General features: G+C 39.8%; 1 protein-coding gene and 2 long non-coding RNA genes across 4 annotated transcripts; 2 read left to right on the plus strand and 1 right to left on the minus strand.

Moving 5' to 3' along the window:
* Nucleotides 1-4,880: 4,880 nt before the first annotated feature.
* On the minus strand, nucleotides 4,881-8,195 carry UQCRFS1 (ubiquinol-cytochrome c reductase, Rieske iron-sulfur polypeptide 1). Its single transcript, XM_087740213.1, has 2 exons — nucleotides 7,907-8,195; nucleotides 4,881-5,683 (listed from the first exon to the last, which is right to left on the minus strand). Exons 1-2 carry the CDS (start codon nucleotides 8,115-8,117, stop codon nucleotides 5,073-5,075), a joined length of 822 nt encoding a protein of 273 aa, XP_087596339.1. The 5' UTR covers nucleotides 8,118-8,195; the 3' UTR covers nucleotides 4,881-5,072.
* A 378-nt stretch (nucleotides 8,196-8,573) lies between these two features.
* On the plus strand, nucleotides 8,574-27,606 carry LOC148051025 (uncharacterized). Of its 2 annotated transcripts, XR_015700643.1 has the most exons (7): nucleotides 8,574-8,686; nucleotides 16,977-17,044; nucleotides 18,093-18,221; nucleotides 19,072-19,111; nucleotides 23,013-23,105; nucleotides 23,907-24,052; nucleotides 26,440-27,606. It is a non-coding gene; the product is annotated as an uncharacterized LOC148051025 (long non-coding RNA). The 2 variants fall into 2 exon arrangements; XR_015700644.1 differs by lacking the exons at nucleotides 23,013-23,105; nucleotides 23,907-24,052; nucleotides 26,440-27,606 and adding an exon at nucleotides 19,483-21,538.
* Nucleotides 27,607-29,408: 1,802 nt separating this feature from the next.
* LOC148051026 (uncharacterized) lies at nucleotides 29,409-31,712 on the plus strand. Its single transcript, XR_015700645.1, has 3 exons — nucleotides 29,409-30,035; nucleotides 30,993-31,264; nucleotides 31,383-31,712. It is a non-coding gene; the product is annotated as an uncharacterized LOC148051026 (long non-coding RNA).
* Nucleotides 31,713-72,089: the final 40,377 nt, after the last annotated feature.

Genomic DNA, 72,089 nt, shown 5'->3' on the forward strand with positions numbered 1-72,089 from the left:
TGCATTATTAACATGAAAGGTATTTTTCGTTTACCCATCCCTTCAAAACTATTACCGAAACATAAGGAAATTACTTGAAAGCAGGAAATCTGGCACAGTTAATACAGATCACAGCCAGAGCTTCCCAACACTATAAATAACCAAAAATTGTCTTAAAATGTGAATCATTTGAATAACGAACAGTGCTACCAGCTCTGTGGAGGATAAAAGCAATTAACACATAAAATAAGCATCATCTGTAGGTAGCTGAGAAAATCTTATCCATGGAGGACACCCAGCCTTCAGCAGCTTTAAACTCTCTCCTTCCATCTAGAAGTTACTTATTTCTTTTCTTCTTTCAAGGTTGGAGAAGGGTCATTATTGTTCTGCCACTTGTCACCTCTACTGATGAGAAATGTCTTGCTTGGATGCTGAACGCTCCTTTAACTGGGGAACTGACTACTGTGTTCCTCAGATATACCTGAACTGCTTAGGAACCCTCTTCATAGAGTTTCTTCTTCATGTAGGTTTTGCTGGTGATCAGTGGCGAGAGTGTCCTTAATAGCTGTGCTGCTGCGCAGCGTGGCCTTTGAGAACGCTGCCTCACTTGGTTTGCAAGAGCATAGGTTAATGACTGTACAGAGGTTGTATGGGAAACTCTCTTCAGTTCTGACAAGTGGACCTAACAAATCAGAAGGGCTAAAAAAACACGTCATCAGCCACGAAAATGACTTAATGTTCTGAATTTTCATTTAGAGTCTCTGCACTAATAATTCCTTTGACAGCAGTAACCATTAAAAATATTGCCCCTCTTCTAAAGATACAGAAAAGGAAAGACAAAGCTTTTGAAATGTCAAATATTAAAAAATATGTTTTGATTTTAGTATCTTTATTCCCCTTATCTGAAGAGCTTTTTTATTAAATAAACATGAACTCCGCTCAGAACTTCATAAAGACTGTTTTGTTCTAAAGGAGAAAAAGTAGCTAGCTGAGAAGAAACAGACACGTGGCTGCTGCTTCGTATCGAAGAGGCATGCAGACAAAAGGCAGGCAATGCAGCTCCTCTCTCTGGCATAGCCTTGTGCTTTACAGCTTTGCTGCTGAAAAACGTCAGGCCCCAACACTGATCAACCTGGCAAACCTGTACCAGCATCAGACTTGTCCTTGCTTCTAGCTCCTGCCACCCTGTCATGTCAGGAGCAGCGAATGATGCTGACCTGGCTGGCTAAAGCAGACTGACTGTACGGCTGACAGTATGAGGCACAGGGAAAAATGTGACTTCATGCTGCTGCGCAAAAAGAAAACCGTATGGAGCACAGAGTTGTCTTACACAAATATGAGGAAACCCCAGTTGTGAAGAGAAGTGGAGCTTCATACATTTTTGGAAGGGGAAAGGTGCCCTGTTAGCTTTGTGAAATCTCCGAGTTTGTTTTTTTGTTTTCACTGGCAAACAGTTTAAGTGAAAAGGATCTGGTGTTAGGAATAGAGCCCTGTTAAGGCCATGAGTGAAGCAGAGGGAGTCAAAGTGGAAATATATAGATGTAGTGAAGCCCAGCAAGCAATTGCTCCTTAGGAATACAATGAATCTTCAGAATTTAATAAAATATAGCAGTATTTTTCTGTGTACTTGAACACTTTTACTTCTAGCCCCACAGGGTACACTAGCCGTGAAAAGGGTAACATTACCCATTAGTATGGTGGTAATGTCTGCAATTAGTGGCAGTACCAAGAGCTCCTTGCAAGGACATCTTAGCCCACAAGGTAATTATGAGCTTATTACTGGCAACCAGCACGTCACTTTGTGGAGGTTTACCCTTCCTTGAGTCACGCTTCCCCTTAGAGAGTCTGCACCTTCTGGAGTTTCTTGTCCTCGACAAGACAAGACAATAATTGCACATTATTCCTTGCAAATCACAGCATCGCTGAGGTTGGAAGGGACCTCTTGAGATGATCTACTCCAACCCCCTTGCTCAAGCAGGGATGCTCAGGACTGTCCAGTTGGATTTGAGTGTCTCCATGGATACTCTACAACCTCTCCAGGCAACTTATTCCAGTGCTTGACAACCTTCACAGTAAAAAAGTGTTTTAATGTGTTCAGATGAAATTTCATGGGTTTTTAATTTGCGTCTATACTTGCGGTACCAAACTGTGAGTGGTTTTGGAGATTTGAGGCTGTTAACTCTTTACCTTATTTCTCAAATCCTAGTAAATCCTGATTCTTTTCTAAGGCATGCTTGGCCCATTATGAATGGGTTTTTTGCCACTTTAAAAGTACAAAGCTTTTAACTGAAGACAGGACGGAGGCTACCACATCTGTGTTGCCTAAGAATCAATACTGTAGCTTCTTCAACTGTTATGCTGTCAGTCTGGTGAAAAAAGGCATTGCTGGCATCTCATGTTTACAGTAAAAGCTGCTGTTTTGTTCTCAGATGCGTTCAATGTCGTGGTGCTGCATTAGTTGTAGATTGGTAAGATTTGATCAAGTCAGATTGATGTAATGTAATTTAAGTAACAGCTTATTCTGTGCACGTAATTTTATGTGTGACCCTTTAAGCCCAGCTGTGACATAACTACTCTAGCTTTCACTGTTCCACTTGCCAACTCAGAAACTGCCCTGGCCATTCCCTGCTTTACAGGGGGCAATTTTCTGGTACCACAGTTACTAAGTGATTATATAAACAAAGGTTAGGACTAAATAATATATCCTGTGGACTAAAAAACATTTTCAAGATGAGGTAAGGGTAGCTACTTAAGAGCAGATGAGCAATGCTCTAATGCTACTTCAGGAGTTACTAAGCTGCTTTTCTTGAAATACAAAATTTGAGGAAAGATCAACCCTGTAATACAAGGCACATACATGAATACCAGTTATTTAGATACAAGTTTGGGAACATCTCTTTCATAGAATCATAGAATTGTTAAGGTTGGAAAGGACCTCTGAGATCATCGAGTCCAACCATTAACCCAGCACTGCCAAGTCCACCACTAAACCGTGTCCTCAAGCACCACGTCTACCCGTCTTTTAAATACCTCCAGGGATGGGGACTCAACTACTTCCCTGGGCAGCCTGGTCCAATGCTTGACTACTCTTTTGGTGAAGAAGTTTTTCCTAATATCCAACCTAAACTTCCCCTGGCGCAGCTTGAGGCCGTTCCCTCTCATCCCATCCCTTGTTACCAGGGAGAAGAGACCGACCCCCACCTCACTGCAGCCTCCTTTCAGGTAGTTGTAGAGAGCAATAAGGTCTCCCCTCAGCCTCCTCTTCTCCAGACTAAACAACCCCAGCTCCCTCAGCCGCTCCTCATAAGACTTGTGCTCTAGACCCTTCACCAGCTTTGTTGCCCTCCTCTGGACACGCTCCAGCACCTCCATGTCCTTCTTGTAGTGAGGGGCCCAAAACTGAACACAGTACTCGAGGTGCGGCCTCACCAGTGCCGACTACAGGGGCACTATCACCTCCCTGGTCCTGCTGGCCACGCTATTCCCGATACAAGCCAGGGTGCCATTGGCCCTCTTGGCCACCTCAGCACACTGCTGGCTCATGTTTCAGTACTGGTTTAGCATGATTTGCTGTACCAAAAAAAGTTCTTGAGAATGTTTTTGCGGACATAGTGATAAGGTGTAAAGGTCAAATTTATGGAATGGTGTAAAATGCATACCTAACAACTTCTGTAGTGGTCAGCTATGGTCTCTTTTTCGCTGAATTGTCTGAGGACAGGTGAGCTATATACATCAATATTCCAACTAATCCTATTTAAAACTTCAGCTTTAACCCAGTTGTCATCATCGCTTTACATGAGGTATATGTGAGGCTAAACTTCCCAGGCGCAGGGAATTCTAAGGATTGTATTTTCTGCTTTGCAACTGGATGAGCACATTAATGCAGTGCAAGGCAGAAGCATTCACAGAACAGCAGTAAAGAATGGGAAACAAACAGGAATGACAAGATAGTTTGCTGCTGTTTTTTTTTTTTATTTTGTTCTGAAAACAGCAAATCTTGTTTCTCCTCATGTATTGTAGGCAATTAATTGTTAGCTTTGTTTTGTACTGGCAGGAGCGATACTGGTTAAAAGATCTATTTCAGGCTGCAGTTGTTTCTCCACGCCTTCAGAGTCAGCATAAAGTAAGAGAGGTTTCAAAGTTTTGGCCTTTATTGAGCTTAGCCTATAGGCAATATGAAATGATAATTTTCACACACATCATTGAGTCTTAAAATATCTCAGATGGCAACACAACCTTTTGCGGTGTCTAACATTAGGGATTAGTCCAGACTGAGTGGCTCCTACAATTTATTTTTCACCCTCTGTAAGACTTGGATTTCCCTTTTTACTTCCTTCTCAACTTCTTTTGGAAACGTGTCATGAATTTTCCAGTGTCCTAAGCACCTGATCTTGATGTTTAGATATGTGTAAGATCAAGCCTTATCTGCAAGTAAAAAATCATTTTTTAATTCTAACATGACATGCTTATTTTTGTCCACATCATCACAGAATTAAAATGCTACCATTCTAGGTGAACAATTATAAGCTGCCTCTGCAGAATGTGGAAGTTGTCTTTCTAAGTAGGTTTTTACTCTTTTTCCTTTACTTCCTTTGAAAACAAACAAACGAAAAATACACCGGAAGAAAAAGGATTACATCTCATAGGATTCTATATCGAAACTTACTCCAAACACTGTTAGAAGTTCATAGCAAGATTTTTTCTTCCCATCATGCAGTAAAAAACAAAAAAAATACAAAAAATATGTGGCATTAAGGAAAGAATGGTTTTGTAGTTCAGTGTCTATCTTGAATCAGCAGCCCTTCAGAAGGGCTCCATAAACATACTCTAGGTGTGCTGTAGGATCTCTTTCACTAGACACACTCCAAGTCAGTACACAAATAAATACACGCTATTGTAAGTCAGGAACAAGTGCTCACTCCAAGTTTTTATTAAAATTGAACACAGAGAAGTATTCAAACATACTTCTGGTTGAGAATCTAGACAGCTAATATGTTTTCAGGATCATCTGGTTTGACAGTATTCCAGAATCTCAGTTAACCCTTTTGCGTGTACATTCACAGGAACATGACAGTGAGCAAGCACCTCATTACTCAGCCAACAACCACTACATCGTCACCAAGGAACTGGTAAGTCGGAACCTCAAGGTTATAGGGAGCGGGACCTTTCCTGATTCTGCCAGAGGCATCGTAATGGGACCCATGGCAAGGGCAGTAATAACCGCCAAAATCTCCGGAGTTGGCAATGGGTACACAACCAAGGTGAGTGCAGACACCTACTAATATGACCCATTCTGGTTTCTTTACTCTGTCTAAGTCATGCTGTGGATCCCTCAGTTTAGACAAATCAACTGCAGCTTCCTGATTAATCTCTGCCTGGGTTCTGTGACGCACAAAAAGGGGCTTCCCTCGCCACTTGAAAGCCATGTTCTTGCCTTCTGGAATGTCAGATAACTTGATCTCAATCTTTGACAGCGCTAGCACATCAGCAGAGGCACTCAGGCTGGAAATAAACTGGGTGACAACATTCTTAGCAGCATATGCAGTTGCTACGCATGTCGTTGCAGTCACCAGGTAGGAAAACCCTTTTCTAGCTTCGCTGCTGCTTTGAGAAGACGTGGTGGCATCTAGCACATCTTGACGACGATAGGCAGAGAAGTCAGGTACTGCGACGTCATTATGGATGCAACGAACGCTGGCAGGTGCTGCAAGAAAAAGAATATGAAATGACAACACTTTCTGATAAAAAAAAATATTACGATGTATTTTAAGTTATACTTTTTTAATTGCATTTTTGGAATAATGGGTAAAAGTTACTCCGAAGTCCGCGTAGGATTCCGCTAATTATACATTTCAATTTGAAGTTGTAGGAAAATGGTTTCCAGAAGGTATTTTCTTTAGATGAACAGGTGATTTCTGAAACTGTTTTACCTATTCTTTGAAGATTACACAAAGCCTGATAAGGGTGCAGAAAAATCTGTGAGAAGTTCTGGGTTTAAAGCAAACTGTTTTTTCAGAAGATTTCAAGGAAAAACTCCTGCAGGACACCATGACTAGCTAAGACAAGACAGACCCAGTTTTCCATTCAAATGTTTCCCTGAAAAAAATTGCTATGAAGAAATTTGATTTAGTAAAGTTTGCACATCTGTAGCTTAACACTTTTGTGCTCTCCTTTGACTTAAGTAACTTCCATGCCTTTAATAATCTTAAGTGTGTGGTTAAGCATTTTTAAGATTAAAAATGCACTTATCAGGCATCCCCCTTTATATTAAACTGTTGTCAAACCTAACTGCCCTGGTAAATAATTTTAAAACCTCCAGTCCCCATTTGCCAGGCTCACTTCACAGATTTAGGGATAAAGCTAGTAACTGTCCAGTTCCCAAGCTTTTCAAGTGGGATTCCCACGTCAAACCTCTGTGCTAAACTAACAAGATGCAACGGCTAACTAGGAGGCCTTCCATTCGTTTCTCCAGCAAAAGCAAGCTGCTTCCCTCAATAAGAATCTATAAGCCAAAGAACGTGCCAAAGACCGAACAAATTACTTCCCGAAGTGCAACCTCTGTTATTCAAAAAGAACTATTTAGTCTTTATTTTTTTCTAGCAGTTGACACAAAGTTAACAGAGGTTAATAAAACCCATTCTCTCAAAGTTCTTAAAATAACTCTCAGGGATTTATGTGCAATATAATGGGGAAAATATTTACGTTTATTTACAAGTAACTCAACATAGAGAAGGTATTTGCTGTAGGATTTGAACTGCAGAGAAATTAAACTGAAATTCAAAATTCTGAGATAGTAAACCTTACTAATTTATTTCAGTATCAAGACTTAAAATATTTCACATTTAGTAACAAGCAATACGATTAACTTCTAAAAATTCCTTATATTCAGTGAAAAGCATGCTTGATGTTAATTAAAACAAAGAATAAGACTAAATGTCGGCTACATTAGTTACAGATTTGTAGAATTTTCACCTGAACATATCCTTTACAGTTGAGGATCAGGTGAAGTATGTATGTATGTTCTACTCACTACAGAGCATCTTCCAGAAGGCACTGCCATCTCCAAGACTTACATGAAGTACGAAGCAAACTGTCGCTACGTGCCCAGCGTCAGCAGATAAGGGCGGCAGTTCTCCATGAAACGCAAATCAGTCTGTTCCATGGAGAACGACTGCCCTTTGGCTGGAAGTCTGGGTCTGCAAGAACGACCTGGGGCTAACGTTACCTGGCTGATGCTTTCCGACCACTGCATGAACAGGGGGGAAATACAGGAATTTCAAAAGAGGAAACCGAGGGTTTTGACATAGTGAATTCACTGTTAGAGCTGTTTTTCTGCAACAGTAAACCACACCGTGTGTTCCCGCTGCACATCTCTGCTTTGATGCCCCTCAGCTAAGTACCTTATTGAACTAGACAGAATTTTCCTGCACCTTCCCACCTGCACAATTAATACCTACCCGAGAGTCACCGAAAGGAAGCAGGCTGTCAAGTGCCCTTAGCTCTGTAGTCATAAACGCATCTTGCCCTGACGATGACAACTTGGAATCGTGTATTTAAAAAAACAAAAAAAAGCAGCAAAAGCCAGAACCTCTCACCTGACTCCCGCCTCTGCTTGCCCCCGCCCGCCCGGCCGGACCTCCAGCGCCCAGGGCACCCTGGCCGGCCGCTGCGGCCGGGCCCCTCTCCCCGCCGCAGGCCGAGCGGTGCCCGAGGAGCGCTGCGGGAGGCGGCAGCACCCCCTGCTCGCCGCCCGCGGTCGTGCGGCGCCCCGGCGCTGGCCGCCTGAGCCCCCGTCCCGCCTCGGGGGGCGGCCGGCCCCTGGGCCCGGCCGCCGCCCCCTCAGCCGGCGGGACGCGGCCGCCGCCCGCCCCGCCCCGAGCGGCTCCCCCAGGGCCCGGCCCGCGGCCACCCGACCCCCGGCCCGCACCGTTGAGGCTGGCGCCGGCGACGAGGCCCCCCCGGGCCGACCGGCCGCTCATCGACTCCCGGCAGAGCAGAGGCCGCTTCAGGTCCAGCGGCACCTTCTCGGCCCGACGCGCCGCCGCCGGCGCCAGCGGCTTCAGCGGGCCGGGCACGGCGTGCGCCGCGGCCGACAGGTAGGGCGCGAAGGGCCCGGAGCGGGCGGCCACGGACAACATGGCGGCGGCGGCGGCTGCTGGGCCGGTCACCGCTGCGACCTTCCCGGCGGCGGGAGACTGCGCACGCGCGCCGGCGTCACGCCGGCACGCTGTCGCGCGGTGGCGGCGTCACGGCAGCGCAGGGCGGGGATAGTGTTACACGTCACGGGGCGGGGGGTGGTGCGGCAGCTGCGAGCGCTGCCCGGTGATACAGTGGCAGCGCTGAGGCGGGGCTGGCGCTGCCGCGCCGGGGTGCCCGTTCCCGGGGAGCCGCTGTCACCGCGGCCGCCCGGCGGGGGAGAGGGAGCCCCGCGAAAGTGGCGGCTGCGGGAGCTCCCGGGCCGAGGCGGCCCCTGGAGCGCGGGGCTGCGAGCGGGAACCGCCTGACACAAGCGCTCTGCTGGCGGGAGGGGCCGGGAGGAGCGGTCGGGAACGCCCCCCTCCAGTGACGCAAAATGGGACCGTGAAATCGTGGGGCTGACATCAGGCTGGATCTGGTGGAGCCTGTGGAAAAGGGAATACGGCGGGTGGATGACGCAGCGGGTGTACAGGGTTGTGATACGTAACAAGCCTCGTGCGGCTTTGATGTGGTGAGGCTGGCAGGCAGGCAGAGACAGTCGCAGCGTTTTCCCTTGGCACGATAGGACTGTCTGTCTCTGAGCCTGGAACTGTCAGAATTGGTCTTAATTCCTTGCTCTGTTCTTAAGCTTTCATCTTCCAAACTTCTTTTTTTGATCTCAAAGTGCCTTTTTTCCTCCAAAAGCTTGGCTGCGTTACCTGCTCTAGCAATCGGGCCTTGAGGGTGAAGAGTGCTTTCAGCAACTGTGTACAGTGTCAAGTGCTAAAGGGTCTTGATCTGTGCTGAGTTTTAGGTGTTACCAGGAAACGAATTCTGCATCGGATTATCCCCGATACGTGGCCGTTCCTTGCTTTCCAGAAGCGACTGTCTGAAACGTCCCTGCGCGCTGTGTCCCAGGGATGAGTTTCATCTCGCGCTCCCGCTAAGGGTTCCCGGGCCCGAACCCCCGGCTTCCCCGCTGTTCCAGTTAGAGCAGGGTGGGTGGTGATGGGGCTTCTCCCACCTGGGCCGGCCTCCTGCCAGGGCCGGGCTGGCCGGCGGAGCTCGTAGCCGTCTTGTCAGTGCCGTTGACCCCAGAGTCGGTTTTGCGTTCAGCACGCCAAGGAGGTCTGTTCACACAAAGTGCTTTGGTTGGTGATTTTTCCTCTTCTTGGCGTTATCCTATTTCATACAAAGCAGTTAAGCACTATTACAAACATATTTTTTTTTTCTCTTTTACTGTAATTCTTTGTTTTGTGAGGTATTTCTGCTTAATATTTTGGAAGGACAGTAAGTATATTGAAATCCCATCCTAGAATACCTCTGACGATAACTTGCAAGCAAATTTAAGTCATTGAACTTCAGAACGTTTCGAAGAGGGGTTCAGGAAGCACTGCGGGGACACGTCAGCGGTCCTGTGCCTTTCCTGCAGGACACGGATTCCTTTAAACAGAGCACTGTGATCCCAAAACACCTTGGAGGGGTTAACATGTTTTCTTCCCTTGCTACTCTTACAATGAGATTTGGGGGTGTGTAAATACTATTCAGCAACATTACTTGAAAGAAAACCGTGCCACTTCTGGGATAACACACGCCCTTTATTATTTCTCCTATTCCTTGTGCAGTGTAGGATTTTTGCCCCTTTTTATTTCTTTGTTTCTTTTTCCTTAGCTTATCTGTTTAATTTTTTGTCTTTTCGTCGTCCTGCTGGATCAGTTGTAAAGTGGGAAAAAAACTTAAATTTTTTCAGCTTGTCATAGGAAATTGGCGAGTGATAGATTTTACATCAAGTTTGAAAAATACAAAGCAGGTTTTACGATACACTTGTTATGTTCATAACCACGTTTCTGCAGGCAGCCTCCAGCTGCCACAGCTTCAGTGTTTTCCTCTGCTCGTCAGCATGTTCAGTCGGGAGCTCAGACTGCTGGGGAAGTCAGAGAGTTCTCCAGAAACTCATTCTTACCAGCAGCGATTAGGAGGGTGAAGGACCACGGCAGCTGTAATTATTGCCAAAAATATATTTTTTCCGTTCCCAATCACAAACGCAGGCTGAGATGCAAACGCTTGAGTCCAGTTTTTATCTTCACTCAGATGAGTTTTATTCTGCTCTGTGAACAGTACGGGAAGCTCGTGTATCGTTGCACCTTTAGATTTGCGCAGTTAGCATAAAAAAACCCTACCCTCTCCTCTCCCACATAACTTGTTTTTCCATTAAGGGCAGAAATTTCAGTACTTTTTGGGTATCTTCGAAGTATTTTGATTATTTGCAAAGAATGTACAAAGTTGCTTTCCTGAAGATAGAACAGATTCTTTTCCAAAAGTTCCTGCTATATTTTTGAGTAGCAAAAAGCTAAATAAAAAGCTCTATTTCTAGGATTATTTTTTTTTCTGGCCATGCGCACTGCTTCTGCCTGTGCAGACACAGGCAAATCAAAGTATTTAAAAACATTAAATTAATACTAAAGAAAGTATTTTGGTAGATTTAAATATTTCTTCTGTTAAGAATACCCTACATCTGGTCTGATAGACAGCAATAGATTTGGCTTGACCTGCCAAGGTAGTCCTAAAATTGTTGATGTTATTACTCTGTGGAGCTTCTTAAAGGGGAATAAAATTGGGGTTTTTTTTTGTATTTAGAAGTATATCGTCAAAGATTATGTGCTAGCAGCGTGCAAGACAGAAATATCAATTCATTTGTATGTTTGGTTTCTTTAATTAGATAATGTGTGTGATTTCACCCTTTTCATTGCACTGAAAAATAATCCGAAACGAAACAATGCTGCTGTCAGCTCCTTCCCCTGTGCAACAAGCAGCAAATGACATCCTCCAGGCAAATTAAAACCAAGTCTGCTCCCACGGGCTATTCTGGAGGTGGTAGTTCAGTTCATAAAATGAATCTTGGCAGATAGAGGCCGTTCACACTGAGGAAGGGCAGCACTTTTAAGAGACAAGAAGGCAGAATGCCATAGTAGTCTTTCCTCCCTTTGCCACAGGGAAGCTGTTGGCTGCCTCCGCAGAGCTACAGCCGTGACGTACAGACAGGCTCCTGGTCAGGCAGCGGCACTGTAAAACAGAACGAGTGTCTCGGGCTCTTGTTGGGAGCAGCAACCCAGCTCTCTAACAAAGTCCTTCCTCTGGGCAACGTTCCGGTTCTCTGTAGCAACCACTCAGTTTGGGATGATATTCTCACCCATAACTTGTTCGGGTTAATTGCAGGGATAAGAGGACAATAGATGCATCACATAGATGAATCCTGGACTACAGGAAAGATCCATTCTTCCACTAAGAACTAGGGTGAATAAATAAATCTCTGTGGGTTTGGGTTTTTTCCCAAATTTATTTTACTTCGTAGCATCAGTCTCACGCTTGACTTGTCACAGCTTCCAATGGTAAGATTTAGTTCGGTACTAGGTGGATACGCTAGTAGGTGCATACCTGCTCCAGTTAAGCCTTTTAACTAGTTCAGGCTTCTAAAATTTTCCCAAAACGCAGGATAAACTTGACACAGAGATATGTTGTGAAGATATTTGAGCTAAACCATCTTCTAGAAATCTAACCACAATTTCTCAGCTAGTCAACACAGTCCATTCGTGCAAGGCTGTGAAGCTTTCATGCTTCATACCAGCTGTATAAGGAGCTATTGTTTTGAAATTCAGCTGTTGCTGGTGGTGTTAGTACTAAATTATTTTATGACTGTGCATTAAAAAACCTGTCTCTGTGGAGTGGTAGTTTAGGGACTGGCCTTATTAAGATTTATGTAAGGGTTTGACTTTTTCACGGAAGTATTCACTGAATCTTTTTAACTGTTGTCTGAAATGTACGGAAATATGGTAGTTCTAATTAAGTGGGTTGGATCATTCCAGTTCCAGCAGTATTGATCTATAATTTATTTCTTTCCCAGCAAGTTTGTGACGTCTAAGCCTGGGTAGGTAATGATTTACCCAAGTCAGCACACTGTACTGTTGGTAACTATAGTTAGTAGCGATGTAGTAATTATAGGACACCATAATAATATTCTAGAGGAAAGGTAATTTGTAGAAACTGCTGGGGGTATGAATCAATGTACGGGTGGAAATAAACAATATTCAAGCGGGGGAGAGAAAACCAGGAAGACGCATTTTAACAGCACAAGTTTTACAACCATTATTTCATTTCAGAGGAAAAGAGCTACAGAAACATGTTCTCCATTCTTTAACAGAATGCAAAGTCATCATGATCACAGTAAAGATCTGATCAGAACCAAACAAGTTCTAACAGGGCAAGAGGAGTTTCTACTAAGACCATCAGATATTAGTATGCTGTAGGTATTCGGTGTTTCACCATGAGACTGAGGATCTGAGCTAGTATTTGTAGAAGAGTTTGTTACTAGTTGTGGGTTTGGGGGATTTTTTGTTGTTTTGTGGGTTTTTTTAAGGATTCTGGGCTTTGACAGTGATGTAAGTTTTGAATTTGGTAACCCAGCTCCGCTGTTTGGGATGGGGCAGATGTGGCCTCATCCCGATGATAGAGTGTTCTGACTGGGTGCTATTCCCAGAGATGTTTGGCAAAATGTGCTTGCTACTTCCAGAGATTTTTGACAAAATGAGGCAGTCATGATTTTTTTGGAAAACATGGCTGTAAAGTTTTTAAAGATATAAGAGTGATTTCAAATTACAGTGTGATCCGAAGATGATTAAAACATGAAAATACCTCGTCATAAAAGGCTCCATATTCTGTTATCAGAGTCCAAAAAAGAGTAAGTTCAATTTTAATTTTAAAATGACTAAGCATGTTCCAGTGTTTAGGTGTTTCTTTGAGAACTGCTGTTCGGCTTATGTTCCGGAGCATCAATACTGAGCAAGTCTTTTCTAGCCAAATCTGAAAGTTAAATGCCAATATAGTATTGTGTAAACCATCTAAACAGACCTCTGCAATTGCTTTTGGGCATTCACAAGAGTGTTAGCCGTATGAAAATTTATACTGCTTAATGCTCTTGTCATTTTAAAGTAAATTAAAAGTTGATTTGCATTAATACAAAAGCTATAAGATGTCAGGGTTGCTGTATTATGAAATAGTTGCAGTGTATTGTTATAATGCTTTGGGGCATGTGCAGTGGTGCTTCGGTGCCTTTCTTTACATAGTATTTTATTCTTGTGTTTATGTTTTCTTCAGATATTAACTGAAGAACTTTACTGGTTTCTTGCTAAAGTCTTGGTCACCCCAGGCAATTTGATCTTACCAGAAAGTTTTCTTTTTTTTGAGTTCTTTGCTATCTTGCATTATTTTTATGCTCTGAAAAGTCAGTGCTACTGAGCTTGAGACTTCAGGGTTTGCGTTTGCTTTTTGGTTTTGCATTGATGATAATTTTGTTTCTTCCTGAATACGATTATTCAGAAAGAAAAAAAAAAAAACCAACCAAACACAAACCACCAAACTTGACTTGCGGAGCGTTGTTGGTAAAGCAGGTATGCCCTGCTTCATCACGCTGGAAGATGAGGTTTATCATGCTGTGCTGTAGAGGATGACTGAGAACAAGTGCCACGTGGCCTGGGTGATCCGCGCCCCCCGCCTCTAGTCCTGTTGCATGATCTCATGTCTCTAAGATGGGAGAGTGCAGATGGTGTAACACAGTCCAGCTGTATGCAGGAGCAGGTTGCTCAGAGAGGTTGTGGAGTCTCCATCTGTGGAGATATTCAAAACCCAACTGGACACAGTCCTGGACAGCCTGCTCTTGCTGACCCTGCTTGAGCCAGGGGGGTGGGACTGGGACTAGCTGATCGCAAAAGGTCCCTTCCACCCGCAGTGACTCTGTGACTGTAACATGCAGACGTTCACGTTAGTGTGTTTACTAACGAGCGAGGGAAAGCTGCTTGCTTAGAAGCGTTTAGATATTCTTGTGAAATACAGTCCAAACATTGCTGCCCTGGCCTGTAGAGTGGGGCTGATGGCAGCACCCGGCTCTGGGGCCTGCATGGTGCCGTTGCTGAGCACGGATGTACAAACTGGGAGTGCACTGAGCAAGGGCAAGTTTCTAGAAGTTAAAACGGAAGAGTTTCCTGCTTTCTTTCCACTATATAGCCTTTCCTTTAAAAGTTGTTTCTAGCAACAGTACTTCATACTTTTTTATTTAATGGTAATCTTTGTTTGTTTAGCTATGTTGTAATTTTCCTGTGTAAACTTTCCAAAACACGGGATGTATCTTTAATGTAGTGGTGTGTTTCGGGGTCTGCAGCCTGCAGGCATTAGATGAGGCCTTCCAGTTTGTTGCCTATTTAGATAAGAGCACCCTACTGCTAGAGTGGCTCCAAACGTCTGCAGTTAGTTCCTCTGCAGCATTAGCGCTCATTACAGTGATTTCTGTTTTCTGGTGTGGTAAATAAATAAATAGATTTGAAGATTTGTGTATGCAATACAGTTTGGTTAAGGTTAAAATTTGATATTAGAATTGATATTAAAATTTTGATATTTAGACATTATTGTTCTTTGAAGTTGGCCTATCGCTTTGAAAAGTCACAAGATGTGATCAAAAAGGAATGTGAAAAGTGAGGATCAGAAGTGGACAGTAAAAATGAGAAAAAAATCTTCTAACGTTCCCTTGGTCAAACATTCCTCTCCCACTCCCCATATTAGTTGAAATGATGACACCTTACTGCTACAGTCTAATCTAAATTCAGCTTTTTCCCAGTTGAGGAAGAAAGAAGTTAAAGTGTCACAAGCAAAGAAGAAATCTGACGGCAGCTTTTTACTACTCTTTCTATTAATGCGGGAGTAATAGGCAGGAGTTCACAGCTTTAGCAGCCATCTTATTCTAAATCTCTTACATCCCTGCTTGATACGGCCAAGATGTATTGCCTTGAGCAGAAGGACATGGAGTATCTGGCTCTAGCAGACATGCACTCAACATTTTGAGTATAAAATGAGATAAATACAAAGAAAGTGTATTTCTCCTCCCCGCCCAAAGACAAATAGAAAAATCAAAGCAGATGAGGCATTCCACCGGGCAGGAAGAATGGAATTTTCTGAGTCTATTATAGAGAGGAAAGCAAATAAAGCCACTGAAGTGAATTAAATAAAAATAAAAAGATCAAGCCTAAGATTACGTCAAAGGTTTACATAACTGTCCAGATGGACAAAAAGAGTCATGTATATGTGAAATTGATAAGATCTGATCACACAAATCAGAAATGGCAACAAAAGGTGTCCATCCAAGCAGAAGCCAAAGGCTAGATGATAATTGCCTGGGGCAACATCAAAGGCTGCTTGGCAAGGCAGCAGCTGAAGGCTAAATGAAGTTGCCTGGAGCATCATTAAGGACAGCTAGTACAAACGTCGGTTTGAGGGAAAATGTTTTCTCCTTTTCTGGTGCTTTTTCTCTTCACATTTCCTGAAAAATCCCCAATACTTTTACGTCTTGAAGGGCACGTGTTTGACTCACAGCTGGCCTCCACTACTACATATTCTTTGCTTTTTAGGATACCTGCAGGTGGAACCCAAACCAAACTGTTTTCAACTTCATGACCACTTTGACTAAAAATTGAAAAGCTTTACAAAGGAGAATCCAAACTTCCCTTGCTTGCTTGCGTATTTATTACAATTAATCTATCTGAAGAACTGCATCTTGTGTCTGGCGCCCAGCTGACAATGTTTGTGTGGAGTGAGGGAGGAACTCTCTCCACAGCTGTAGACAGAAAGAGGTTTGGAGTGACTGTCTCTTCTCCAGTCTGCTGAACGGCACTGCCATGGTTTCTGTTGGTCAAAACCCAGGTGTTATTTCAAGCTTTAGCGGTACATGCTGGAACAACTTGCCCTTCTTTCAGTGCTAACAGATCTCTCATAGTTGCACGAATAAGCATAAATGTTAAAAAATAGAGCATTTATAACATTTCAGAGGGCCCTAAATTATTGATTAGTCAGAACAGACCACTTTCGAGGACTAAGAAAGGCAGGAGTAGGAATAGTAGCACCAGAGCTAAGCATGCTGCTTGACGCAGGGCCAAAAAATCTTACCTGCTACTGCATGTGTATGCATATGCTGCTGTGGAACCTGTCTTGGGTGAAGTGGCAGAATAAGAAGGGCAACATAAAAAGAGTGACAAAGGAAATAACTTTTTCTCAATTTCATGGCGTATAGTACAGATCTTGATCATCATTAGACTCTCCTGTAAGCTTTTCCCTGATGCAAGGTTGCTGGACCTTGGCTTCTAACCAGCTTAAAACCAGCATGAAGCAGATAATGGTAAAGTAAGAGCTTTTTGTAATACTTGGAGCTTTTGGCAGTAAAGAGCCATACCATTAAGAGCTAATGCAATGAAAGTGTCCACATGTCATAACTTTTTCCCTTTCCTCCCCCTTATAATAGGTGTACAGAGACTTTGCCTGTAGCCTTTTCTCATCTGAATGCTTAAGTTGAATTGTAGGACTTGATTCTAAAATAAATTTTAACTGGTTTGCAACATATGTATCTCCCTTGGTTTCAGCTGGATTGCTGCAGATCTGTGTTACTGTTAGGAGCATCTAGTTTAAAAATATCGTGCTGAGAAAAAAAGCTGGCCCTGGCCTCAAACTGTGGTATTGATCTCTGTGTGCCTCAGGGAATTGGGAACCAGACGTGTATAACGTGTGCCTGAATTGAGCTAATGGCACGCTGTAGTCTTAATCATCTAAATGTTCATGTGACTATTACTAAGCACTTGCTTCAACAGTAGCTTGTGGAAACATGCCTATAATGCAAAAGATTTTTTTTTTATTATCTGCTTGTTGTTTTTTATATGCAATGCCTTTATTTTCTGTCCTTCTATATAGAAATGATAAATAAGAGCCTTTTCCTGTCTTTTTATGTATAGTTAGGAGAATAATCGTGCTACTGAGGCTGTTCCTAATGGTTCCCAGTGGAGTTCCTCCAAGTTTTCAGGTTAGTTATATTTCATATTTTCATATTTTTACTGACCTTTGGTGCAAGAAGTAGACATATACTAATGAAGTCTGCTGAGGCAAATTTACAAAGCATTCTCAGGGAAAAAATCAGAATATAATATGAAAAGAATTACAAAACTTTAAAAGTTGGGATGAAATTTAGTAGTAGAAAGTAAAAGGTCATACAAGGTCATTTAGAGATTCATATCAAATGATTCTACTGCAGATTATAGATCTATCATAGGAAGTCACAGGCGAAGGAAGAAGATGTAGGTATGTGGTGGGTGATCAAAGTGTAACTGTGCAATGAGTCTGTTAAATAGGTCAGTGGGCTACTAGGACACGAGTTTTTCAGTAGATACAGGAAATGTTGATTTTATTGTACAAAGCCACTGCATGCCCATGCAAGTAGAAGGTACCTCCTGTGTCAGTGAATATGCAAATATTTTTCTCAATTTGCTGAACTCAACTTCCAAAACAGTTCAGTGAGTGGGTCTCTGTGGGTAATCTCAGGGGGTCAGGTGATAATCTTGGTTGTCACAAGTTTCTGTGGAATGCTTGTTCAGTTACATAAACAACTACTCTGAAATGAACAGTGCAATCGAGAGTAAATACACTGATTTCAGTTATTGAAACACATATCCTTATAAATTTAGCAAAGTATGTTAACATGAATAAAAACATAGATTATGACTGAGAGCTCATTCAAAGGAAGTGGAAAATTGCAGAAGCATTTTTGCTTTTCTCCATCCAGGGATATAAATTAGTTTAATGATATTGGTGTGGGGTTATCTGTGAAGGGAGGTGAAAAAGGGTGAAGTTTGCAGTGGTTATGTAAATGGAGGCAGATTTTATCCTGTGTTATTGGAGCCTGTGTTAATGTTAGCGGTAACTATGTGTGTCTTACTGAGATCTGAATTATTAGCATTAAATACTAATTGTACTAGCTAGAACAAGGAGGCCTGGTACTGGCTTTCCATTCATGTTAGTTCTCTTTTCTTTCTATACTGCTACAGTCTCTTTCATGTCTCTTTCTTTTGAAATAGGCTTAGTTACTGCAGTTATGCTGAACAGTGACAAGTGGTGTCATGGCATTGTGATGAAGACAAATACTTTCTGAGGAGAGAAGAAATCTGAAATTTTCACTTGTGTACTGAAGTCTGAAGAGACAAAAGGTAATACATTATAAAAGGGTCTAGTTTCCAAAGTATCCTTCACTGAGGCATGTCACTAATTCTATATTATGGCCTTTCCGTGCAAAAAGTTGCTGGCTTTCTTAAAATAAGACTGATGCACTTGGAAGCTGCCTTGCTATGTAAAATGGATAATACAATATAAGAGAAATGTTAGTAATTGATTATGAGCCCATTTTTCATGAGTTTTATGTAGGGTAAGGAGAGGAGTTGCTACTGTTGCAAGGGTTGCTCAAAAAGTAGACCGTACAAGCTGTGTCATGTTTCCAAAGGAATATATTACTACCTGCCCTGAAAATTAAGAGTATAAAGAGGTGCCAAAGGAGCAGGCGAAATGTTGGCAGGCAGTTTACAGTCCAGAATGAAAGCAGTGTAGAGTTAAAGCTCTCAGTTCCACGAATCCCATTTGCCATCATTAGCTTATGTGGGGCACCTTCATGCCCCCATATAAAATCTTAAAAAAATAGCACGACCTTCTTTAGTATCAAAAATAGCATGAAAAGAACAGCATGAACATAGTGTAGCAGGACTAGCAATAATTTATTCCTTATCTAAATTTAAAATAAATAATACTTCAGAGCAAAAAAGCTGTCTTGTATTCTGTCTAAGCTCAGTTTAGCCAATGTTTTGCCAGACGCAGCAAGTATGTGCAAGGATGCTGGTTACAGGGAAAACTGGGGATTTTAAAATGCTGCTTTATGTTTCCAGAATTTCACTCTGGGGACACTATAAGCAGAGAAGCTTTTAAAAGTGTGAACAGGGTGATGCTGTTTGGTTCTTCAACAGCAGCATAAGCCTCATTGAAATGTTTTTCTCGGGTTTGTCTTTGCAGGAAAATTGAGCAGAGTGCCGTACTGGAACACCTCCCCAAAGTAAGCTACAGCTCCTAGTGGTCACATTAGCGCTGTCTTTGTCAGCCACAGTGGGGACAGCTCTGACACTCAGCCCATTGGTACAGATTGACTTCTGTCCACAAGGTCAGGTCCATGAGTTAAAAACTCTTTGATAAAAGAGGAAATCAGTTCAGCTGACAGTGTAGACTCATTTGGTAGTAAAAGTTACTTTAGTCTGGAGTAATGAATAAATTAGTTATTAAGAAAACAAGACTGCTGGCACAAAGTTAACATCTGGTACTTAGGAGGTGAGCCATTTTTTGCAATGTTTTTTTCTGGTTGCTTCCTGTGTGTGGACATACGGAAAACTTCTCATTTACTGATTTTTTTCCTTAATCTCCTTTTATCAGCTGGACTCACATACTGCTCCCTAACATCTTCAGAAGAATGACCTGCTTGTTGTTCCCAGAGAAGCAGGACTCTTCAGCTGACTTTTCTCTGCTGCTCTGTGGTCTCACTCTCTGCTTTCAATTCCTGGAAAGAGTGGTTCCAGGAAAATGCATTTCATGTGCTCTCAGTTTGCATTTTCTTACACAGATCAATGATGCTGCTGTAGCTTATGATTTCCTCTTTCTGTGTTACTCTCATCTAGGTTTCGTATCATATCCCCTTTCTTTCCTAGTACTGCCTGGAGCAATGAGTAGGTCACAGAAGTATTAGTACAGGCCTAAGCCCACAGGCTTCTCAAAGTGGTTCATATTCAGATATTTGGTTCATACAGCAATGAAGGTCCATGAGTGACATTTTCTAAGGAAGGGATGGGACTTGCCTGTTACTAGACAAACAGCAGTTAAGACAAGCAAAAAAAGATAGTCTGAGGGGGACAGAAGGTATGCTGAGAAACTGGAATAAAACCGTGGATCCTGTAGAACCTACTTGACCAGGTTTCCTAGAAAAATAAGAAAACACGATTCGTCCAGTTGAAAACTGCCTATGGCATCAAACTGACTAAAATGGAAAGGAAAGTAAAGCAATATATTGCATGGAAGCATGTCCTGGTAAGCTCTTGAAGGGCAGGAAAAGAACTGGACAAAAGAGAGAGGAAATTAATTCTGATTACATTGCTAAAATGGGGTCACCCTGATTCCCTAACAGCCTTGTCTTTGGTTCGAACAAACAAGCCCCCACTACTTTAGTTTTAAAAATATAATAAATCAGGAGATAATAGTAGACAGATGAGGACTGACAAATCATAGGATTCCAGGGATCTGATCTGAAGCAGATCTTGGGGAAATGGAAGTGATGGCAAAGGGTTGGTGCTCAGCAGCACATCCCAGGATTACAAGTGGCTGCATTTCTAGGTTTGATGCTGTACTTCAAAGCGAAAGATGATCTTTATCGAGAAAAGTTTCAGCACGGTTTGTGCACTCTTTTCTCGGGCATCTGACACACCGCAGAGTCTGCTATCAGGGACAGGCTGTTGTAGCGACCATTACCTTGGTGTGAAGCAGCCTGACCATAGCTGGGTGCAGAGCTGCGCACGCGGCACCGCCTGGGGCAGCGATTTCACTGCAAGTGTGAAATGGGGGACTCCTCGCAGGGTACATGCGTGGTGACTCCACTCAGAGTTTGCTGATGGTAGCATATCTGAGTTTGAACATTAGTTATGCAAAGTTAGAATTAATCTGTTAGGAGAGTTTAATTCCCAATTGTTATTTGTTACACTAATTTTTATTTATTTATTTATAGAAATGGATGAACTCTTGTCTGTAAACTGACTTTATTCTCTGGTAGAAAGTTCAGCAGTAGTCTGATAATATTAAGTCCAAATTTACTTTCCCAAATACAGGATAAAAAGACAAAAGTAATGTTATCAGTTAGAGTTAAAAGCTAGTTTTATGCTTTACATAAAACATAGTGAATACAAGATCACTGAATCTCATTTTCAAGGCAGTTCTGGACTGGCTTTTTTTCAATACACTGCTTCTTAGCTGAAGAGGCTATAAATCGGTTTATGGATGTTTATGAGCTCTCCCCTATGATCCATGTAATAAATATGTAGGATTGAGATGCAGTGGGTTTTTTCCAGGGTTTTTGCATGTACTTTTTTCATATTTGTTCAATTAAAATGCAGGAAATAACAAAGGGTGTATTTACTTGCATCTACTGAAATCTGCAGATGATACAATTTATTCTGGTGGCTTTAGGATCCTGTACTTCTATGACTGTATTCATTTATTAACTTTGAGGGGATGGGCAGACAGATTTGGATTAACTGGGGCTTAATATTTGGAAAAGCTGGCTGTGGTCTTTGTTTTCATGTGCATCTTTGTGTAACCTTGGAGATTGTTCTTTTTCTTTCTCTTGTTTTCTTTTTTCCTTCTTTGTTTTTAATTTTAAGTGGGGTTTTTTTTGCCTTGAAATAAAAATAAAGGACCTCAGTAGCTCTGAGGACTTAGACCTCCATCTCCCTGTGCTTTAATTTCCTAGGAGAACTTCTGCTGGAAAAGTATGATCTGGTATAAATTCATTGACTCAAGAGCACTTGAGTCTTTAAGATGCTTCTTGGTTTTTTTTACCTTCAGTTAATGCTGATTAATAATTGATCTCACTATCTACCATGACTTCCCTTTCCAGGAGAAAAAAGTGATTTGACATATTACTTTTTAAAAAAGCTTAAATTAATGAACACAGTAAATGTAGGCACACTGGTAAGCAGCATCCTGACCTAAAGAAGCAATTAAAAATAAATCACCCATCTCCAAGAAAGATAAAAATAATATTCAGTAAGAGTTGTTTCCACAGCCTGAAAGTGAGAATAAATTTCTTAAAGCAAAATGAATGTTATAAGCACTCATTTTTGTGGAAAGAAAGAAGAGCCTAAAAATACTTAATGCACTAAAAAAACAAGAGCAAAGGGTGAAATAGCGTAATCCTTTCCTTTTCAAAATATGGAAACGGGAAGGAACAGAGTAGGGAAATAGAACTTTAAATATTGAAACGTATTATCTTAAAGGAATTGCTCTGAAACAGCACATCAGTAATCTTAATGCTGGCAAGAGAGTGTGTCTGTGGGAGGACAGAATGAAAATTATCTGAATAAATCGTGGAGATCACTCGTCCACATAAAGTGCCCATCAAATTTACACAAATGTATATGAACAGTGATACGATTGTCCTCATGCCCTCCAGGATGGTGAGCTACCATGATTCTCATGAATGTCTGAGCTGTCTCCCTTCCTGTTGTAAACACTGTGTGACCATGCTGCATGATTTTAGGGCCTGACCCAGCTCTCACTGAAGTCTGCTTTTTACTTTAATAGTGGGTGAATTGGGCCAGCCATAGTTACTTATGATCCCTGTCAAAAAAAAGTATCCATTTCAGTTACTGGTGATGTCCTTTCAGTTTGTAAAATGATTTGGCACTGTAGTGGAGCCTATAAATACCAGATTGGATTGCTGTGGTGATGGGAGAATCAATTTTTTTTTAATGCCTAAAGGAATGGGGTCAGTCTCAGAGCCACAGCTAGTTTGGAAATGAAGTGGCACCTGAGCTGGCCAGGGAGAAAGGAACAGACTGCTTATTAGAAGCACTAGAGGATGGAGTTCAAGCTGGTCGGTCAAGGCTGAAATATGGGCACTGTTGAGCTCATTGAGTTGTATGTTGACTTCATTGGAGGCAGAATTTCACTTGAGATTTCCCTGAATAAGGGAAATTCTTTGAACAGTTGACATGTGTCCACCCTCTTGTCACCTCTCCCTCATTCTTCTCCTTCCTCCTTGCATTTCAATGTTATAAATTGTTGGATAATTTATCAGTTCTTTTTGAAGCATGAGAAAACTTGGCAGAGAGCACAAAGTTGAAAGTAACTCATTCTGTAACAGTTTCAGATCCATGCTAATCATTAATTTTGAGTAAAGGTGATTTTCTTTTCAAAAGGCTTCTCAGAAGGCTATCTCTCCATGTGACTAATAGGACTTCATGGACATGGAAAGCCTCCCAGGAGCCCTGACGGAAAAGAGCAGCATTGCTGTAAGTTGTAGGGTCATCCAGGGGAATCCAATGACTCTACAACTACTTGTGTAGGAACTTTGTTGCTTTGTTTGTCTGATTGCAAGATCACCTGTGAAAGTGTCGCAGAATCTGAGGTATTTACTTGATCCAACAGGCCCCATCCCTTGCAAAGGAAATCTGACAAGTAACGGAGAACAATGTGTGACTTAAGGTCCAGTTCCATGTAGATTTGCTTGAACTGCTAGAGAATTATAGATTGGAGTTTAGTCAAAGACAACTGTCAGTTACATTTTCTCAATATTCATATTGAAGATTTTATTCTAAGTGGTTCACAAAATGCTTTTTACATTTTTGAATTGCTTCATGAGTATGGATCAATCAGCAAAATATAGCAGTAATGAGTTCCTTTTAATAGCAAAGAGCTCACTAATTAACATGCTGATTATATAAACCAAGTTTTTAGCCAACAAAAAAAGCTCCTGCAGGCACTGTCCTTCCACCTGCTGGGGAGCGGGCAATTCTAATTAAAAAATAAAAGGAAATAATTTTTCTTTTTAGTCTGTTTCAAATCCTAGGGAAAAAAAAGTGCGCTCACTCACTTTCTATATGTGACATCATCTGAAATTAGTAGATGCTTCCACAGGTCTTTGAAAAGACTACCACCACCAAAACTTAAAAAATAGCTTATCACAAGCACTGTCTTTTTTCTATTCAGAAGGAAGGTCTTCCAGGTGTGAGGTTTAATCTAGGGCCTGCCAGTGAACAGGTGTTTGCCATTGATTTAATTTTGGCCAGGACGTATTTTCTGATTTCTTTCAGTACACCAGGCCCTGTTTGGCAGCAGGGTGGTGAATGTTGCTGATACCCAGCAGGGAGTCTCTGGCTGTCCATGGACATACTATCAGAGGACTCTGAAGAGCTACCATCAGCTGAGTTTGTCAGCAGAAGATTCCCCACGCTCTCACGTAAGATGAGTTCTCTTGCAGGCAACATTAGCTATGCTAAAATGAAACTTACAGTGAACATTTGAAAAACACCCTGGGTTCTTAGCTATTGCAAAGCCAGGGGATGGCCTCTTGGGTATGGCATTAGGCTGGAATTTGAGAAACCTGTAGGCTTGCAGGCAGCTTGGGCAAATTGCTTTGCCTCTGTGCCTCATCTGAAATGTGCCTTGTTAATACATGAAAAATCATGAGGTGCTTAGAGGCTGGGGCTGAATAAGGTAATTAGGTAGACTTTAGGCAGAAAGGAGCAAAGGAAAGCAAGTCTGAAAGCTTTTCTTATTTTTGTTCTGTATTCCCTATCTTTCCTTATTTTTCAAAGGAAAAATGAATTCTGGGAGATGCATAAACCCGTTTCCCTTTAGATAATTTGGAGGAAGAGAGAGGGAACAGTGGAGTATCCTTTGGGACTACTGCCTGATCTAGACCTAGTGGGTGCATGCTATTCACAGCACTAATGCAACCTTATTACTTCCTAAAATAATTCCTCTTGGATTTATGGCTATCACACAGATTAGATTGTTGATGCTATGGAAATAGCAGTTGTCAGAAGGCTCATTTTCACAATTTATTTATCTAAGGAATTTCTAATGCAGTTTGACCTTTACTTTACATCTTGAGATGCTTTTTTTTTGTTGTGGGTCAACTGGGAAAGGTTCATAACACGTAGCTCAGAATCTATAAGCAAGGATGTTGGAGGTGATGCGGAACACTTAACAATAAGAACTGATGCAAATCCTAATTTTATCTAGAATAATCGCAGATGACAATGTTGTTACTGAATATTCAGTGTCTCATTTTAAATGTGTATGTGTGCTCAGCCTTGCTTCTTGTGGATAGCTCTATTTATCAGAAATTCAAATCCTTACTCATATTTTAAGCAGAGACCAGGATGCGTACAAAATTCTTGCTCCTAAAAATACCACACCAATAGCAGGAACGTATGCGTGAAACAACGCAGATCGCTTTTTCCACCGTTGATTTTGTTTTGTTCTGTGGGTAAAGAAAGAAATTCACTTTTCAGTTGTAGAAAACCAGTATTTTTTGTAAGTGGTACAATTCTTTAAAATGTAAATGAGAATCCTCTGCCTTCGTTTTCTCTGTGGGAAAATGGATTATTACCTTTTCTCTTGGAATACTGTCATTCAAAAAATCTTAATTTTTACTAAGTAAAGAAAAAAATAGAAAATACAGATATTTCATTTTAGTGGGATAAAATTGTTTATTTGAATGTGAGGCACAGAATATTAATGTTTTTGCACAGATGAAAATATGTAAGAATTGTATTATTGTACATTTTATTTAATTTATTCTGCCTGCAGGTACTAATTTAGTTCATTGATTTAAGGAATGCATTTGAGCTGAAATATTATGCTGAAAGGCATCAGCAAGTGATATGATAGGACTATACCCGTAGTTCAGAATGAAAAGATAAAAGGAAAAGAAACTGTTATTCCTAAGGAGAATTAAAAAGGAGGGGAGAAAAGCCCTTTTTAATAATGGTTCATTTTCTTCCTTTTTAGTACAAAGTGATAAAAGGAAATAAATTCATGTTCCAAGCCTCAGACATAGTGTAAGGTCATTTATGAGGATGTTATCTTCATGGGAGAAGAAAAGTTTGTCAGAAGTTGTTAATGTTGAAAGTATGGAAAGTGGATTAAAATATCACAAGGAAAAAACAGTCAAGACGACAGAATAAACCTGTAAACCTATTTTCCAATTTTCATCTCAACATGAAAACACAGCATGATACTAAGTTTCAGTGAAAAGAAACAGAATATATCGGTCAGCAGCTTGGTAGGAGGGGAATCATATTTTTATAAAGCAGATATCGGGTTTGATAAAACAGAAACACATTCCTAAATTGGTGATTGTGTTCTCTGTTGCAAGAACTGTTCTTGGGCAACATCCAGTTTTTACTCAGGCTGTACAAAAAGTCCTGGAAAACCTCTTTTCCAAATACATGTCACTATACAGATTTCTGGTCACTGGGGATTTCAGGTAAGTTTTGAGAAAGGCCACTGTACCAGTTCTGTTGGATAAATAGGTTCATTGAAATACAAGGGCCAGCGAGCAGCATATGAAAGGGAGATGGCTATAGAGAATTTACAGTATAACTTTAAGAGCAGTGCATGAAGGAGACAATATGTTCAGTCACACGTATCTATATGGATAAAGTGAAAGGGATGAGATATCAGAGGATTAATGAGGGCATGATTTGAACACGAGATGTGAACAAGGGCCAGATTCGGTGTGCAGAATGAATGCTACTGATGCACATGTCTAGATGTATTGGCAGGGCTGATGGCGAGAGAGAATATGTATAGATATCTGCCTTGATTTTGATACAGAACACCTTGCTTGAGGAACTGAAGAGGAGAAAGGTAGAAGTCCATAACAGCATTGTCAGAAGTGCTGGCAGGAACAGAACGGCATTTTTACTGGAGTATATTTGTCAACCGTTTCATACAAAAGGGGGTTTGAACCTTCAGCTCTGGATGGTATTTTAATTGTCCCTCTAATTAAGAGAAGTTTGACTCTCCATTTGAGATTTATTATAAAAAAGTGGCATGATTTTTCCACTGTTGCTCTCTTGTTTCTTGCATTGACTGCAGATACCCTACCATTTGACTTGTGCATCGTTTCACTGTCCAGTTAGAAGAAAATTATGTTCTGTTTCTCAACCCAAAGGGAAAGTGTCTTAGGCATCCGTCTGGTTTACCAAGTATTGCCATGAGATGTATGAGCCTGCCGATGCCAATTTTGGAAACTGTCTGCTGAAAAGCATGAAGTTTTGAGGCATACTTAAAAAACAAACCAAAACAAACACAACAAAAAAAGTGTGTTTTCACTGAAAAATACAAATTTTTGCATTTGTAGCATGACAACGTCATTATTACGGACAAATTAGGACAATTTCTTATGATATTTTCTGGGTAACTGTGCATTTTCCTTTTGGCTTTGGGAATATACTCCTCAGCAAATCTGTAGAAAATCATGGCACCGTACTTCAGTTATGCAATAATATAAATCCATTCAAAAAGCTGTCTTGGCTTGAAGCATGGCTTGCTTTTTACCTACCTGTTGCAATTCCATTTGATTTGCTCTCTGTGCCTTCCATCCCTCCTCGTAGGCCATTTTCCTATTTCATTGAGGAAAGAAATGAGAAATGTAAAATTTGAGAGAAAAGAATATTAATGGATGTATATGACAGTTGAAATGCATTTAAATTATTGTTTTTTATCTTTTGTCACTAGTAGTGCTTAATACCAAATTCTCCAGAGCCATATGATTAATACTGTTTTCATTTTCATTCCTGTGAGAGAGAAGTATTTTCCTCTACAGAGTTTTCCTCCTTTTTATTTGCATAATTGTCTGCTTTGAATGTAACCATAACAGAAAAACCTGTTAAAGGCATCATCTCTCCATTCGTGCGTGGCCCCTACTGCATATATTCAGCATCATTGGGCTTTTTTTTCTTTTTTTTTTTTTTAAAATTTGCAGCAGTCTTTTGAAAATAGCATTTTTGGATCAAATACAATATGATAAAATAATAACTACACCTTCCCTCTTTCTCCAGGTGTCCTGTTTTATTCTTTTCTTTTGTGTTTTTGTTGTTGGAGGGGTTTTTTGGGGTGGGTTTTTTTTGTCCTAATTGATTTCTTTTACTTACTACACTCTAGTACTTGGCTTAGGTATTTTGGGGTAGAGGAAGTTGGTTACTTGGAGATGTACTTTGTTAACATCTACTGTGTAAATTCTGTTAAGTGATCTGTGTCAGCAAGTCCATAATTTCAAAATATTTGTTTAAAAGGGCCTATTTTACACTTCTTTATCTCCATGGTGAGTCTGTGCAAGGCTCCTCAGCAATCTCCTGAACGGATGCCCTCCTTCCTTTAGGAAGGGGGTTGGTTTCTCCTTGAGAGAGGAGAGGGCACTGCTGACAAAATACACTGCTCTCAGGTGTCTGGCTCTGGAATTCTCTCCCTTGTTCCCTTGGTCAAAGAGCATCCCAAAAAGATGTTTTGGATAATGTAAAGAAAGCTAGATTATCACTGTTTGTTTGGGGTTTTTTTGTTTTGTTTTGTTCTGGTGGTTTTTTGGTTGGTTTTTTTGGTTTTTTTTTTTTTGGTTGTGGTATGTTTTGGTGCATTGTGCTGCTGTGTATGGGGGAAAAGGAAGTGTAATTTGGATTTTAGGAGTTTTGTGAGTTTTGGTTGTATTTTCAATGGCCGTGGGGGTGTAAAACACTTGGGCTAGAAGCGTATTTATTGATCTCCAAGCAAATAATAAAATGTGGTCATTTTCTGTCCACCCTAAGAACTCTGTGCTGAATGCATCATTCTCCTTTCATGAGTTCAGGAATTACTTTAAGGAAAATGAACTTTTTTTTTTTTTTAACAGAATATTGGGAAGGAATTAAGCACCATAGTTCTACCAGCTTGAAAACTGTGGAAATACATTTATTCAGATGAGGTTTCCTCTTGTGTTCACTGGTATTGATGGGGCCTTTGTAGTCTGCACTATGATAAGCTGTATGCCAATTTTAACGATACCATTTGGCACTAATCTGCTATGCTAATGGAGCCTATAGTAGTTCCTTAGGTTCACTGAAAGACTTTAGTGAATCGGACTAGCTGTTTTAGTTCTGTATTTCACTTTCGGAACATTTTCTCTGCGTTTCCCACAAGGAACATCCTTAGCTGAATAGTGGAAATTTTCTATAGTTTATGAAAAATCCCAGGTTTTTGTTATGCTTTATAATAACTTGCTGTTTATTTCTTTCTGATATTACAAATGTTTGCAGAGACCCACTTTGACAGATAATAACTGATTTAAATAGTCAACATCAAATACAAAAGGTTTATGAATACTAAGGAAAACATCTTGACAAAAGGTGAGCAGACTTTGCAAGGGTGAGATAGTCTGCATGTTTCAATGTCTCTTTTAGTGGAATCACATCTTTACTTTCAATTTCCTCTTTAATGTAACATACATTCTGTAAATATTGTTGCTACTGACAAGAACATCAATTCACGTTATTCATAAAGAGACTTTCAGTATTTGAGCAATGAATAGTAAGCAGGAGGAACAATTGCTTGCATCTTTATTTCTTAACATACATGTCTACTAATAAAAAGGAAGCAAAGTCAATTTACGCTTATCAAACACATACTGATTTTGGGAAAAGGGCTGATTTTTAGCAGAAAACCATATGCAAGTGAAGTGAGGTAAATTTCTTAAAGTATATTTATTTCCGTTATATATTAGAAATTGCCAAACAAAAGTGATTAGGGGACTGAGATATTTTTGCAAGAGTTACAAAATTAGTGGTTGTGAAGGGATCATTTTAACAGACACTGTATTGAATAGTTTTGCTTGGAGTAATTGATGCAAGAGGTGTGGGTGTGGATGTTCCTGTGGACAAAAATCTAGTTAAGTTCAGTCACCATAAGTAAAGCAATACTAAGTATGATTGTATGGCAGTAGCCAATAAATGTACTTTGCGTTCAGCCTTACAGGGTCCTTACCCTGCACTTATCCATATGCTTTACTTCACTGGAGTCAATTGGACCATGTGCATACTTCAAATCAAGTGGGTGCACAAGTATTTGCTGAATTGGAGTCTTAATCAGTGTAATGATCAATATGTGAGTAAATAGCAATTTCAGTAAAACTTGGGGGGTACAGCGGAGTGGTGTTGACACTATTAGAGAGCTGCAAATCCAAAAAGAAGGGTCTGGGATGTGGGCAGAAAGTAGTAGCATGCCATCATCTTGGAGTATGCCCAGTTGGTGTGGGAGGAGCCCAATGGAAAGAAGACGCAGAGTGTAAATGTATATTTCCTATTTCCAAATCCAGTGTCACCCTGCCCTGCCACTCTGTTTGCCTTGGTCCAGCCAGAGCTGCATCTCTCAGAAATGGAAAACGGTTTACTAAAAGGCCGGTGCGTAAATGCTGAGGAAAAGCTCTTAAAATCTTTAGAGTGTGGAGTAACCTTATGATCTCAGGGCTGGAATAAAAGAGTTACTGAATACTTCCCACTTCCTAATCATTATGAATTGCAGGTGCTTGTCACGTCCGAGGATTTAAGCTAAAATCAGAAAAAAAATTGAGTCATTCTGACAGTGCAACTTGGCAGATTGCCAAGGAAGTCTAGGCAAGAGTTACAGCTGCATTAAACAGCTTAGTGTGGTGTTAACTTGTGCTTTTTTCGGCTGGAGAAATTGCTTTGCCTTGGAGAGCAGAGACCAGCAAACCAGAAATCTTTACGAGTTGTGTATACACCAGGAGACACTGGGAGGGGAGCAATGGGCCATGAAGAAAGTCCTGCTCCTGCCTTGGTAGCTCTGGAATATGGGGAAAAACATATTTTGTTTTTTCTGGTCTTTGTTCTTATTTTTCTTTTTTTTCTCTTTTTTCCCTTTTTTTCTTTTTCTTTTTTTTTTTTTTCTTTAAAGCTCTGTTCCTTTTCCAATGCCCAGAAATGCCTTCCCTGAAAGGGATAAAACTTGCATTCATTTCTGCATTTACCACTCTGCATGCATACATGTGCATGCAATTTTCATGCAGAAAGTGGAAGGAAAAAGTGGTGTTCTACTTTACAATTCAGTTTAATCTGGTACATATTATTTGAAGAATAATAGCAAGCAGTATTGACAATGATGCATAAATACTCTGTGGCATGACTGCAGCAGTGACATTGTAGTTCTGCTGTTCCCTATTGTTGCTTTAAAAGACTGGTAGCAGAGATGGAGTGGGAGCGGGTCCCTCCTTTATGAAATGCTCTCTACCAGCCAATATTACTTTTGTAATGTGTGTGCAAATCCCTAATGATTATTTTACTCTGCTGTCCTTTAAATAACAAAAAATATTCAACCCTGTATTTTGCTATTTACAACAGCTGTCAAAATGGATTTCCTGCTTATTTGGAGCGTGCGTCAGCGAAAATTTATCAGTTTCCTTAACAATACTTGTGTTTATTCTGCTTATCGGAGGGGTAGTCCAAGCGTGATTTAGATCTACTCACGAGATCTTCACAATAAAAATGGTATTCCAGCACTTCCACTATCATATGCTTCTCACTGTGTCTTTTGTGAAACGCACACTGAACGATGAGCAACATGCAGAAGGGAAAACAAGCATTTGCTTCCTGGAAACAAACATCCCTGAAATGTAAGTATTACTTCTTTTAAGATGAGATGTTACAGGTTGGAGGGGACAAACAATATTAACTAAGCATTTTCCTTTTTATTTTCTATTCAACTCTGTTGTAAAAATAACTTTTTTTCAGCATTATGGATACATATGGATGGAAGGGCCTTTTCAAAATAAGTACAGAGGAGTTCTGCTTAATGATGTTCGATGAAGCCACAGGGCACTTTGAGAGCTGCAGTCAGGAGGACATACAGTTCATCATTTTTATTGGGGGTTTGTATCACTGACAAGAAAAGTTGTTCTCCCTCTCTTATTTTTGTGTGAGTGTATGAGGTTGCTGGTCATGGGCAGTTTTAAGTCCTTCTAAATATGCATTTCCTTTAATTCATTAAGAGGCTTGTGTTCCAACATATCCATTACAATGACAAACTGACACTGTAAAATTAAAAAGCCTGCAATTACTCACTTGGTTTGTATTTTAATCAAAGCTATTATAATATGACTCTAGGGAACCATAAATGGCAAAACAAAGGGTTTGGGATTTATGTGGGACCTCTGTATACAGAATGTCTAAGTGGAAGGAGCTAAGGAAGAACAAAAACGCTGGATTCCTTCCCTGCATCCAGGAAGGATAGTTTCAAGTGTAGTTCGAGCAGAGCCTAAAAGAAGTCTCTGGCCAGCTCAGGATCAGAGAGATCCAAACAAACATGTCTTCTCTCTTTATTTTGGCTTTTGGACATTGAGACCATCCAATGAAACCACGTGGGGTCCATACATTATTTTTATGAATCGTCATTCCATGAAAGACCTTAAGGAAGTAAAGCAATATCGAAAACATTTCTGTATGCATTGTGGTTGTTAGGCAGGTAGTAATTGTATCCTTTACTTCTCTTACAAAATAAAGTGGACATGTGTATGGGTGCATGTAGGCAGGAGAAGAGACAAGTGTACTGCTCCTGATTTGATTTGTGGTTTGTGATTTCAAGAGGAATTTTCTCATTTCGTGTAAAGCAAGTTTGATTCATTGCCTGTATCTCTCAGGTTGCAGAGCTCCAACATCAAAGGTGAGCATCAGTGGGTACAGCAAGAGAGTGAAGCTTGTTCATACAGTCCTGCTAGGAGAAGGTGTTTCCACTGCACTCTTAGTGGAATTCCTGTACTTGCTCAAGATGTGCTTTTCGGTGCTCTTCCCTATGAAGTAGCAGGGACAGCCCATGTGTCACAAAGCAATTCTCTTAGAATTTTTGTAGGAAGTTTTATGCTTTTCTGTATTGCCTACAAAATTTATACAAGACACCATAATTTTGAAGGAAGTTAAATGAACAAAACTGCTCTGAAGCTGGTATGGCAGCTGTGCCTTAGAACTTTTTTGTCTCCAGGGTTCACATGGAAACTACTGTGGATTTAATGAGTATTTGTCACTTGCATGGCAAAGATATGAACAGACATTCTCATTTTGGCCCCAAATCTGTCTTTACAAAAGGTGGAATAGAAAATTCTGTAATGAAGCCACCATTTTGGAGTGGTTCTTCCTTCATGGAGTTCCCCTGTGGATCTGACTGAGATGCTCCCAGGTCACCTGCCTGCACAGTAACTAACCAGGCTTTTTTTGTAGCTTTGTGAGCAGCTGGGATTTGTATCTTCTCCTCAGAGAGTTTGCAAAACCCCTGTGGTACGGTAAGTCTAAGAGTTTCACTTTAGAATTTAGCAGATGCAACACTCACAGTTAACCACTGTTTCTCTTATTATTCTCAGCTTGTCACCTGGCGCATTGACCACCTTGTCAATGTTTAAGGTATCATGAGAGAAATGGGCTTCCTATAACTCTATGCAGTTGCAAGTACAATGTTGGCCAGAGCCCAAGTATCAGTGTGTATAAACTGGGAATTGTTGCAAGTATTTCACAGACTATTTCTTGTTAAGCTGATCATAGCCTTTTATCATTCAGGCAGATCAGAGTTATATTTTCTCATGTTCAGAGCATTTTCTGTTTGTCAGCACAAAGCTCTTCTCAGCTGCGTGACTGAGGGAGGAGCAAGGACTATGATGGAGGAAAGGAGCCCAGCACATAATCCAGATACTGAAAAATACTAAATGCATGACACTGATACTCAGAGCGACAATTCACCCAAAAGCAAGAATGGAAATATTTTGCTAATTGCTCTCTGAGCCAGATCCCCTAGCTCCTTGCAAGAAGCAGGATGGCATCTTTAGCTACCATGGCTCCAGTGGAGAGGCTTTCCCCTTCCTGGGCAGGCAGTGGTGGTGCTATGGGCTGCAGAGATTTCACCCATCTTCCATCTTCATTCAAACGCCTCTTTCGCACTAGATGGCACTGTAATAACACTTGTTACATCACCCAATTTGTTTACAAAAAAACCCCACTGGAACCAGTGGAGTTATCTTGAAGTGCAGTAAAGTTAGTGTTTTCATTCATTTACTCCTTTTGCATATTAGTGCTTTATTGACAAATGAATGCTGTTATACATGTGGATGTGTTGTTATTAAGTCTGCATGTGACTAGTAGTCCAGAACCATTCTGAACAGACAGCCATACCTCTGATGCATCTGCTCAGACTGGCTTGCAGGTTACTCTTTCAATCATCATTGGATTATACAGTGCTCTTTTAAAGCTCTCTGTCACTTCTATTGTAATTCCTAGCTTATAATGTTGATAGAGCTTCAGTGTTTAAATATTTTTTTTTTTTTAAATATTTTTTCTCAGCTGGAACCTCCTACTCCCCCATTTGTAAATTCTTATGATCAGCACATCCATTGTGCCTGAGTATCCTTTCAACTACTCACCTTGGGTGCATTTCACTGTACTTTCTTTTTAAGCCTTAAAAGCCTAACCTTAACTTAGGTTAAAAGTCTTTGCACCTGTGTCTCATAAGACAACTTTTCAATTTTGTCTGCTTGCTCAGCCACCCCTTCTAATTTCTAAATGAGTTTTACATCTCTCTGGCATTAGCAGCTGGTTTTGGTCTGATTAAGTCTTGCATTTCTGTGATGATTCTCATCCAAGTAGATCCCCTAGTGCTTTATAAACTTTATTAACTGGTGGAACATACTACCTATCCTTTGCCCTTGATCAAATTAATAAACCTGTAGAGTGAAAGAGAGTAAATGATTTTGCTGAAGGTGGAAGGTGATGATGGAAAGCATGTGAAATTGTATATGAACTACTCCAGGCTTCAGGATTCTTCCACTTGAATAGGACAAGTGAAATATCTCATCAGTGTAATGTAGATTTCAGCAGTGTCAAAATGATTATGTGAACTAATTCAAGGTCTGTGGCTTTTTCTTCAACACTCTAAAACAGAGCTCATGATGTCACCTAAAAAGGAACGTCAGCTGTCCTAGATCTTATTTGTTGTGAACAGTGATAGGTGTAGCCTTGGCTCTTTACTGCAAATAGAAACAGCCTCCAAAATCCATCCATGAGTGTTTACTAGGAAGTATTGCCCTGCGAGAATGTTGCTGGAGCCTCATGTTAATACATTTAGAGGCTTTGACTGACATATTGTAAATAGATGCATATTCAATACAACTGTTCTTCAGTGTCCCTGAACAAAGCAATTACTGAAATAGAGAACTGCATACTTCTGTTACAGGACATGGCATATGGAAAGATGGAGTTACCCTTCAGTCTCAATCCTGACAGGACAACCCGGTTAATAAATTTATGCTTTCTAAGACTTCCGGAGATTTTTCAAAGCTCTTAGTGAACAGGAACTACAATTACATGTGAAAGAAAACAGCAAAATACGTATGCAGACAAAGCTGTGGCGCTAGTACACAGTGTAAGGGAGATTTGTGAGCTACTGAAATGTGGGGTTTTTTTACTACATCTCCTAGGTGTTTTGCTTAATAATGCTGCAGCTAGAATGAAACTGTCAGGCTTTTCTCAACAGCTTTTCATTGACTTTAAGGGGGATAACAGATTAAGGTACTTTTGTACATTAATTTACAAAGCTTTGTTATACATGGTTTGCAAAATGTAACCAGACTTTTCATGGTTGTCACTACTGTGAAGTATTTTAATTTTGGAATCTCAAAATTTGGTGTAATCTTCAAATTATCTTTAACAGTTCTGCCTTTGGCCCCAAACCTGCCATGCTGTGACAGAGTTATCTTGGCATCTATGGGAATTTTGCATTAAGCTTCATAGCAGGATATGTTTTTTTTTTATCTCTTTCAATTTGTCTCTTTTTAGCATTTCCTAAATGCTGCCCAGCAGTGTGTTTTAATGCAATACATCCTCTATAATTCAGAGGTATTGCAATAAGCATTTTCCTCCCTCTCATCTGTAAGGTTTACTGTCTTTATCACGGTGCTGACCCAATGAATTGTTGTTTTCACTGCAACTGAAATCCACTTTTTGGTTAAGTGATAAAAAGTCTGTTTTCATTTAAATGACAAAATTAAATTATTTAATTTCTCTAGCTGTTGCATACAATGCCCCAGTAAGATGGATTTAAAGAGTATAGCATGGGAGACAATCAGAACAATGGTATTGGAGGGGCAATGTCCTTGCCCCAAGAGCAGCAAGCACCATCTGCTTCACTGGGCAGAGCAAGAAGTCTACTAATAGCCAAGCAGGGTAACTTGACAGTGCCTGTTTGCTTTGGTTTTAATTTTAACTCTGACAGTTGGAAGGTTTATACCATAATATAAACTATTGGAGATGTTAATCTTTTTCTGCCCTATGTAATGTAATAAGGAAGTTCTTATTAACTGCATCAATTATTAATTTTTTTCTAAATCCTGATTTGATGGATAATTTGCAAGGTTGAATTCCTAAACAGCCTATTGTATGTGTGTTAGAGGTATAGGATTCCATGTTGTCAATTTTTAATATTTTTTGGTTAGCATGGCTGATGAAAAGGGGGATTTTGCAATTGTTGTAGTGTTTCCATTGAAAAAATAAGTAACAGCTAAACACTGGACAAAGGAATGTAACTGAAAGAAATGTCAACCTCAGTCAGCTGCATGTGAGCCTGAAAGACTGATGTTCTCTGTTGTTCTTTTAGGTATTACAAGTCACAGGTGATGATGTAGCTCTAGTTTAAAAGTGAAATTCTAAATTTTGTTGTTTGTGTGGCACAACAAATATGATTTGAAATGGTACTGAGAACATTTTTTCTTCATTGCTTGTCAGAGTCATTTGCAGGCAATATTTTAAAGTGATATGAAATTATTTCTTCAAATTGTTAGGGAGATTTAAATCATAGTATGTTTTTAAAAACCCAGGAAACAGCTGTTTATATTCCACAGGAGTGTAGAGAGCATTTGATTTGTGACTGTTATATTATTGTTTAATCCTGTCCTGTTTGCTTTTTTTTTTATTTGTTGAAGCTGACTTTGACAATCTGTAGATCTTGGTTTGCAACGTAAATCAAAGCCATGCTCAAATATAAGTGAGGAACATGACATTAAGTAATGCAATAATTCATTTTATATGGAAGTATTCAATTTGAATTAATAACTAAATATTAAAAACAATTAAATATAATTTTATATCATTATTTTGTGCATATGACACATTTAGCAAATATCTCTGTCAGTTTTAGCCATATTTATTCTGGCTTATTTTTCGTGTGAACTGAATCACAAAGTCTAGAAGGTGTATGATGAAAAATACAGCCATTAAAGAACTTGAAAGGCTCTTAAATTTATCAATTCACTATCTGAATTTGCTTGAAAAAAAAGTCGTGTTTTCTGGCATTTTTTAAAATATATTGATCTTAAATGTTCTTTCCTACTAAGAGGAATGAACTTTATGGTATTTGACCATAACATACTCCAGTGTTTAACACTATCCCTGAATTACTACTTCATTGTATTTTAATCATGTTTGTTTGTGAGGATCAGGAAGATTTCAACTATAATAATTAAAGCTGACTTCCAGAAGGCCTGCTGATAGAAATATTAATGCCTGATTTTATGGGCCTGCAGTGTATAGTACACAGCATAATGGGAAACAAGTGATTTAAATCTGAATGGTGGACACTGAAGGACTCAAGCTAATTAATAGGCTTGTGAATGAAACTCTTGAGGAAGATGGCTAAGAACTGATGGGCTACCTTATAGCTTTACTCATAGTACAGTGATTATATATTGAGCTGCACTGTAAATCAATTAAATGTTCTTGCTAGCACCATATTATTAACTTTATGTGGTCTGATCATTTTTTTAGCTTTGCATCCATGCTGTTGCTGGTTCTACACAAATGACAGATTGCATTTTTAAATTAAAATTGCCTTTTTCTTAAAAAAAAAAAAAAAGCAATGCTGTGTTGAAAGTCAGAAGCTGTAATCGGTCTACTTTGGTGTCTGAACTGCACATGAAAACCAAATGGGTGGACTGGGCCTTGAAAATAGGAATGGACCAACACAAAGGCCAACAGATCTTTACAAAAACTTGAATTTGAGTCTACTAAAACATTTTGTCAAGATATATTAGGCAAATATTAGCTGACTTGGATCTAAATGTTCAGGGCAGCTCTGAACTTCAGAGACATCCAAACCAAACTTTACACTTGGAACTGCTCTTGTGTAGAGACACATCCTACGGAAGTGGAGGAGCAAAAAATACTTCAAATGTGGATGATTCAGATGAAAATGCAATTTCATTTTGTAAACTCTAACACCCACAGCACAAGAATCCACTCCAGCAGAGCTGTGAGATCATCTCTGATAAATCAAAGCCCGGTATGTTTGGCAATAGCTGTATTAAATAAGAATCTGTAGCTGAAGGCAGTATTGCCACCCCAGAAATACCAAAAATACCTAACTGCATGAGATTCACACATTTATACATTGTCCTGGTGTCCATCACTTTGGGGATTCAGTGAACTTAGAGCCCCCTTGAGGGGCAAAATCTGCTTTGCACCACTTTCCTTGTTTAAGTCTTGGGATCCTGCTACAAAATTGAAATTGGAACCACCAGTTCCACCTTTTTTCATGGGATGACTGTGCAGTTTAACTGCCTGTTCTGTCTTCACATCCTCCCAATAAGCATCCTAATTTCCCTTGGCATCCCAATTTCCCAGGAACAGTCTGTATAGATGGGAGCTATATCATGACCCATGCAGTTCTGTGCAGATTTAAGGTATTGCCTGTGTCGATGAGTACAGGCCAGTATGCTTATTATTATTATTATTATGTTTTTATTCATTTCATTATCATTTCTTTTCTTACATGATTTTTAAAAATTTCATCCTGCTTCTCAATCCCCCAGGTTTTTTCTTCTCTGAAATGAAATATATTTGTGTTTTACAGCTTGAATTTAATTTTAATATAGTAGATTTATGGACACATTCAATAAAGTGAGTTGGTTTCTTCCTTTTTTGTTCTCCATACAGTTCAATGGCAGTGAATACTACTAATAATCAGAAATCTATAAAGAAATTTCAAATTTCTTTAATATTTGGAAGTCTCATTTGCATGAAGGAAAAATAGGTGAATATTTCCTCTGTTCTAAAAATGTATAATACCAATTGCCATCTTTAATGAAAAAATAAATTTAAAATATTGCATGCACAATAAAAATGGTGCCATATAATGTAAAAGATATGAATGGTATATTACTGAGTCTTATAGTTTATTAAATATTAGATAATATCTCAAGCATTTTGAAAAAATGAAAGTAAAAGAGTGGTTTCTGTGTGTTCAAATCCATTTGACTAGCACCCAAGCAGTTCAGAGCTGTGCAAATAGTTCTAGGGGAGTGAGTATGCTAAAAGTGTTTGATTAGCAGAATTATTTATTTAGCTGTACTCATAGACACTGAAGCAGAGTCTTTTGAATCTGGATTTTGCCATTTTTTCTTACTGCTGGGGTGTGATGTGTGGTGTAATACAGTATTCAGTGTGTTTGAGTGCTGGAGTTTGCTTGGACGCTGCTTTTTCTTTCCTTAGGCATTCATGATTGCTTATTACGTTGTTTGGGGATCTTATGATGTGCTCATTTGCCTGCTTCTTGGATGCATTATTTTCAGAAAGATGCAGAAATCGAAGAGTGTGACCATTTGGGGAGCTCACCATACAAGAGATGGGTTTGAACGTCACCAGCTCTCCGTCCGTATGTCTGGACTGGCAGTGGTCCCCATGGCCGGTGGTGGCTGTGGTGGAAGGCGGCAAGGACTGGGCAGAGCGCCTGTGATGCCGGCATGCCAGGCGTCAGCTCCTGTCAGAGGGAGAGGAGAAGTTTTGTCTCCCTTTGTTTTCCCTGGTAAAATGGAGCCTGCTGCTCTGTTACATTTGCAAGACTCATTTGTGTCCTTTCTGGTGTCATCTTACCTCTGGTTTCAGTGGGCTCCAAGGGGTGCAGTCAGCAGGGCAGAGGAGGGACACAAAGCTGGCCTCCCGCCCTCCTGACGCAGGGCGCTCGCAGGGCTGTTCCTCACACTTTTCCTCACGCCTTTTTACCTCACACTTCCGCCTCGCTGCCGGGCAGCGTTTTGCCCTTTCTCAAATACGTTTCCACAGAGGCGCCAGCAGCGTCGCTGAGGGGCTCAGCTGCGCCCTGCGCTGGGGCGGCTGTAGAACCAGCTGGAACCGGCCCTGTGCAGCACGGGGCAGCCCCGGCCTCTCCTCACAGAGACCCCCCGCTGCCGGCGCCTGGGCACGGACGCCCAAAACCCAGGGCGAGGGTGTGCAGGTAGAGATTAGCCCACAGCGCGTTGTCCTTCGGAGGTGTGAACGGTGGTGCACTTTGGTGTCGGTGCTCCAGTGCGGCGTGGCCCTCTGGTCCTCCCTGCGCTAAGTGAATTCACGTGGCTGCTGGGGAGGGGAGCTCGGGAGTGCTCCGGAGGAGGCCATGCCGCCTGCTGCCAGCCTGCCTCCGAGGGCGCGAGAAAGCCTGACAACTTTCCAGGAAAGACGCGGCGGCTGCGTGGCTTTGTACAAGTAGCCAGGTGAGTACTGGGATGGATAAAGCCTGCTTTCAAGTGCACTTACAGTTTGTATCAGATGAATGCCACCCCACTGAATCATTAATAATGTTTTTCATTCATTTTTGGTTCAATGCAAGCCTTTTGTGGTTAAAAAAAAAAAATTACTTTCTTGTTACCAAAAAAGACAAACACATTTATAGTGATGAAAACCTATCCTCTGGTGCCTTCTGCTTTTCCTTGGCAGTAGCACTGCATCATGCCGCACCTTTCCCTCCCGAGGGCTTTCTGCCTTGCAAGTGTTGTGCCTGATTTTGAGACCATAGAAACCTGTGTAACCTGGGTTAGATCATGACCTATTTTGTGAATTTGCATGGTGCTAAAATAGATGCAGTACTCATCAAATCAGCATGGCCTTGCTGCTCTGGTTTGATATGCCTTGAATTTCTAAACCGGTCTCTGGTTGTGTACAGCTGTTCTGATGGAGAAGATGTTTTTCACAGGTAAATATGGAGAGGTGAAGAAGTGACTGGGGAGATCCCACAAACCACCTGCTTGCCTCAGGCAAAAGTAATTTTCTTGTCAGCATGCTTAGAGATTCTTTTCAAAGATTGCTCTGTGTCAGCCTACATTAGTTACTCCCTGTCCCCTGATGTAGGTGGAATAGGCCTTATCTCAGTCTGCACCTCTTAGAGATGTGCTGTGTCCTTTGGTGTACTAAAATGGAGATTACTGTGTTCTTTCTAATTAGACAAAGGGAGAAAGAAAGGTGCTGGCTTGGTGGTGTAGTAGCAAGGTATTTGTATAAGCGTAAGCGGTCATCTGTTTAAACCCTATCACTCTGTACCATTTACAAGGATTTTGTAACAATTTTCAGAAGAAGAAATTTTCTGTGTCTTGGTGTTAACATGAGATTGATTTGTGCTTTAATACAGATTGTCCATATAATCCTGGTTACATCACTTGGCCTCCTGTCCTGTAAAATGCGTTGTTAGCAATTCCTTGCATTGCAGATATGTCACATAACCTCACAATCATACCTTAAATTTGTGAAACAATTATATTGGTAGTGAGGGAGATGTTAGTTCCATAGAATTGTTACAGCTCATTTTAGAATGCATTACCATTACTTTAATGCAGGTATTTATGTGGGGTTTTTTGTTGGGTTTTTTTTGTTTGTTTTTTTTAAAATTTGCAGACTGCTCTTTTCTTGGTGAAATGCACTATCATCATCTGATAACAGTATCACAAACAAAACTTCTGGTAGCTTTATCCTGGATGCCTGGAGATAGGGTGGGGGGTGTGGGGGGTGTTTGGGATATGGGTGGAAGGCGTCTCTCCACTCATCGGGATTTTCTCTTATGTCAGTGGTAGTTTGAGCTAATTGACATGGGGTGAAGAGGTGGAAACAGGTAAATGCAAATTGAGATCCTGTCTTTCCTTTAGCACAAACCACTGGAAAAAGGAAAAGGACTGTGAAAATGGTGCAGTTGTGTTTTCCCATTTATAGACAATGCTTAGCTAACACAACTGGAATTTTAAGGAATCCTAAATTGTGCTAAGTGTGTGACACAATAAATTTGACCAGCTGTAGCTGAGTTGGCCATGTGTGAACACCAATTAGTGTGGTACATGGTAATATAATTAGGAGAATCAAGATGATATTTTAAAAAAAGGGAAAGGTAAGTTGAATATCAGGTACTTTGTTACTATTGGGCTAAAACTAAACTGCAGAAGCCGTAGGCAGGGGCTGTGTAGGAAACAATTTTATTCTGAAAAGGCCTGGACTGGTCCATTTTTATCTCTAAGTTCTACAGTTCTGTGCCCAGTGAAGCATTCTCTAGATAGCCCCTGACAGCTGGTGTGCATGGGATATGTTGACTTCTCTGCTAATGATCCAAAACAAACAAAATAAATATTGGTTATTGTGTGCTGCCCCATGGAAGCTGCCTGTGCTTCTGTCTTGCAGCGTGTAGTAGCCCTGCATGTCTCTGATATGTGCAACGGCCCTGTGATGTCTGAGACTCTCTCCTCACTCTTGCCCACTACCAGCCAGATTCTTACAGATTGCATTGGTATCTACAGAAGAGCATGGGGAATCCTCAGGAGTTCTTGTGTGAATGGTGTATTTATGTTTCATTTACTAAGTAACGTGCAATGAGCAAGCAATGAATTTAAAGTGGACAGTAGTTCTTATTTCTCCTCCCTGGTTCCCTGCCTAGTGATATTGTAATGTTAGTGAAGGAGGAGGTGGATGTCAGAAAAGAGAAATGTTATTGCAGAAGGGTGAGGAATATATATGCCCTATATAAGCCATCTGGCATGACGGGCCTATGCATGGCTGTGGCTCTTAAGATATGAAATCCTTTTTCCAGCTTGTTGGCTTTCTCAAAGGATTTAAGTCCCAAAGAAGTTTTGGGGTAACAGATGAAATGACAGCAAAATGAGTTTTCAAAATCAAAGTAGTATGTCAAATTGTGCAAAGGAGCTTTAATGTCAGCAGGATGCTCTTCTAGGTAAAACTCGAGTGCACAGAAATAACTTCAGTGTACTGTGATTGCAGAGACCTGTTATGTGTATAAGGACTTAGGATTGTGTACTGGGCTCTTGATTTCCAGTCAAATAAGTGCATGGTATCAAACTTTATATTCTACCCAAGTACTAGTTTCAAGCTCTCTGAATTTTTGTACCAGGAATTAGGACATAGAAATACTTGCCAGTGCTTAATTGCTGCCCCTAGACAATACATCAGTACATTCTCGTAGTAAAATTCACAACTCCCTTTACATCACTATTAATCTCAGTGATGCACAACTTTAACAGCATTTGGAGTCTGTCCAAGAAAAAAAGTTTCATAGATTGGCAGGGCAAAAGGTTTTTATAGGAATATTTTTTTTTTTTTTAAATGCTGGTTTGGAAATCACTGAAAAGGAAACCAATGTTTTGAATCTTTTAAACTGCATTTCCTTTTTAAAGTTCTGCAGCATCCACCTCCTTCTGTAGATATTAGATATCTGAATACAGTTAAAAGTAAGAATTATAAAAATAGCAGGATTACCATTATTGGTCAAATTGTCCTCATTTGGACTTAAATGTTTCTACAGAATCTCTATACTAAAATATTACAGAGAAAATAATTTTCCCCCACAGTGTAAACGGTATCTTTTTTAACCAAAATCTGTCATAGCTTATTTCCATTAAGCTAATCCCAATGTTCCTCATACTTTTTATAAGAATAAGGAAGTTTAATGTCTTATTTAAGTATACTTGTCAGAAGAAGAGTGCCATCGTCTATGACTTTGGAGTTTTATTTTTTGTTCTATAATTTACTTATCTGAGCATGTGTTTGTTTTATACATTTAAACTTCTTTGTGGCTCCAGCATTACAAATGGCCTTCTCCTTGGAAATTTTCAATACTGTGGATATGGCAAGTGGTCAAATGAGAATGCCAAGCATGTGAATTCTTTTTGGTATACAAATAAGCAGCTCTACCATGCTTCTGTACTTAATATCTTTGAAAACAAAAACCAAAAAACCCACCCCCCAAAAAAACCCAAGAGAGGATAGAGTCAATAAAAAGACATTCTAAGAAGTCATGAAGCATGAACAAGGAATGACAGATTAGTAATACGTTTAATACTTCTGTTTGAATGGCCGACCCATCCAAGACCCCTTTGATCTATTGTACTTTCTGGGCAGAAAGAGAGTTATGCAAAGGCAAAGTCATTCCCTTCTTGTCACACAGAATATAGTTTATGTTCTGTTGGCATTGGTAAAAGGGCAGCAAGAAACGTTATACAGATGAATCCACCTACAAGGTACAGTCCTGGGATGGTATCTTAGAAATCATTGACATATTTGCTGAGATTCCAGTTACAGTAATAACATTAAAGAAGATGCTTAGCTACTGTATCTAAGATCAGTATCTAATAGAGGTGGGAAATAGTTTGCAATCTCCTTCCTCTGTTCTGGTTTTTTATTGGACCAGTAGAAGACCAGAATTTTGATGATGGTTTTCAAAAGATAATCTGGAGAGGGAAAAAAATTATTTAAGAAAATAAAAATGTATCATTTTGGTACTTTTCAAACAACTTAATCCTTTGTAAAAACAGATTACTACAAATTAACTAATATCTCAAAATGTAATTTGCTTTGGCTGAATGCTAGAGAAGTTTTTCATCTCTGTGACTGCAGGTAAAGCGTTTTCCTCTAAGCAGCTGAGAGGGGACAGGGATCTGTGACTGCAGGTAAAGTGTTTTCCTCTAAGCAGCTGAGAGGGGACAGGGATCTGTGCTAAATTTGTACCCATTGCAAAATTGTTCTGCTGAGATTTTATGATAGGTTATACTTCAGTAGTGGGGACCTAAACCTTTCTGTTACTTCTGATAATTACTTAGTGGTATACATGACTCTGGAAGACTATTAATGTAGTACTCAATAAATAATTGTTAGCAGATGTGTAGGACAGAAAGAGCTGTATATAACAGAACTAGTATTCCATCTTCAGAAGTAGTTCTAGATAGCATGGGATGCCCTGGAAGCAGCCCAGGGAAGTTTGCAGTGGTAGAACTGCTCTCTTATGAACTCAAATTTCAGAGACTAAACTGTCCCACCGTGGGACTTGCAGCACTTTTGTTGTTATCCATGTGGTGTGGTGGGGAGTAGAAAGGCCTTGAGACATAAATAATAAGTTATCAAGAGAGGGGTGGAAAACCCCAGCAAAGAAATTATGAGCCTTGAATTGTAACAGAAGAGGAAGACACCAACAAGTTTCTGTAAAAACATAATTTTGTTTTTCTGCCCAGTACTGCACCTCCATTCTTGTGTTTCCCTCACTGCATAATTGCCAAGTATCTCTGTTGTGATGTTGGTATTTCCCCCAACAGGACTATAAACCAGGTTTCTCCTAACAGTGAGTTCTTCAGTGTAAAGGGAAACTCACTCGAATATGGAAGTCAGCAAAGTTAGCCATCCTGCGCTATGTCCAGATTTATTACAGCAGATTCATTGGAACTGTGATTGTTTATAGTGAATTCCCAGCATCCTCAGATAAAGCTATGTAGGAGTTGTATCGAGAGCTTCTATTGTAAGCATTTAGTTGAAAACATTAATGACATTAAGATGTCAGTGATTTTTTTTTTTTTCTCTTCAGTTAATAACAATCAGCATGTTGTCACAAATGTCAATAAATGACCAGTGATGATTTCTTCTCATTTACTGATATGCTGTTGGGAGTTCAGACTGCTTGATAAGAGGAGCATACCAGAATATTATGGATAACAGTATTTTGTCTAATGAAGTTAAGTTTGCCATGTCTGTACTACTAAAAAGCAGAAAGCTTTTGCTGACATGAAATAAGGTATATGTTATTAAGTCTTATTGTGCGGTGACTTGAATGTTGAGTGGTATCCCAAGGTTTATTTTGAGATCTTAGTCATATACAAAGTCTAATCCAAATACATGAACTTTTGGATGAATAAGCAAGTTCTGTATCATTTAATCAGGTCATATTTGCATTAGATAGATTTCTTCATTGGGGTTTGACAGCTCATACTGAAGTCTCCATTGTGTTCATGTATTTTGCCATTGTTGTGCTGGTATAATTGAGGTTGGAAGTGGCATTAACTCCAGCAAGGATCACAGCTGGTCATAGTATCTTGTCTTAGGCCTGACAATGCGATACTCTTTCTGCCCTAAAAGAGGAGCTGCTTGATTAGGGGGTAAGAGCTCTGAAAGTAAGTTGCTTAACAGTTTAGTGTACTCGTTAATGGTGTGCGCTGGAATCTGCCCTAGTACATCCAGCTTTTGAGGTTAGTATTTGCTTGGAATGGATAACGAACGCAGCATTAAAAACACTACACTACCAGTGCAGTCTTTGGCAATGCCTGGGCCCTTATTCTGGGGACCTTACCCAAGCTAGGCAAGGAAGAAAACAGCTAATTGAATTACCACTATGGCTATGAGTAAGAAGCTATTTGTTTGCATGCACAAGGTCTGCTATTCTAAAACCATACACTTCTGTCACGTGTGAGAAAGAGAAATTAGCATCAGTCATTGTGTATAGCTTCTGTGAGATACTAAAATCTGTGAATACAGAGCTGAGGAGTGAGTAGATGTATTGTGTGTGGCCAGAGGGATCTTAAGCAGCAGATTTCCAGCTTGCCAAGGGAAGAGGAAGACTGGTCTTTCCTGTGACTCTGTATTGTCAGTTAGGAGCAGCACCTGCAACGGAAAGGAAACGGGGAATTCTGTGGCACATCAAATACTTGGTGTGGAATCTGCTTCTGCATAGAAGCTCTTCAACAATATCTTTCTGGCTGATAATATCTTCTGGAGGAACATATAAATAGGGAAATAATGCCTAAATCAATAGGAGATCACACCACTAACTGCAGAAGAGGTTTTTACTATTGTCTCTTGCTACATCTTTACCTACTTTTTTTTCTGTGCTGATGGTGAATAAACCACTTAGCTAGAACTTTTCTTCCTCTTGAAAAATAGGGTACATTTTTAATATGTCCTTGATATTTGACCTTTTAAAAAAAGTTATCTGTTTCACAAATATATTGGTTTATCTAGGGCTTAGCCAAAGAAGCTGTGTTAGTAAAGAAATAGTATAAATTAAATACCCTTTTTTCACTATATTTAATATGTGGAAATAGAATAATCCTTCCAAGAAAGTTTGCTGGCTTTGCCATAAATGCCTTGTTTATAACTGTGAAGATGGTTGTATATAATTTTTATGTGTGAAGACATTGTAAAGGTACATAAACTGAGCATTACTCTAAAAGATGCCCATGCTGTATAAATTATACAGTAGGCCTTTCACACCTATAAAAGATGATAGTTATCTTTTGAGTGAGTATCACCCTTTGCTATAATGCTCTGTTTCATGGAAGTAAACACAGTGCTATTCCATTTCAGTATCTCTCATTAATATATTCATGAGTCTTTTAAAGGTGCTTAACAGCCTTGCTAATCTTGACACGTCTTTTTCTTTCAGTATACTTTTATATGAACTTTTGTTAACTCCAGCTGAAGAACAGCTGTAATTTTACTGGCAGGATAGTTTCAAATGGTATTAGGGTTTCCCCATTTGCCATATTCTCTGGGGAACAAAATCCCTCAGGCTGGTTGTAGGTTGATCCATGTCTGTTGTCACCTTCAGGGTCCTGGTTCCCTAAAAACATGTCTATGCATATTTCTAGAAAACCCAGTGTTCAGGGCTAACCTCTGCATTAGTCTTGTCCTGATACAGTGTCAAGGGGCACATACAGCAGCTTGGTATCTTGAAGCCCTCAAGGGTACAGCAATATATTTTGTTTGACACAAAATCTGCTATATAACCCTTAAGAAATACTCCAGCTGGTGGAGTTTTCACAAGTGGCAAGTATTTACCACTCTTATTTTGCTTTTTTCATTGGTCACCCTGCATCACTTTTTCAGAATGATTATAGAATCTAAGGAAACTTGAAATTACCTAAAATGACTCTACAGTCACTCTTTTTCTGTGCATGATACAAGTTTGTCAGCATGGGTTTTCACCATGTGACTGCTTTCACTATTCGTTTTCCTATGTTCCTCTTGAGGATTTATATGCTGTATTATCGTTTAAGAAGGACTATGTTTGTGTTTGTCTGCCATTGGCACCTTCATTTAACACTTGAATGTTTGTTCCATTTCCCAGATAACTGATGGTTATGGAATATACAGAGGTTCTGTAACAGAGTGTTTTTTCAGCAGACTGTTGAAAGCTTATTCCTATATTTTGTTCTTTCTTTTCTTAATCTATTTTTAAACCCAGTAATTAATCTTCTGGCTACCTACTTTCCCATACACTACACCTAGTAGTATTAGCTCACCCAGACATTTGTTTCGTTTGTTTTAAGAGTAAATTGAAAGCATCAATGTATTGATAGCAGCTAGTGAGCATAGATAATAAATGGAATGACAAAGGATCAAGTACAGATGAAGAAGCAGAATATATCTTTAGCCTTTGCATAGGTGTGTGTCGGTCTGGGGGTCAGTTCCCTCTTTGCATGTCTTCACTAATTCTTTTACTTTCTTTAGTTAACTGAGGCTGATCAACCAACTTTATCAGCAGATGCACCACAGTTGTGTATCAGTGGCTCTGCAGGTATACTCTAAACAAAACGTGGTTTTGTTCAATGAGACAAATCCATTGAGGAGACTTATATGCTGGGCAGATGTATGATCAATGCTGAGGCAAAGAAATAATTTTATTCTCATTTTCTATCATTGCTCTCTTTTTTTTGCTGATATTCTATCAGTTCGTGACTTGAGAGATCTCACAGAAATATTAAATCAACTAGGTAATTCTTTACACTATTTTAGATACATCAAATATTTTTACTACAATTATTTAACAACTCCTGAAATAAAACTAAGCAGGATTAGAGTCATCAGTTTCTTGGCTGCCATTGCATTTGAAGATTCTGCTCTCTTCTGATTCAGGAAAAAGGCTCAATCTTGATTCTTTCTTTGAAAGCCTGTGAACAAGCTTCTGAAGTGCCATTAATGGTGTTCAAGAATGTGTAACATTGTTCTTAGATTTTGTAGGACGAATACAGTCTTATAGCTGAGACCAGGAAGATGGTTTCCTCAACTAGCAATTCATAACAGGACAACAAATCCGCAGGATAGGTTTAAAAAATAATGAAAAAAAATCCTATAGCAAAGCAAGCTGGAATTGGGCTCACATTACATCTGGGTGATCAAGACAGTCCATTAGACTTTAATCTTCTTCTGAGACTAACTCAGGCTAATACTTAACTGACAGATACTAAGACTTTCATTTTTATATTCAATTCAGTTCTATAACTTCATATTAGCTGAAAGACTGATATGGCATTCTTTTTATCAGCAATACCTATATAGCATGGCAATGTAGAAATAGCTTGAAGCTGTTAAAACACTTTACTTTCCGAGTTTTCTAGATCTCTATCTGACATTACCTCCTGAATTTTGTGCAACCTGTGAAGGATGATAGATGAATACTAAGCTGTCATTTGGACAACTGCAGCAACTGGTGAGCTGAATGCTTAACTTTTAATTTTTTATAATTCCATTAATAGTTTCATTCAAAGGAGGAGTAACTGTAAGGATTATAAAACCTTCATGACCTCATTATGAGTGTTACTTAACTCCTGTCTTTCAGGCTAGCTGGAGTCCGTGTGCTGGACACTTGCATAAAAAGATGTTTTAAAATCTGTGCATGAGGCCATGTAACTGAACAAATGGCTTAGATTTATGACAGGACATAAAATCTGAATTGACACTTGAAAATGCAAAACTTAAGGCTTCATAGGTGAGCAATCACATTTTATAATTTAAAAATATGTCCCAAACTTTTCAGTAGCAGTGTGTAGTTTAATCCCTGTTGTATCTTACCATATGCCATGCAATAGTAACCTTTTCAAATTCTGCTGTTAGGTGGGCAGATAACTTTATTCTGTTTAAGTACCATAGGTGATGTATACGTCTCTAAATTTATATTGTGGTCCTTTCCATTAACGGCACTGAACACTTTATATGATATAATTTTAAAGGATGTCCATTTTGACTTGGCAAACTTGTTCTGGATTTAGTATTACATGGCAAGAGTGCTGTGGTGCAGGCTCTGTGGCCTGCAACCCATGCATCTAGCCATTCTCAGAGCTGGGATGAAGGATTACTCCTCTCTCCGAGACATGCAACCTCGTAGCATAGGGGACCCTGGAAAATGTGTTGTCATGGGAGAAGAGTGTGAAAATCTCTATTCTAGCCTTTCTCCTGAATACACAAATAGACATGTCGAAATATTCTTTTACTGAATATGTATAGCATACACTCATCCTTAATGTCTCTTGCAGATGAGCAAGAGCTAAGTATTCTGATAATTATTCTAACCTTTGCTAGATGCCAACATGTCCTATAGTAAAATATCAGCAGCCTATCAGCAGCCAGGTATGAGAATTGGGACTTTACCCATTCCCTCAGGAATCTACTTTGAATAGCAGCCATTTATTCTGCTTTATCAACAAGATCTTTGTCAAGATAGCACTGAGATCAGCTCAGGAGTGAGGAATGGTTGTTCTTTTGAGGACGAACTGCTGCTGTGGTCGCTTCCTTCTGACCTGGTTAGGTAGACACAAAGCTGATTCAAACAGGAGTCTGAAGCTTTTCTCTGTCCATTGCACTACTTTCAGCAGTTTTGTTGATGGTGTGCCTGGGGGGAAGTTTCTGGTATCTTGGTACCCTAGTGGTGCAATTTTTAATTTGCTGTTCATTGAGAGTCAAACAGATAAATGGCAAAAGGCTTGTGAGTTTAGAGGCACTTGTTCAATAGGAAAGAGCTGGTGGCAGCACTAAGTATGCCATTAATATGAATATGATAAGCTCTCATGCTCTCAGTGCCATGATTTAAAAGGTGGGACTTGATAACTCCACAGAGAAATATGATCCAAAAATATTGCTGGGGCTGTGACCTCCTTCCCTTGAGTTGTGCTGGGTGGGACGGTACAGCTTAGCTCAGCAAAGTTCTGCTCAGGAGCAAGATGCAAACCTCTCTTGGGGGAGAAGTACTTTCAGCACTTGCTTCCTGCTGCCAGTCATGATGTTCATGTCAATCACCATGTCACCAAACGGCTATTGGATGCCCCGTTCTCATGCAGTTACCAGGTACAGGACTTTAAATTTTTAGCAGACCTTAAACTTCTTATAGCCACCTTCTCGTCCTTTTTCTGGCATCCCTCCCCATGACGTTCGAGTGCTATGTCATCTTTTCTTCCCAGGGTAAGACTCATCTGTTCTCTCATTGTCAGTGTCTGTGTGGGCAGCCTGACCTCTTAAGGAGCACCAAAGGTGGTGTTTTTTAGTTTTGGTTTTTTTTTTTTATTTTTTGATAATGGCTTGCATCTAGTTCTAAGGTGTCCAGCAAAAGCATAAATGGAGCTGTTATTTTGTACCTTCTGTGACTATTTAGAGAGTATTATCCATCAGGCCTGAACCCAGGACCAACTAATGAGTGAAGGTGTTTGAAAATAGTGCCCTTCATACAGGCCATGATTTGAAGTGAGTAGGAACGCTACTCCACTCCCACCAAGAGCAGTCAAGTAGAGCTTGTTCCTATGCAGAATCTGGATGCAAATTTTACCTTTAACTCACTTGCTTATCATCATGCACACCTAGTTGGATACTTGCATTTCTGCTCTTTCACTAGCACTATTCAGTGATGAAGAGCCTTTTAGCAGCAAAAAGGCATTTTAGAAAATGGCTGAAAGCACTGGAAAAACACCAAAGTGTGTCTGGGTTTATATAATTTGAGGGTGAGCGAAGTTACATGATAGAGCTTAAGGTGGTCTAATAGCTTAATCAAAACTGGAAGAAAAAACCTTTTCCTTCCTATTTCTCCTCCCTGCCTTGTGCTCATTCTGATGTTAATTAAATGGTTTTGAAATTATTCAGCTGACTAACCCAGCAAAAATAAAGAAAAGTCTTCTTGCTTACTAAATTCAGTCCCAATGAACACGAGAGCTAGTGCAAGAGAAGGGATGGGTCTGTCTGGCCAAGAGATGGAAGAATGAGGGAGCATGACTGCATGGTCTGCTCCTTGTCACTGCTTGGGTTTGCCACTAGACTTTATTATGGATTATACAAATAAGCAGATTCAAACAGTGTTTCAGTGGGTTTGGTTTGGTTTGCTTTTGTTTTGTGTTTTTTTTTTTAAATAAGCCCTGAAGCTCAAGGGATGCAACCTGGTGTCAGCTTCTCCTGTGTTCGCATATAAGTTCCCCTCTCCTAAAGCTCCTGTCTCTGCAGGACAGCCCAGTTATCAGATACCTTGCAGCCTTTGCTAGAGAGCCCTGGTGTCAAGTTTCCCGTTGGGTTTGCATTAATATTAAGCAAATCAGCCAACCAGGCAATTCAGAAACCAAATTCCAGGAGATGTTTGCCCCATTGTCTGGAGTTTATATCCGTGTTTACCTTAGGCTCACAGGAGTGACAGCATTGTACTTGAAGGATTTCTCACTTGGCTGAATACTTGGGCTGCCACTGGGATTTATCTGTAGCATCATCAAAAACTCTTCTGGCAAAGTTTTCAGTAGGGAAAATCTACTAATATCAAGCTGTGGCCTGACAGGGCTAGACTGATGGTATATCTAAACCTGTTTGTAAATGATGATGATGCCTCTGTGCTGCGCTGCTGTTGCTTCTGTGAAGGGACAGGTGATGGTTTAGAAGGCATTCAGTCCTGACTGCATGCAATGAGAGGCCTCAGCGTGGAGGCACTGGCTGTGACATTCCCAGACTGGGACATGTGACATACAGTCCGGAGTTGCAGAACCATAATTGGTCACCATCAGTTTTCTACTATTTCCCACAGGATCCTGCCTCTCTTCAGTGGAAAATCTCAGCTTTTAGTCTTAACTGTGTTTTTCCTTTGTTTCTAGACCTGAACCTTGTTTGTGACCATCCAATGTTCTTGCTTTGTCAGGGATGTTACACTCTTAGTTGGCTGATTTGATGAGCTAACCTCCGCATGAAGCTTCAGTCCAGGCTGAAATACTTTGGAAATATTGAGACTTCTTTTTCAGAATTAGAATCTGACAGATCTCTTAACATTTCTGCAGGCAATACATAAAATAAGTAAGTATAGTACTTAATAATAAGATAGTGAATTACTAACCCTTCATCAAAAGTCCCTGCTTGGAATTATTTGTTGAAACCAAAGAAAAAGCTTATACAGTTTTATTTCAAAATAGTAAAGAATCAATATCTAGGTTTTTTGTTTTGTATTTTAGTGGGAAAAGTAAATAAAAGTTAATAAGAAATTTCTATTAAATTCAATTTAAATTTATTGTAAAGGAAAAACAGCTAATATGTCTTTTTGGGTGAGAAAGGAGAAGAAATTAATTGTTCTTTGTGAACATAAGCTTTCAGTAGTTAGAAGCAGTGAGTGCGGACAATACGTTTTATTCTTGTCGCTTGGAAGCAAAAAGCAAACACTGAATTACTGAGACATTTCATCAGCTCTGGTAAGGAATCTGAATATCATAGTTGCAGCTGCTGGTGCAGTCCCTTGTGATAAGCTCAGTGTAGCAGAAATGGAAAAAATCAGTATTCACATGAATGAGGTAGCGGTTGATTCTTGGTTGTATGATCCATTTGCTCCCCTTTCACACCAAACAATGGACCTCCCCCTGAAGCAGCTGCACGGTAATAAATAGTCTCCCACAGCAAATAACAAAGTTCACCAATAGTCCAAAAGATTTTTGTCAGTAAGTCCATTAAGATTTACATGAAGGACATCACGTGTTAGACAAATTGAAGGGAGGGGGGAAAAAAAGGGGTAGGTTGGGGTTAATAGAGGGAGATAGTTGCTCTCAAAAATTAATGACAAATAACACTGGAATATGAAGTTTTGTGGGTTTTTTTTTTTTCCTCTCACAACAAGTGCAGTGCAGGCATATATAACACAGCTTTCTACATATTTATGCAGATTAATGATCATAACCTTCCTACTACAAATGAGCCATTTTTTTTTTTTCTGATGCAAAATAGTTAACCCTGTACTGTAGCTAAGATCTCAATTTCTCCTTTTTGGGAGAAAATTTCAGAAATGCCAAACTATATTGTTCTACAAAATTAATTTCTTCAGATGGATTTTTGGAATGAAATAGATTTACTTATAATGTTTTTCTCTCCTATCAGAAATAAATATGGGAATTACCTGAATGCATAAAATGGCTCAAAGAGATAATTTGCCAATATTTTTTGGTAATAATATTAAATACTGATTATTTTACTGCATGATTGCCAAAATGAGTATTTTCATACTGGCACACATTTGTAGCAACTACTAAATTACATTGATGTTGAACCTCTTTTTACCTATAGGGTTTCATAATTCAGCATTTGTCAATATCACATCAATCCAGTGCAGATTGCAGGTACTTTGTGACTCCCAACAAAAAGAGAAAAGACCAGGAGATTTTTTCATTGCTAGAACACAATTTCAGACACCCACCCACCCATGCAGTATTTTAAATTAGGAATGAGAACATGTGAGGACTTCTAAAAATTATTTTTTAATTTTGTAAATGTAATAATTTGTGGTGTTTATGAGATGAAAAAATAAAAGGGCCCATTAGAATACAGTGGCAGAAACTAATAATAATAATTCTGTAGGAAGAAACACTGAAAGAGTACCCCAAAATTATGCTCCCTTGCTGCTCTGGTGAAAAGCATCTGTCAGAGACTCCAAGTGCCCCATGCGCTGTCTTTTTAGCTTTAGTATTGTTAAGTGTGCACTAGAGCTAGATGGAGACAAGCCAATTACTTTCACTTAAGATTTAGTTCATATTTTAAAGCAAGTTTGCAGAAGTGCTTGGCTAGGACTATAACCCACTTATAGAGGCTTCTTTCTTATAAAGAAACTCTTGCTTTTTTTCTTGCTATTAAGAAAAAAACATATGGCAACAGTTTGGAATATACTTGTATGCTCCAAGATGCACTGTCATCTTAAATTCTCTGTTATGAGAACACCCTGTCATCTTAGCTGTTTGTGCAATATGTGTTGGATGGTTCTGTGAAAACAACTTAAAGGCACTTTCCAAAATGATGAAAAAATCAGGAATGGTCCCAAGGGTCATTAAGTGATAAAACCAGATTTTGATTCAGACTCTAATTAGGGAGGACTATAGGCTTGCAAAAACTGTTTCTGTCATGCCTGCCAGGCAAAGCTGAAATGTTTTGCCAGATGAGATAACGTCACAATAGGATTATTTTTTTGCATTATAGTTTGACATCTGAGAGAAGTGGTAATTGTTACCAGAAAAGGCTGCATTTCACTTTGAGTGATGTAGGGTCCAGACTTAATGGATTGATCTGGAATGGGGAATATGAGTCCCCCCGCATTCTAGACTATTTTCCAAAATAAAGATACTGCTTCAGGCTTCTAGTTTGTAACCATGGGGTTTAGGAATATAATTTATTACATGTCAGCTTCTCATAACATTTGTTGTTTACAGATAGTAACTCATGAAGACATGGTAGTTCTTTATCCCTCTGGTGCCCAGCCACATGCAGCTGTGAGTCTGCTATGGTGTTTGAGTTACCGGATCTGGACAATTTAGCTCAGATCTTGTGTTCAGTCCTTGTTGCCAGCAAACTCCTCCAAAAATAGTGTTTTGATCTACATATTTTTGGTGTGCTTAAAAATATGGTCTACCTAGAATGTCAGCTGGGCTCACTGGTGGTAGCACAGCTATACCCAGTCATTTTTGCACTATTCTGTCATCTCTTGCAGTGGCTGGATCCCAACGACATGGTTAGAAATGTGGCTCTTGCTTGGCTTGGCCTATCCTACTCCCTCTGATGGAACTGCTCCAACATCCAGGACAGGCTTAATGGCAGCAATGTGTAGTGTGTGCCTAGGACTGTATAGTGCTTTCAGGCATCTGCTCAGTTCCCTGCCTGCCTTGTGTGTTTGGTACGCCACCTGAAATGGGGTTTTGTCTCTATCATTGCTTCATATCCCAGCACACAAGAGGTTAAGGTTAACACTGAAGACATCTCTCTTATAGGAGGCACTGAATAATCCTTCCTTGTCCCAGTTCAGATGGCACGTAATTCTGTGGACCTATCCCCCACTTAGAGTTAATCATGGCAAATGTAACATGGAGGAAATCCAGAGAGAGAGATTGATAGCATAAAGAATTAAATCTAAGGTCTTTCAAGATTAGGAGTTTCACTGACCATAATTATGTCTCAGATTTCAGCAGATAACTGTCTTGGCAGAATGATCATTCTCATGGCTTGCTACGGATCCAAAGTATTTCAGGGCTATGAAGTATTTGCTTGGTCATAATTAGAAGGGTTGAAAGCAATTCTTTCTTAATAATATCCTTTCTTTTTTATTATTCAAGAGCAATTTTTTCCCCTGTCAAATGCCAATTTATCTTGAAAGTATTTTTGTGATTGCACTTAATATCTGAAGAAAATATTAGAGGAAATAATATAGTGTACTCTATGTATAGCTCTGAATTAATCTTTATATAAGTAGTTGTAAACCATTTTGTACATACAAAGATTTTTAAGTGACTGAGCAGCTAACAGATGAACATAACTATGTATTGCATTTCAAATATTATGCCTCCTCATATTTTTTTGGCAGACTTAGTAAACAAGCAGAGTAAACTGAAACTCTGAGCAGTTACTCATCAGCTGCCTTTGATGGTAATCTGGATTTAAATAGTGTCTGAAGGAGATTTCCACTTGGATGAAGGCTGGCTGAGCAAGGTAGTTGACAGGATGCTAATAGCACCTCAACTAAATGGCAGTGAGGATTTCTGATCTCCTGAGTGGAGAAAATGTCCGAGGCATGCATTGTACAAGAGGTCTTGTTCAGTGCTGAAGGGGGGTGGCAGCATGTGCACTTTTTTCTCCACTTGGTATTGCTTTTAAAATCTTTGCATTGGAAATATGGAGCTTGCCACAGTGTTCCAGGTCACGAGGTTGGAGTGCTGTAACATGCTCCACTGGGGACAGAGCCTGCAGCTGAGAGCCACTAGGAGAACCCAGCCGGGGCAACTGTGATAACCTTTTTATCAGGCAGCATGTCTTGCAAGAAATCTGCTTCACACATGCTTTGTGACTCAGATTTCTGTTGCCTCCTATTACTTTTCAGGTACACCATAAAGGGCTTGGTTTTGATTTTTTTTTTTTTTTTTAATAGTTCCTGTAGGTTATGTCTCTGGTTACTGTAAAAAGAACTACTGTATACAAGAGTGGATGTGATATGATTGATCAGGTGGTACTTTTGGCTTATGTTAGTACTTCTGTTAGAGAGGGCAGGTGGCTGGCCATTCTAATGAAAGACCCCTGACATATCTTTATCCTGATGGGGCAATCAAGTCTGCTAGCATTTAGGTTAGGTTTGTTAGCTTTTGGATTGAATTGCAAGGCCATTTTTCCCAGGCAATTGATAGATGTGTCTGAGAAAGAAGTGGTCAGAGGGAAGGATTTCTTCTCAATTTGGCTTGGGGATTTTCTTATGGAATTTTTAAAATAATTTTTGATGTTGCTTTAATAGAATGATGCAATAGGTTCTGGACAATAATGGTGAATGTAGTGCCTGAAGTGTAATGGCAAGGAAGCCTTTATTTCCCTGAAGCTTTTCAAACAGTTTGTGTAACTACTTAAAGAGAACCGACTCCCATGCTACCACTTGGATTTACCACCTCGTTTTTCCTCCGAGAGCCATTGCAAATGCAGTAACTTTCTGCCTAATACTCTTGCAGTGTACACTGCAATATGCCAATATCTGCTGATTACATTAGAGGGAAACTCATAAGTGCAGTTGACTGCAAAGTTTTCTACACTAAGTTGTTGGATTTAGGGATTCTTTTCAGTGCTAATGTTTAGTTTTGTGCTAGATCAGACTGGATGTCACTTGCAGATAAGGCGCACGCTATGCAGATAACATTTGGGGTGGTGGTATGCATGGTCAAATACTCTCCTCCTAGTCTTGAAGAATAGGCTCCAATCTGCTTCCAGATGTCTCCAATCCTCTTCAATATATGTGAGCCTTCAAAGCACAACATTAACATGGCTTTATCCTTTGTAATCCCCTTAAAATTTTCCCTGGCACTGATAGCAATGATTTTTACTTTATTGCTTTGTCTGCAGGAGCAGGAATCTTGCACCAGGCAGCCCTGTCCACCTGCCCCTGGTTTGTGTGCTCTGTTGGAGTCTGCCTTGGCCCCCCAAGCTGTGGCAGCTGGCATTACTGAGTGGTGCTGACCCATATGAACTCTGCAGGCTTTTGAGAACAGGGGAAGATAACACTTGGACTTTGCTAATCCCAGCAGGCCTGTCTCCTGCTGTTTGCATCCTGCCTGGAGAAGAGGTGGCCAGTGTCTGTCCCTTATGCTCTGAATGCCATCTGTACCTCAGGAAACGCTGTTTTCTAATGATGATCTCAGGGATGTTATACATTACCTTCTTACCCGGCTAGTTAAACAAGTATATGATACTTTTACTTACAGTGCAGATGCTTTCAGGAGAAAAGTGCCAGTGTTTCCAAAATCTTTCATGATGTAACTGCTTTCTCTAATGCACATACAAGCATTTCTTACACCAATAAAAAGGGCTTTTCAGCTATAGATCTCTGGAACAAGTCACATCCAGTTGCTAATTAGATAAGTGACAGATGTTTGTTCCCTTCTTCTCGTCTATCAAATGCACATCTCATTGCTTTTTCTTTTGCATATATCCATTATTGGAATTCATATACAGCAGGAGTTATAACATAGACCCTCAAATATTTTCCTTTGCTGATCTGTATGCTTCTGGCTCTCACCGGTGTGTCAGGCTCATTCTCTGGAAGAAGACAAAATGACACTTTTCATTAGGACCCGCAAGCAGGGCTGCAAACATAGTCCACATGCATTCCTGCTGATGACAAAGGCTGGAGTCTAGTGTGGCCCTGCAGAGATACCTCAGTGTTTGGAACAGAAAGGTTCTCACTTCTTACACTGTCATGCAAGACAGAGAGCCCCCTGTTAGAGCTACCTGGACCAGGGCCCCAGGGAGAGTGCAAGTCACTAGGCAGAGACAGAAACTGGCTCAAACTGTCATTCCATCCTCCTAAATGTCAACTGGATTTGTGAAGGGAGGAAGAAAAAAACAGTGCTTGCCATCGTGCTGGGGATGAACTGGACCCCTTGGTGCCCGGCTTCCCCCTGAGCTGCATCACAGTGCTCAGCCTTTCAAAAGGAGAGAGATGTATTGCAGAAAGAGAAAAGGTACATAAATGCAGTCTTGATGCACTGTTGTTCGTATTCTTTGCTTATTTGGCTGTTCTCCTATTTAGTAGGATAATTTGCCTATGCAGTTGCAGTAATTTTTTGCATGAATGGGAGAAAAGTGAAATGGACATCTTCTATGTGCATGTGTGCTAAAAGCATTCAGAGACTGACTCTTAACAAGGCATCATTAGTCCCCAGAGTTAAGTCCCTGTTGAGATGAATAGGGTAATTCACATATTAGATATGTTAAAGTGGCAGCTCAGCCAGGAGCTCTCTTATTTTAGAACGTTTATCTTAGCAGCTATCAAGATTGAAAATTAACTCCTCTAGTTTTTAAAGGCAAAGTTCTATTGTACAGGGTTGGCCTTGGCCACTAAAGTAAAAAAAAAATGTATCAAATTAGTATAGAGACTAATGACTTTCCTTTGGCTCTCTTCCACATCCAAAGTTAAGCTAAGAAGCAAAACAATATCATGAAATTGCTTTCTTTTAATAATTTTTGCCACAGAATTTTCAGCTTTTTCTTTTAAACTAGTAATCATTAAGTTTTGGTAAAACTTGTGCTTTCTTGCCTCCTTACCACATCATTATAGAGAAGTGAATCCCAGAAATCAGCATATGCCAATGCCATCACGGGGGCTATGTTGTCTCGGCCATGGAGTTTTGTACAGCTTTAAGTTCTTTACTTACATCTGAACTCAATAAGTCAGTTACAATGACAGCTACCAGCCCCATCAGCGTTCTGACAGTTAAAGATACCAAACGTTTATTCATTTATTTCTTGGAGGATTTCTTGTACATAGTTTCCTTCTGTGAGGCCTAAATGAAACAAAGTTGACCAGAAAAACTTTATGTAATATTGACAGAGAGAGCCCTACACTGTTGTAATGATACTTTTTCCACCTAATACAATGTGGTGGGTTGACATTGGCCAGCTGCCAGATGCCCACCCAGCTGCTCTCTCACTCCCTCAACAGGATGGGGGAGAAAAAAGACGGAAAAGCTCATGGATTGAGGTAAAGACAGGGAGATCACTTGCCAGGTACCATCATGGGCAAAACAGACTTGACTTGAGGAAAATTAATTTAATTTATTGTTAATTAAAATAGATTTGGATAATGAGAAACAAAGACAAATTGCAACACCACCATTTCCCCACCCCCTTTTTTTCCCAGGTTCAAATCCACTTCTTCATTCCCAACTCCTCCTCACCAAGCGCCACAGTGGGGATGGGGAGTGGTGGGTTGCGGTCAGTCCTTAACAATTCCTCTCTGCTGCTCCCCTCTCCTCATACTTTTCCCCTTCTCCAGCTTGGGTCCTTCCCATGGGCTGCAGTCCTTCAGGACAAGCTTGCTCTGGCATGGGGCCCCCCATGGCCTGCCATGTGGGTATCTATCTGCTCCCCCGAGGTCTCCCCACAGGCTGCAGGGGAATCCCTGCTCCAGGGCCTGTAGCACCTCCTCCACACCCTTCTCTTCCGACCTCGGTGCTCGCAGGGCTGTTCCTCACATTTTGCGTCACGCTTTTTTACCTCACACTTCCGCCTCGCTGCTGAGCAGCGTTTTGCCCTTTCTTAAATACGTTTCCACAGAGGCGCCAGCAGCGTCGCTGAGGGGCTCAGCTGTGCCCTGCGCTGGGGCGGCTGCAGAACCGGCTGGAACCGGCCCTGTGCAGCACGGGGCAGCCCCGGCCTCTCCTCACAGAGACCCCCTGCAGCCCCCGCTGCCGGCACTTGGGCACGGACACCCCACACATACTAATCAAGCATTTTTATAACTGGGAGCTTGACAAGAGTAACTCATTGATTTACTATGATGTTTATACTGGTATTTTCAAAATCCAGTAGTTGGAAGCTGAAAAATTTATTTCTTTGGAGGTAACAAAGCAGTAAATGCAAGCCTGCAAAAGACTTTGTCCCCGAGAGCCTTACATATACCTTGGGGACAATAAAGCGTTCCTCATCGTGGCAGCCATGCTGGAGCAAGGTACCCAATTCGGGGAAGGACTTTTCTTCAGCAGGCGAAGGCTGTGGCAGCTTCTGTACCACAGAGCTGTAGAAGGACACGTTAACACAGGTACAGCTCTGGGCAAACCCTGAATGACCGGAGGGGAGGAATGACTCCCACGGGAGAGTGTGGATTTCTTTCTCATACAGTTACAACACCGAGGCTAGCTTTGGTCAGGGCAAGCTTGTTTTATCTCTGCAACAGCAGTGTGGCTATACACTGCAGGGAATTGGCCAAGGTCTCTGCTCTTTCCTTTTGCACTGGCCTCTCTGAAAGATGCCATTGCCATGTATGTGTAGCAATGCTATTTCTCGTCTTTCCTCAGTGTCAGGAAAGAGCTGGAGTCTGCCCGTGTTGTAAAGCAGACGAAAGACATTCACAGAATGGTGGGTGGTTGGGCATTTCCTCCTTGTAGATGCAGCCGATTTTGGAGGAGAAGTCAAGAGGGAGAACTGTGCCTGCTGCTGTGTTTATTTACTCTTTGCTGTAGTTATTTCCACCTGTCATCACTATAAACTTTTTTCTCTCTGCAAGCATGTGGCATGTTAACAGACGTAGCTAAATTTAGAAGCTGGCTTTGAGAGTTTAGCTCTTCCTCTGCTTTTTAATATCATGGGTGATCACATAGCAAAGTGACAGGTGGTGAAGGAAAGAGAAAGGAGGACTATTTTTCACTGAGCTAAAATGTAAGGAGTTGCATTTCTCTTCACTGCGTCAATGCTGAACTCTTTGGTGTGAAGTGAGTGAGGCTGCCTGGTTATGTGAAGTACCTACCCCTTAGTGGCATTTCCATTGCCTGCTTCCATAGCCAGTGTAGTTACAGTTATGCTCGCTGCAATCATTTGACTCAAACCTTGCTGTATAGTAGTTGTCAGGCTTTTCTTTCACTTGTACTGACTGGGCTTTTTTTTCCCTATTGTAGCCATCTGAATAGAAGTGATTTTCTGTGATTTTGGGGTGAGGTTTTTTTCACATGAAGAAGAAAAAAATTCGCATTTACTTTGAGGCTGACTTGGATGCAGGTGAAATATTTAGCACGATAAGGGAGTACTGGTTAGAGTCGATTATAACGTGATTGACCTGGTTTGGCAATCAGATTCGTCTGGGAACTTTGCAATGCCTAGAAAAATGTACTCTGTCCTCGCAAGGTGGAAATTTTGCTTATGTGCACGTCTGATTTGGAAAACTCACTCTTTTATAGATCTGTATTTGCTGTGATAAATTGGATTTAATGATCAGCAGGGGTGTGCCCAATTAATCCTCTTACTATAACCAAATTATACTGCATCAAATTTACTTCTTAAGTGACTATTTGACTTTTCTGTGCAGTGAGCAAAAGAAACTTGGCACATCCTGTGCTTAGATACAGATACGTGCCCATTATGTGGATCCAGTATCTGTTGTACTGTGTTTAATCTTGGTTTATTTAGCCTGTGATATGCCACTCAAATGTGGCTGTATTTTTTCACTCCACTTCCAAACCTGTAATCCTACAGAATAGTATTATTTCACATTCCTGTAATTCCTAGTTTTACTGTAGCCCAATGTGTAAGTAACTTTTTGATGCAGCTAATTCTGGAATGAAATACAGGAACTAGCTAGAAATCCAGTGACATTACACAGCCCTCTGAGATGGGGAGCAGAGTGGTGTCCAGTGAGGGCGCAGTGGAGAGAACGTTTGGCAATCAAAACATAAAAAAACAGGACGGAATTTGTCATGGTACAGTAACATTATGTTCCAGGCACTGCAGAGGGAGAAATGCTTAGGCTCAGGTTCTCATCCAGAGGTTGTCACTTCAGTATGCTGATGGAGCATGTCTGCTACTGGAAACATTTAATTTAGACTAAACTCTAATGAGTAGAAGAGCCTGAGAAAGTGCCTGGTATCATTATTACGCTCCACTTGATGATGAAAAAAAGTTTAAGTGTGTTCACCCTTATCTCTCACTGGGGCAAAAATGAAATCGTGAAACACTCAGTATTTGAGCACTGTGTTTCTAATACAAGCAGCTCTTCAGATGTCTTCCATAAAATACTGACTTCACCACATCCTGCTGACTTGCCGTGTCTAGCAGGATGGTAGTACACAGGGTAAATTGGCTGTAACTTAAAGTGGTATTTATTTCTTATACTATATTAAATTTGTGTTATAATACATGACATCTAGAAGCTCATTGGGAACCTCAAGGCAGTGGTTATACAGATATAAGATGGGATTCTATTTTTTTTGTGTACTGAAGTGCATTTACAGTAACAGGATCAGCTTTTAGAGACTTTTACAAAGAGCTGGCACAATGGCTTGGCCTAAAGACAGACCATGTGCATTGCCAAGACCTAATAAGGACTTATAATATAATGATGATTAGCAGACTGAATCACTCCAGTTCTGCAAAAGGAGGCCAATTCTATGTGTGTCGCTTGAACTGATGGTGAAGATTTTGACAGTAGGTTTTTTGCTTGCCACCTCATGTAAATTCTTGTGCAAAAGAACATTTTTTTTCTTTTTAGGTGTAGTCACAAGATCAAATATATCAGTGTTGAGAAATGAAGCTGAAATGTAGAAATGGTAAGATTAATTTAAAAAGTATATATGCTGTGTATGAGTAGGCATATGTCTGTAGAGATGCACCTATATATGCATGCACACATCTGATGAATGACTTTTGATAGTCTTTCTAAACAGTAATCAATTTCTCTTTGTCCTTTATGAGATTGATAATATGGGTAACACACTAAGACTTTTCTAGAATGATACAGTCTGTTTCTAGAAAGTGCTTTCTTTAAGGCTGTATCCAAAAGGTCACCACCCTGGCATAGAGGAGAAAAATAATACAGAGCTCTGGCAGTCAGAGACAAATAGTTTTCTACCTTAGTACACATCTCTGCTACTAAAAGTGTACTGCAGCAAGGAAATCCATTTACAGTTTTTCTTTTACATAACAGTTGCAATGCCCTTAAGAGCCCCTGGTTGTTTCCATATTCTCTTCTCCAATTGTCCTGCAGTATAGCTGCAATAAAAAGCCTGGTTATGGGGAGCTAGTACTGTTCTGTCAAGCGTTTCTCAACAAACATTACAGGTCAAAAGCATGTGTTTTGACAGCTTTGAAAGTGTTCTCAGATAATAATATGGAGGTTCCTACTTTTTTCATTACAAGAGTTCTTTACCTAAGTGCAGGTACCTTTTACAATTTCATTTTATATCAGTCTCACTGTAAGTGTACCTGTGAAGACAAAAAGCAAGTGGTGATGGACTGGCCTTGTAATTGCCGTATGCCTGATTGGCCATAATCTGTGTCTGGGGTAGCTGCTTATACCTGTGCTGAATTCCCTCACTGCTGAGTGATGGATGCCACCTGCACCCTCTGCACAGGTGTAACCCTTTATTGGGCTATTTTTCTGTGTATTAGCTCAATTCCTTTTACTTCTTCCCCTTTGAGCCTTCTTTTCTTCTACCTATGTATCCCAATGACCAGGTTTTTGCTTACAACAACAATCTTATTTCACGTCCTGTGTTTAGGACTTTTCTTTGTTCAGTTCTGCCATTTCCCTCATCAGTGTTGCCCCTGCCCCTTTTGTGGAGCTCCGTAAACTTGGTCCCCACCGTTTAGCTGGATTGAGAGACTCCGTGAGTCTTCCCCCTTGTTCTGCTTTGATCCTACACCAAATAGAAGCTTGTTTAATGTCTTCTGTGTCTTAACCCATGTTCTCCCAACGTACCTGTTGATGCAGCTTACCTGAGTGTCTTTTCCACTCCACTAATGCTGCCACCTTGATCAGCCATTTGTTTCTTCCTAAGCACTTTCAAGTGCTGTTGTCTCTGCTGACATTTTTTTGTGTCATCTTCCCCAAATGAAACCATAAAAACTATGAAATTGTCTTCTGTCACCAGTAATTTTGTTTATACTGTTGAAGTAATTTTGAACCAATATGCTTGGTCTTATGGTCCTCAGCCTTCCCTGGTGTTTTCTCATTTTGTTTTGGTATCAAGATTGGGGAAAAGACATAATTCTTTACAGTTTTTGTACTGCACTTAGCACAAGGAGCGCTGCCGATAGGATCTACAGTTCTCCCCCAAGCAACCAACAGGAAAAATCTTAATAAAAATCTTGATCCGTTTTGTTCCAGCTATTCAATGATACATAAATATTCATAAGCAAATTGGTGCACTTTCTACAATAATGAAACACATATTAGATGTTGTTTCTTGATATAACACACTTGGCAATAGATGTACATCAGATCTGGACATTTTAATGCTGTATTATTATCTATAAGAATAGCTGGATGTTACATTTGAAATAACAGGTGAATGAAACAGACCAACAGCATAATCGGGTAAAGTGAAATCTGGTAAAGTCAACATTGTGAGGTCCTTTTCAGGCACATGTATATATTTGTTAAAATAATATTTTTTCTTAATTTGCCCAGATAGCTTTACAAATTTAGAAAGTTAAGAGATTCTTTAGAACAATGTCTATTAAAATATACAATACAGTAATACATTAAAATTGTCTGAATTCAGACATAGAAAAGAAGCAAATGTCATTCAGTGAAATGTCATTCACCATCATATACAGTCAGTATATAGAATAGCTACATTTAAAAGTTCACTCCTCTTCTAATGATTACTGATGCCAGTGCTGTTCTCCATGTTGTATGTAGTGGGAAATCTCTGAAGCTTTTGCTTTTTTGATAAAGGAATAAATTTAGGGAGTGCACTCAATCTCTCTCCCAGTATCTGAGGATAGAGTTTTTGCTGACCCTGTCAATAACGCATTCGCTGTCTGAAGAACAGTGTGATGAACAATTGACCTGTTTTTCTTATGCAGTAGAACGTAAGCACAACAGTACAACGTTCAAGAGAATGAGCGTAGCATAAAGGCTTAATCTTACTTTGTTATTTCTAAAAGAAAGTGAATGAATAAAATGCCATCGCGTGTGTTACCATGAGCGTTGTATCCATCCCATTAGTGTGTAATTCACAGGACTAAATAATAACAAAAAGTTTGCAATCACAGTTCAAAAGCCATTTCAAAGGCATTACGTATGGATGCAAAAGTAAAACTCAGTTTTACCTTTGCCCCTAAGAATGAACTATGAATCCAGGCTCCTGAGTAAGAAACAGAAAATCTCTTTACAGCTCTGTCATTAACCAAGTGTGTTTCATCTTTAGCCATATGGTTGGTAATTAGAATAACAGATGAAGTACAATAAAAGTGTTCCTATTAAAATGGACAAGTTCGTAGCTCTTGTGCAGGTAAAATTACTCCTGCAGTTCAGTGCTTGTATAAACAATGTCTTAATTATGTTTGCGTCTAATACTGTCAGCGGTCCCACTTTGATAGCTATGCACGGTTTTGTAGATTATTCCAGTTAGGAAGAAAAATTGATGATGGAGTTTGTCATCTCTAATAGCATCTGTGAATTATAGCATGCACAGGAGAAGGAATGAACACAAATGCACAATACTGAAACAACAAAGGAGAGAAATATGAAAGGAAAACAACAGAAAAGAGGTTCAGAAAATGCAGCCTCAGAGGGAAGTTCAAGGAAATTAGATACATTTGATCCAGAAAAAAGAAGGCTAAAGGAGATGAAGAGAGGGAACTAGAGAAGCAGCAACAGAGGTTTAGAGCCTTGCAACACCTACCCTGTCCTTATAGCCCTCTCTCAAAGCATCCTCTGGCTGATGCTCTTTAAAGGTGCAAAGGACCTTAGTCTTTTATTCTTGTCCACATCAGCTCGCTCTTACCTGTCCCTGCCCAGAAGTCACATACACAAGCCTCATCCTTGTGTTTGCTTCTCGCTTTGCTTGAACCATGTCCTTGTAGGTTTTTTAAAAGTAAAGGACAGTGGTTACATGTACCAGTTTCAGAAAGCTTAAGTGCCATCTCTGACAACATCTTAAGCCCATCAGCAGTTATAACATTCAGAGTAAAGCTAATTAATATTTACACAATGTCCATACATGTGTGCCTTTGTGTAATTTTCTTGTTCCCTATCTATACAGAGTGCTTTTTAATGCAAAAGAATCATTTAACTACCTTGTGAGAACGATTGGATAGTTTGGGAGGTTATAGTGGGCATGCAACTCTTCATGCAAATCAGCATGGGGTTGACCTTGTTTAGCAGTAGAAGTCAGTTAAATCAGAAGGTTCTTTGCCAGTGTATGCAAAATGAGGGTAGAGTTTTAGTCAGGCTTTCAGAAAGCAATGGTACCCTTCTGGGCAGCCTTTACAGAAAGGCACAGGAATGAACGGGAGGCTCCTAGAAAAGCTGGAAACCAGAGTAACCTCTGATGAGGACAAATTAGATGCCTACTTCCAGTGTAAGCCAGCTGACGACATTCTGGTGTAAACCAGGGGAGAATATCCAGCCCATGAATTGTTCAGTTTTGTGATATGTGTGGTTTTTTAAGTTCACACTATGCTAACAAAACTGCTTGGAACAGGTATACACAGTAGCCCAATTATTGCTCTTAGACATGTAATTCCCATTGAAATCAGTACATTTAGGTAAAGGTTGTTTTGTTTTTATAGAAACATTTCTTCTGGGTGACTACAAATTTAGTGAGAAAGGCACCAACAAGTTACTGAGCTTGTAGAAGCAAGATATTTTTTTCTGATATTAAATTATTTTTCATATATTTTGGATGTGGGGAGTAGGCCAATTTTCTACCTGTTAAAGAGAGCAGGGACAGGGCAGACTTTCAGGTGGCATCCATTACCGCTAAAGAGGCTTTCATAACTAACATCAGCTGTGAGGCTGTTCACAGTATTCTAATCAAGAAAAAGCAACTGTGTACATTGAGCTCCTTTGATAAAACTAGAGGATCTAGTTTGTTGCTCTAAAGGCAAAATTAAGGATGTAAGCAAAACAAAATTTTTGGTATTGCTTCTATGCTGCTGAGAATCTCTAGGGCCTATCTCTGTATGTCAGGATCTCCTGAGCTTTGCCATGCTGTTATGATTGCTGCATCACTGACTTGGCTGATGGAGTCAAGAATACACTTAAAAACGCAGAGAGTCGTAATGAACTGTGGATGGGAGGCTCTTTCACAAGTACTTTGGAGGAAAGAAATCAGAATTCAAAATGATTTTAAAGTGGAGAACTGGACTCAAGCATCAAACAGGTAAGAGCGAGGAAGGAAACCCACAGATATTAGAGAATATTTGGCCTGGAAGCTGGTCAGCAAAAACAGATCTGGTGGTTGTAGTATATTGTAAACAGAATATATGGAATATGTGGCAAAAATGTAGTGCTGTTACCAAAAAGAAAAAATGAAGCTCATTTTAGTTGGGATGTCTTAACTGGAGTTTTGTATCTAATATGAAGGAGGACACTGCTTTGTCTCTCCTGGGATTTTTAAGCCTTCAGCTAGAATATGGGTGCAATCCTGAGCTTCGCCCATTAAGACAGACATACAAAAATGAGAGAAATATGAAAGGAAAAAAATAGAAATGAGAAGTTCAGCAAATTTAACCTCTGAGGGAAGCTTGAAGAAATTAGATTATTTTGCTCTAGGAAAAAAAGAAGGCTAAAGGAGACTACAGCAATAAATATCTAGTCGGTAAAAGACGCTATAAAGAAGATGATTGTGATTTCTTTTTTTCTGTATTCTCTGAGGGTAGAACAAGAAGTAATCAGCTTTAATTGTAGGAAAGAAGATATAATGCAGGTATTAAAAAAAAACAAAAAACAAAAAACAAACTAAAACTTTTGCACTGTAAAAATAGTGGAGCAGTAGAAGCAGGCACCGAGGTATGTGGTAGGACATCCTTAGAGAGTTTTTCTTAAGGGGGCATTAAGAAAACATCTGTCAAGTGTTGTCTTGGGTATTCTTGATTTTTCCCCATAGCACACGAGATGGAGCTGGTGATTTATTGAGATCTTCTTCAGATTATTTGTGTGTTCCCTGCCACAGACTGTAGTCTTATTTTTACTGTATTTTGATTGCTATGATACAAAATTGAAATAGTTCAACAGAACTTTTCCAAGGGCTGTAATAAGATCTCATAATGAGAAGTGTGGTGGATGTTGCAGGAAATTCTTTTTATGTGCTGTAGAGCAGGTGTACATCTCATAACAGAGTGGGGGGTATTGTGCCTTGAAATAATGGAATTATGAGTTTGGAAGTTCTCACAGAGGGGTGTTTCCCAGACTTGCTAGTTTGTCAGGCTACTACCTTTTTTTTTTTTTAAAGTCAAACCTGAATATATTTCTTTATGTAGCAGTGTAGGCATGCTTTTGCCATTTCAACTTACAAAACAAAAAACAAAACAATCCTCAATTCCATTTTAAATACAAAAAGCTGACATTCATAGATTTTTGTAATTTTTTTTTTTTTTAAACTTTCTTTTTCCTAAGGTCAAAAGGGACCATTTAGATTATCTGGTTTGACCTTGACTTGCTTTATTTTATTAACAACATTGATGCAGGTGATAAAATGGTTTCTGATGATTACATAGAAACGGAGTCATGTTCAAGAGCTAGTATATCTTCACATGCTATCTATTATATATGTGCATGTATCCATGCTTGTATATATGGACACATTATTATTGATGCACTTATTTGCATCGGTGAAATATTGGGTCTCCTGTATCATTAACAAATTTATTCCATTTACACAATTCCCTTCCTTTCTGAGCGCATTTTTGTGTATATATAGGAGTGCTGGTTTTTGAGAGGCAACTGTTTCAGATTGTGTTAAGAAGTATATGATCAAGTTTGCAAACATAATGGTCCAATGATTGTTTTAATACATGTTGTCTTGCGATTTTAATTGATAGAATAAGTAATTTTTAAAAAGTCTTGGTTTAGATTTGTCGGCAAATGCATTTCCACACCATTTAAACTCCATGAATATGGAACTTCTGTGGGCAGTTCATATTTAATGTGTTTTACCTGTGGATAAATGATAGTTTTAGTCCTGATGGTAATGTATTTCTCATTACTTAGAAAATGCTTGCTATAGAGACTGAGAAACAAGTTATTGGAACAGTCACTACTGATTCCCATGTAATAGGAAAGCAATTAAACAAACAAACAAACTTTTTTTATAGGAGACTTTAAGATGATACAAGTAATTATGAAATTTCATATTATTTTCTTATACTTCCTTATGCATTTTTTTATCATCTGTCATTTCTCTTATTGCAAAGGAAATTGGAAACACCTTCTTGTTCGGTAGTTGTATAAACTTAGCACAATGTATGCTGACTCAGACTAATGCATGAGTTCTAGTACAAGTAAAAATAGTTCCTTATGATTCTGACCTAGCAGTATACTTAAGTGTGTGCTTAGCTTTAGATATGTGCTCAGATCTTAAGTATACTATAAACCAATTTTAAGCACTGAGCAGAAAAGGATGGAGGCGAATCCTTCAATGTTTTTATATTTATTTAGTATGCATAGATCAAAAGATATTTCCCCTAAAAGTTCCTTATTTATTTCATGTTCACTCTCAAAGTGCTTGTAACAAAGGTTCCAGTCCTGAGCCTGACTTTGCAGGAGACGTGGAGTTTGCAGACTCAGGGCCTCAATCATGACATTGTTATGTAGCAAAGTAGCTTGTTGTTATCAGTCTTTCTCAACTGTTCAAGAGTTCATTGTTTTCAATAACTACAAAGTGGCTGATTATCACAGAGAGACAAAATGAGATCATCCATGAATTGTAGGAATTCTGCCTGTACCGTGTGAGCCTTTCTAGCACAGGTAAGATTTTTTTCAGAATTGGTCTGTTATGCCTCTATACTTAAGACTGGAGTGTTTGGAGTAGAGAGCTGTTAAAGAGGCTTGAAATGAGGTGCTGTAAGAAGAGTTTGATTGAAAAGGGACTGAGTAATGAAATCCACCTAAGTAATGAATTATGGGTCACACTATATTATCAAGAGAACAGAATTAGTACAGCCCAGAAGAAAAGTGAGTGCATAGTATGACAATAGCCTAGGGCATACCTGAGAGGAATTAGTAAAATGGGATTATTTGCAGTACACATGCAGACACAAGAAAGTAATGGGCTAAAACAGAAGAAAGGAAACAGGTGTAAATAGCAGGAAGCATCCTGTAAAAACACCAATTAAGCACTTGCATAACTGCTGTTCATTATGCATGACATCCGTGATAAGCTACCATGGCAAGATTAGTCAAGAAATTTTGTATGGATTTTACAAAGATCAACAAACATCCCATCCTACAGGGCTCTGTGCCGTCTGTATCCTTGTCTGTCACTGTACAGTCAGTGATGAAATAGTCATCTCTGTCTGTTGGAGTAAGATTACTTTGGCTAGTTTAAGCAAAACAAAAAAAGCCCAAAACAGAATAGGGTTTGTTCCTCTTTTTGTACTTTGGAGATAAAACATGCTGTTACATGAATGCTTTAAGCCAAGTCTAAGGGAGGGACTGAGCAATGAAAAGAACTTTTCTAATTTACGACTTGTTATTTTGTTGGATCAGCAATGCATCACTTACTGTGTATGGGCCATTGGAAATTGAAAAAAAAAAAAAAAAAAAAGAAGAAAAAAAAGAAATCGCTATGGAGCGAGAGCACACCATAAAAACATTGTGTGCTTTATTTCAGTGGACCTGCATTCTGATATGGTTGTCTGCCATTTGCAATGGCCACATACACCTCCAAGGCTTGCTTCTGAGCCAAGGTCCAGTTAAGCAGGATTCACTGTGATCTCATGAACTCACATCTTCTCCATTGCAACAGGCTGCAGAAGTATATATCTAATTTTAGATGTTGCTTATTGTTGCCAGCTGAAGCATTTCTCTGCTGGTAAACTTTCAACCTGGAAGTGATGACTGCCTAAGGCACATCTCTTTACTGTTGTTATGAAAATAGGAAAAAAGATTGGTTGTGCAAAGGATCCAAAAGATTATAAAAGTTGAAGTGGAAAGATGGAAAAGCAAAGCTGGTACACTACTGCTGGTAACCAGGAGAGAACAGAAAAAAAATATTCCTAAGAAAAGACAAATTTGACCACCAGGACACTCAGAAAAGTTTGATTTTTTTTTCCATATGTTTTTTTTAGGCAAGTATCTTGTTGAGTTCAGTAGGGATTTCATACAAATAGAAATGTACTGATGTGGCAAAAATGGCATATTTTTCTACAGAAACAACT

This window comes from Nipponia nippon, unplaced genomic scaffold, assembly GCF_047370975.1.
Source record: "Nipponia nippon isolate SJK-2023a ecotype South Korea unplaced genomic scaffold, ASM4737097v1 scaffold_7, whole genome shotgun sequence".
NCBI lineage: Eukaryota > Metazoa > Chordata > Aves > Pelecaniformes > Threskiornithidae > Nipponia > Nipponia nippon.

Excerpts from the sequence above, each read along its gene's own strand:
- UQCRFS1 (XM_087740213.1), bottom strand. The coding sequence starts at position 8,117 with ATGTTGTCCGTGGCCGCCCGCTCCGGGCCCTTCGCGCCCTACCTGTCG. Across the intron at positions 5,684-7,906 it reads CGCCGGCGCCAGCCTCAACG|CACCTGCCAGCGTTCGTTGC; the intron begins GTGCGGGCCGGG and ends TTTTTCTTGCAG.